Source organism: Trifolium pratense, linkage group LG3, assembly GCF_020283565.1.
Source record: "Trifolium pratense cultivar HEN17-A07 linkage group LG3, ARS_RC_1.1, whole genome shotgun sequence".
In the NCBI taxonomy this organism is placed as follows: domain Eukaryota; kingdom Viridiplantae; phylum Streptophyta; class Magnoliopsida; order Fabales; family Fabaceae; genus Trifolium; species Trifolium pratense.
This window is the reverse complement of record NC_060061.1, coordinates 28049239-28121327: the sequence shown is the minus strand read 5'-3', so window position 1 is coordinate 28121327 and position 72089 is coordinate 28049239. Positions and strand designations below refer to the sequence as shown.

General features: G+C 33.4%; 4 protein-coding genes and 2 long non-coding RNA genes across 9 annotated transcripts in view; 3 read left to right on the top strand and 3 right to left on the bottom strand.

The window, feature by feature from the left end:
* Positions 1-1373, bottom strand: part of LOC123913767 — a 1650-nt gene extending 277 nt beyond the window's left edge. Inside the window, exon 1 of the long non-coding RNA XR_006811705.1 lies at positions 79-1373. This is a non-coding gene — a long non-coding RNA (uncharacterized LOC123913767). The remainder of the gene's footprint in view (positions 1-78) is intronic.
* A 2328-nt stretch (positions 1374-3701) lies between these two features.
* Positions 3702-5021, top strand: LOC123914893. The gene has a single exon (XM_045966054.1). It carries the CDS (start codon positions 3702-3704, stop codon positions 5019-5021), a length of 1320 nt encoding a protein of 439 aa, XP_045822010.1.
* An 18140-nt stretch (positions 5022-23161) lies between these two features.
* On the top strand, positions 23162-28037 carry LOC123916134. Of its 4 annotated transcripts, none has more exons than XR_006812062.1 (8): positions 23162-23503; positions 23610-23663; positions 24295-24344; positions 25091-25114; positions 25348-25417; positions 26082-26179; positions 27093-27205; positions 27387-28037. It is a non-coding gene; the product is annotated as an uncharacterized LOC123916134 (long non-coding RNA). The 4 variants fall into 4 exon arrangements; XR_006812063.1 differs by having other exon boundaries at positions 23178-23503; positions 24094-24344; XR_006812064.1 differs by having other exon boundaries at positions 23182-23503; positions 24269-24344.
* Positions 28038-30244: 2207 nt separating this feature from the next.
* LOC123916787 lies at positions 30245-36979 on the top strand. Its single transcript, XM_045968331.1, has 4 exons — positions 30245-30905; positions 31048-31166; positions 34977-35081; positions 35721-36979. The coding sequence occupies exons 1-4, from the start codon at positions 30503-30505 to the stop codon at positions 36372-36374; spliced, it is 1281 nt and encodes a 426-aa protein (XP_045824287.1). The 5' UTR covers positions 30245-30502; the 3' UTR covers positions 36375-36979.
* A 3763-nt stretch (positions 36980-40742) lies between these two features.
* Positions 40743-41039, bottom strand: LOC123914892 (glutaredoxin-C9-like). Its single transcript, XM_045966052.1, has one exon. The coding sequence runs from the start codon at positions 41037-41039 to the stop codon at positions 40743-40745; it is 297 nt and encodes a 98-aa protein (XP_045822008.1).
* Positions 41040-46933: 5894 nt separating this feature from the next.
* Positions 46934-61440, bottom strand: LOC123917344 (MLO-like protein 6). The gene is made up of 14 exons (XM_045969036.1): positions 60979-61440; positions 60754-60811; positions 60406-60626; positions 60035-60151; positions 56524-56584; positions 55941-56029; positions 55774-55848; positions 49831-49919; positions 49525-49574; positions 49340-49380; positions 48988-49161; positions 48637-48672; positions 48424-48552; positions 46934-48200 (listed from the first exon to the last, which is right to left on the bottom strand). Exons 1-14 carry the CDS (start codon positions 61102-61104, stop codon positions 47706-47708), a joined length of 1761 nt encoding a protein of 586 aa, XP_045824992.1. The 5' UTR covers positions 61105-61440; the 3' UTR covers positions 46934-47705.
* Between the last annotated feature and the right edge of the window lie 10649 nt (positions 61441-72089).

Sequence of the window (72089 nt, the reverse complement as noted above, 5' to 3'; positions counted from 1 at the left end):
CAAAAAGCCTAAAATCTAAAATCACAAAGTAGAATCAAACAAATCAATATACAAAGATGGATTTAGTGAATCATTTACCAGATAATTAGAATCAGCTATACGACTGCGACGGTGAAGAGCGCTGACAGAACAAGAACATCGTCGCTGATTAGAGATCCGTTGTCTTTACGGTGGGTGTCGCATGGAGAACAATCAGTGTGATCAAATGGTATGACGGTAGTGATTTCGGTTGATGTAATTGCTCACAGTTCACGGTGGCTCTGCGGGTTTTAGGGTTTGAGCGTAAGGTTTGGGGGAAACCCTTGTTCAACTGGAGCAAAAAAATAGAAGAGAAGAGAAAGAGTGAATCGATTTGTAAAAAGAACGAGTGAACGTATGAGGGTTGGCCCTTGGGATATGTGAGAGAACGAAAAAATATAACAATTTCTTTTTCAAAAAAGGTTTTAACGACAAAAATCTGTTAAATAAAATAAATAAAATAATTTTTTTTTAAGAAAAAATAAAATAAAATCTTAGATAATTATAAAATATATAAAATCTTAGATTAGATAATTATAAAATTTGTTAACAACAAATTTAGCGACTGATTTTTCGTCACTAATCTCTAATTTGGTCTCCATATTTTGTTAGTGTCCGATTTAGTGACTAAATTTTTTTGCTGATGTTGTTCGATATAGTTAAAACTCTTAAATTAATCCTTGAAACTTTTAATATAATAACTTGACTTGATCAAGATTAAAAATAAAAAAATATCAATTTGACCAGAATTTCATTATGTCAATAAAAGTAGCATCAGACCGTGAAACTAAGGAAGTGGTGTTTGAAGATTTGGTGGACCAAATTAAAACTCTATCTTGGAAGTGGTTCATCAGTAGAGTGGCGAAGTCCCCGTGCCTCATTTATGAGTGGAATTGGAACCCAATTGATTGTTTTCATGGATGAGTATGAGCTGTGTTTTTTGTGTGCCTTATTGGGTTGTGTTGTTCGTTGTCTATGCTGCTTCTGCTGTTTCTTTACCACTGCAGTGTTGTTGGTTGCGTTTTCATTTGGTGTGTTAAGCTTTATGTGCTTGGCCGCCTACTGTGCACTTTTTGTGCCTATTTTTTGTAAGTTTGTTACTTTGTCTCACCAAATACTACTTGTATTTAGGTGTTGTGCTTATTAATAAAATTAAAGCCGTTCAAAAAAAAAAACCCGTGAAACTAAGTAAAAAAAAGGACAATTTTCAATTTTTTAACGACCAAATAGGTTAAGACACCGTTTGGTAAAAATAGCAGTTAGCTGATAAGCTAGTTTATAGGTTATAGTTAATGGCTGATAGTTTATACCAGCTAATAAGCTAATTGAAGTGTTTGGTAAAATTAACGGTTTAACTAGATGATAATGCAAAACTACATTTTGTCAAAAAAAATGTTAAATTATATGAAAGGATATTCTCAATTCACAAAATTCATTACGTCAAAATAAAAAATTCACAAAAATTCATATCAATTAATATTTAAGATATTTGGACTATAATAATTTAAATTTATCAATTCAATACTATATCATTTATATATTATTATTATTAAAAAAAATTATTTGAAAAAAAATATTTTAATTGTAAACGTTACAGTAAAATATATAAATGTATTTAATACGTATAAATTATATTATTGTAAACTTTAACGGCAAGCTATGACAATGAATGAATATACTCCTCCCTGTGCATCCTGTGCATCCTGTTCAAGTGTTCATAAACATAACACAACCGCCTAAGTATTTCTCATGCGACCCCTACCTTTTTGGTAATTTTGGGTTTGTTACAAACCGTGTCTTTTCATCAGTTCTCCTTAAGTCAGAGTTCACCGGGTGACAATTTTTAGCAATTATAAAAGTTTTAAAATAACTACTCTTCTTTCCGGTCTTTTTTATAAGTAGAAGAAAAAAATTGTTTTTTTTTATAAAAAACTTCGATTAATTTTTAAATGTTTTAAATGTCTAATTTTACTAATGCCCTTATTTATTACGAGAGAGAATTTAAAAATAAGTAAATTTAAATTTATAAAAGTATTAAATAAAAATAACTATGTTAAATGTGATTTCCTGGTCTGTGTGATTTTTTCAAAGTGTTCCTTATAAAAAAAACCGGAGAGAGTATTATAAATTAGAAGTAACTTATGCGTTAATAACAAGTTCTGCATTTTTAAGATAATCGCAAAAACTACGGGTTTAATAGAGATGCTTGAAGTATATATTGGGGAGATTAAATATCATATCTCTAATCCTCTTGATTGTGGCGAGTGATAATTCCAATTTATGTAATTATCTTAAAGAAGTTTTCTTTTTAATCCGTTGATATTTGTCCTTTATAACCATATTAATTGCGCAAAAAAAAAGTAAAAAACGGGTCATTAAAGGCTCAACTATAAAAATCCAACATCCTAGAAAATTTGACCAACTTAGTTTATATTATTTGAGATGCACACCTAATTTCGTTGTGCTTATGTCTAACCCGATTGATTAACAACATCCATGATTGACATATATATTGTGATGCTTAACCCATTTGATTAACAACATACATGATTGAAATATATTTGGCATTCCTCCAAACCCATAGGTGGTTGTTTAATTTACCATGGTCAACAACATCCATGATTGATAACATCCATGATTGATATATAAATGGTGTTCCGCCGAACTCGTGCAACGCACGGGCAACCGACTATTAATATAGAAGAAATCAATATATTGGATTAAAAGTTTATATCGTATAGATCATTTCAGACAAATCCAACATCATTTGATATACCATTGCAACACATAAAGATTAACGGCATATAAAAAGACATAAACCGTTAATTTTGATGTATCTTGGACTGGGCAATGGGCTTAAAGAAATATTCATTAAGCCCAATTAGTATAGGAAGGAAAATAGGCCCAAATTGAGTAAACTTTGAATACCCAATAGGCGAGAAAGAGCCAGAGCGTGACCAATAGGAACAACGTGACGCCAAGAAGGATAGATATTATGCCATCAGAAATATCTTCTCCTTCCTTGTGTCAGCTGCCAACTTAGCAAGGAAGAAATCAACCTCCCATAACCGCCATAGCTTGGAGGTCAAGGTTATCACCCCTATCCTCACGCTACCTCACCGGAGAAGATGCTAGTGGCCGTATTTTTAGGAATCTTAGCTTGGAGAAGAAGACTTGGCAGTCTATAAATAGCTCCACACTTTCATTTGTAAAGGGTCGAATTCTAACTCATAAAACTCCCAGGGTTGTTGGGATTGAACAAAGGTGTAAATTACATCATTTCATCAATAATATAACCCCCTCTGTGTTTTCACCATAACATTTTGGCGCCCACCGTGGGGCTGCGGTAAAAATATTTGTCCCAGCCTACCACATCAATCTAGACAAAAAGTTAAGCATCTCCACATGGTTGGAGAACACGGAAATCACGATAACTCTAGTGCCAACACTTTGCAAGCCGCCGTCGTGGAAATTCGGCATTTGCAGACTCAGATTGCGGCCATTGAGGCTGAGAGGGCACAGGAGAAAGAAAAAGCAAAGATGATTTCAGAGGAGGAGAAGGAGAGAGCATCATGGACGTACAGCCATTGGCGCAACACTTATGGGATACTCAAGTTTTGGAAGCAATAAAGGTTCTTCATCTTTCTTCCTTTGACGGAAAAACGGATCCTAGGGAGCATTTAATGGTGATAGGAACACAAACTGCCATAATCAATGCTCCAGAGCACCTAAAATGCAAATTACTAGCTGGTACACTCAAAGAGGTAGCCTTGCGCTGGTATATGAACCTTCCAAGGAATTCAATCGAAAGTTACGCTGATTTTCACAAAAAGTTCATCCACCAATTCGCTGGATCAAAACACGTGAAAGTCACCTCAACTAGCCTTTTCTCCATTCGTCAAAGCCATAGCAAATCGTTACGTAGTTATCTCGCCAGATTCAGCGAGGCCACCATTAAGGTTTCAAATCCCAACCAAGAAATGTTCGTGGCGGCTTTTCACAATGGGTTGAGAGCAGGGCATTTCAACGAATCTTTGGCCCAAAAACCAGCGTCATCAATGCAGGAGGTAAACAAGATAGCAGAATGTTACATAAAAGGCGAAGAAAGTAACGCTGAGAAGAGGCAAAGAGATGCCAAGGAGAAGGAATATGTGAATCGTAATACGAAAGCGCCTGATCATCAGCGACAGAAGGTTGGAGGCCGCCAAGAAGATTCATGGCAAAGGCGCCATGGTAAGCCTTATTATCAACCACCAAGGGGAGAATTCAGAAACCATCCCGCCAGGGGAGAATTTACACCGTTAAATGCTTCCAAAGCATCCGTGTTAGAGGAAATTCTTACCAGCGGGTTAGCAAATCTTCCCGCCAGGAGAAGCACCAGAATCCCCATGGGGCTCGACGACAACGCTTGGTGCTCCTACCACAGGTGCAGAGGTCATTCTACGGAAAAAAAATTTCGCCTGAGAGATCTGATCGAGGAATTAATTAAAAGCGGCCATCTCCGGAAGTTTATTGAGGACGCCGCTCAGGGGCGAGTCGTCGTACCTAAAATCCCCAGGCAAGAACCATGGAATACGCCTGGGTCGGGCAAGGAACCCCCCAAAGAAAGGATCTCTGTTAATACAATAGCGGGGGGATTCTCAGGAGGAGGCGAGTCAAGCTCGGCGAGGAAGCGGTATGTTCGCCGCGCAATTTCAGAGATATACCTCGTCAGGCAACCGCAATCACTCGCCATCCCGGATTTGGCATTCACAACAAAGGATGGTCTTGAGGTGGCACCTCATGATGATGACCCTCTGGTAATACAAGTCCAAATCCTGAACTGCGATGTAAAGAGAGTCCTAATCGACTCAGGAAGCTCAGCAGATATTATGTATTGGGAAGCTTTTAAGGCCATGCAATTAGCCGAAGAGCAGTTACAGCCGTATGCAGAAACTTTGGTTGGATTTTCCGGGGAGCAGGTAGACGTGATGGGCTACGCCTCATTACTCACAACCTTTTGAGAGGGGATAACGCCAAGACTATCAAAGTACGATATCTGGTAGTCAAGACTTCATTCACCTCCTACAACATTATCATAGGAAGACCAGCTTTCAACACTTTGGGCACAGCTATGTCAACCCTATACCTGGCAATTAAATATCCGCTGGATAACGGGGGAGTAGGAACGGTTAGAGGCGATCAAATACTCGCCAAAAAGTGCTACAAGTCCAGTTTAAAGATAACGCATAGAATCTCCAACTCAAATGTAGTATCTGGAGGAAGACAAGCCACAGTTCATGGTGGCATAAACATCATCGAGAATTCAGATTTGGATCCCACAGAAGAATTCCAAGACAGGAGAGTGAGTCCCATAGAGGACTTGGAGCAAGTTCAAATTGGCGAACACCCACATCAGACAACTAGTTTAGGAACAGCGTTATCACTACAGGAAAAAGAGAAAATTATTAAGATCCTTAAAAATAACGCTGACCTATTTGCGTGGAAGCCTTCAGATATGCCGGGAATAGATGAAAGGGTTATCACTCACAAGCTATCAATATCGCCCAGTATTAAACTAATCTCTCAAAGGAAAAGAAAGGTAGGAGAAGAAAGGCGAGCTGCGATAGCCGAAGAAGTGGCGAAGCTAAAGGAAGCCGGATTCATAGAGGAAATAAAATATCCATCATGGTTAGCAAACGTAGTCATGGTGAAAAAAGCCAACGGAAAATGGAGGATGTGTGTAGATTTTACGGACCTAAATAAGGCGTGTCCCAAAGATCCATATCCGTTGTCTAACATTGATAGGCTAATAGATGGCGCCTCTGGATGCAAGATGCTGAGCTTCATGGACGCTTATTCCGGATATAATCAAATAAAGATGAATCCCACAGACGCCCATCACACAGCCTTCATGTCCAACACTTGCAATTACTTTTACAATGTTATGCCCTTTGGGCTGAAAAATGCAGGGGCGACATATCAAAGACTGATGGACAGGGTATTCTCTGAACAAATAGGAAAGAATCTGGAGGTGTATATAGATGACATGGTAGTAAAAACCTCCGAAGAGAACCAGCATGGCGAGGACCTCTTAGACATCCTGAAGTCAGTAAGAAAGTACAACATGAGGTTAAATCCAGCAAAATGTTCCTTCGGAGTACAAGCAGGAAAATTCCTAGGTTTCATGCTTACCAACAGAGGAATAGAAGCCAACCCTGAAAAATGTCAAGCCATAATAGACATGAGAAGTCCTACTTCCATAAAAGAGGTTCATAAATTAATAGGAAGAATAGCGGCGTTGTTCAGGTTCCTGTCATGTACAGGTGAGAAAGCTTTCCATTTCTTCACATCTCTGAAGAAAAATGAGAGATTTTCATGGACACCCCAATGCGAGGAGGCTTTCAAACAACTGAAGGAATTCTTGGCATCTCCTCCCATTTTGACGCGTCCATTACCAGGCAATACTCTTTATCTTTATCTTGCAGTTTCTGATAGGGCCTTAAGTTCAGCTTTAGTCCAGGAGGTAGAGGGCGAGGAAAAACCCATATACTTTGTAAGTAGGACCCTTAGAGGAGCGGAGATAAGATACCAAAGGATAGAGAGGCTATCTCTCGCGGTAGTCGTTACGGCCAGGAAGCTAAGACAGTATTTTCAAAGCCACAAAGTGGTTGTTAGGACAGACTACCCCATTAAGAATGTCCTTAGAAAGCCAGACTTGGCGGGGAGAATGGTAGCATGGTCCGTTGAGTTATCATAATTTGACATTACCTTCTCACCCAGAGGGGCCATCAAGTCTCAGATGTTAGCCGACTTTGTTTTGGAAATGTCTACCCCGCCAGTGACTGAAAAAAACCTCACCTTGGACCCTATCGGTTGACGGAGCATCCAACATAAGGGGAAGTGGGGCTGGAATAGTATTAGAGGGACCAGATGGCGTTATGATAGAACAGTCATTACGCTTCGCCTTTAAAGCTAGCAACAATCAAGCCGAATACGAAGCATTGATAGCAGGAATGAAGTTAGCAAAAGAAATGGAAGTGAAGAATCTGAGAGCCATGAGCGATTCCCAACTGGTTACAAACCAAGTGTCAGGGAAATTTCAAACCAAGGAGCCGCAGTTAATCAAGTATGTGGAAGGGGTACAAAGTTTAGCTAAGCACTTCGAGTCTTTTGAGTTAGTTTATGTTCCACGCGAGCAGAACATGAGAGCGGATTTACTATCCAAATTGGCGAGCACGAAGAAACCAGGGAGCCATAGAACTGTTATCCAAGAAACCATCAAAACTCCCAGCATTAGCGGAGAAGGTCTGATGATGGTAATAGAAGAGGAAAATTGGAGATCGCCTATAATCTGGTACCTCCAAAAGGACGAACTCCCCAAGGAAAAAGAGAAAGCATTTAAGTTAAAGAAGATGGCGGCATGGTATTCCATGGTCGGGGATAAGTTATACAAAAGAGGATTCGCTTCTCCTCTCCTTTTGTGTGTTAGTAAAGAAGAAGCAAAACGCATTATGTCTGAAGTGCATGAAGGATCGTGCGGCAGCCATATTGGTTCAAGAGCCTTGGCAGGAAAGATATTAAGAGCGGGATTTTACTGGCCAGATATACATGATGATACTGTCATGTATGTAAGAAACTGTGATAAATGTCAGCGACACGCCAATCTACATCACGTACCAGGAGAGCCGCTGAAATCAGTATTATCCCCATGGCCTTTTTTCATGTGGGGCGTGGACATCGTAGGCCCATTTCCAGTTGGTTACAAACAAGCACGGTGGATCATCGTCGCCGTAGATTATTTTACTAAGTGGATAGAAGCAGAGCCAGTGTCCAGTATTTCGCCGGAACAGGTTAAAATCTTCTATTGGAAGAAAATCATTTGCAGGTTCAAATTGCCCAAGTATATTGTATCAGATAACGGCACCCAGTTCGCCAGTGAAAAAGTCGTAGAATTCTGTCGAAGCAAAGGAATCCAGAATACCTTCATATCGGTTGAGCATCCTCAAGCTAAGATTCATGTCGAGATAGATCCTCCAAGTTGGCGTAGAGAAACCATAACGCAGGAAGAAAACAATAGAGCCTTGGAGGAGAATCTAGACATGATTGAAGAGAAGAGGGAAAGAGCACATTTCAGGGAATTCGCCATAAAGCAAAGAGCAGCCAGGCGCTACAATTCCAAAGTTAGGCAAAGGAGGTTTCAAGAGGGCGATTTGGTTCTGAAAAGGCCCATGGGAAGAGACAAAGAGGGAAAGTTCGCTGCAAACTGGGAAGGTCCCTTTCGCGTGCAAGAAGCCTTCGAGGGAGGAGCATGTCGTTTAGAAACAATGGAAGGAAAGATTCTGCCCAGAACTTGGAATGTAGCAAACTTGAAGTTCTACTACAGCTAGCCATGGAGCGTCACACCATCGATGGAAGGGCGAAGTAAATTCTATTCTTTTTCCAGCACTATTTAAAATTCTGATGTACTAGAATCATTTCCATCAATAAATGAAAACAATGAGACACTCTTCTTCCGTGAAAGCAGGAGTTTTTATTGAGGCTCATTGAATTTCAAAATATCATGATTAGTTCTTGGTAGCTTATTTGCATATCTAATTTCATAGTCAGAATATCTGAGCCAATAAAGGTTAACCACACGTTCCGATTATTCACCAAAAAAAAAAATGGTTAACTCGAAGTTGAGCTCTGAATCTTAATAAAGATCAACTCAGAGGTGAGCTCTGAACCATAAAGAAAGAAAAATGGTTAACTCGAAGTTGAGCTCTGAATCTTAATAAAGATCAACTCAGAGGTGAGCTCTGAACCATAAAGAAAGAAAAATGGTTAACTCGAAGTTGAGCTCTGAATCTTAATAAAGATCAACTCAGAGGTGAGCTCTGAACCATAAAGAAAGAAAAATGGTTAACTCGAAGTTGAGCTCTGAATCTTAATAAAGATCAACTCAGAGGAGAGCTCTGAACCATAAATTATTAAAGGCGAGGAAGACAAAGCCATATCTTTTGCAACGCCAGCAGGAAAATCCTACATGCAGCAAAATAAGGCGACTCATCATGACGCCATATCATTGGCTAATCGCCAAAACGCAGCAGGTATGAAATCGTTCATAAAGTCGTTCATAAATGACATATAATTATAAAGCATTGCAGGTGTAAGTTTAAAGGATCTCAGGGACGAGATCGACCTCAATATCGAAGGCGAGAACGATAGAAGGCGTCACAGCACGACGTAATTTAAAACTTATCCACAATATTGTGAAGACAAGAAAATAAATAAGCAAGAAGGGAAATAGAAACCCTATGAAGGGCAGAATGTTTAAGCCACAAAAAGGGCGTACAAAATAATTACAAAAAGCCACAAAGGGCATGATAAGTTCATTACAGCAACAAAGAAAACCATTCACGGAGGAGGGATATAAGGGACGAGCTTCCCATCCACGATCCGGTTTATCGCATCAGCCTCGCCTAGACGCTCAGCATCCAAATCCGGAAAGAGCAGTTTGATTTGCTCAAGAGCAAAGGAGAAACCCTCATCATACTGGGTGGCGGCATAGAGTTGGAGCTCAGTAACATCAGTTTCCAACCTGGCTTTCTCCTCACCCAAGGTTCCCGCAGAGAGTACCGCCTCATCCCTCTCTGTGACTAGCTTCGAGATCTTCTCATCCTGAGCAGCAGCATTCTCTTTAAGTTTAGTCTCGGAGGCGGCGTAGCTTTCTTTCACCTTAGCCAGTTTGTCTTCATACTCCTTTTTCAGCCTCTCCGCCTCGCTCTCTTGACTCTCTTTCAACTTCTGGATGTCCTCCTCCAATTCGGTCTTGGTCTCAGAATACCTCTTCTCAATGTCAGCAAGGTGTCGTCAACTGTCTTCACTTTCCGCTTCGCCTCCAGAACTTCCTGCTCATGGCGATTTGACAGCAAATAGTTAAGAAGAGTACCCTTGACCTCATACTCCAAGGCTTTCTTTCTCAGGTCCTCCGTCGGAGTGTTGGTGAAGCGAGTCATATCGCCTACCATGGTCACCCCCCTCTCGATAAATTCAAAAGGATCGAAAGAGCTCCATGAGAGGGGAGCAGTTGCAGTGGCATCATGGGAGGAAGGTTGAGAAGAGCTAGAAGCCACGCCTTTGTCTTTGGCGGCACCCCCGGAAGATTGCGAAGTATTCTTAACCTTCTGTTTTTTAGCAGGGGGCGGGGCGACAGCCTCGGTCTCTGTCCCTCCAGCGACAGGATTCTCCTTCCTTGGGATGGCGATGCTGATTCGCCCATCATGTTTTTTCTTGCTCCGCCCCTCTTTTGAAACAGCTTCCTCCACTTGTAGCTGTTTCAAAGGGTCGTCAACAGCAACAACAGGGTTGGCCCTCTGCTGACGAGCCTTAGCCAAGAATGCTAACCTCTCCTCATCCGAGATAGTCCTCATTCTCTCTGCAAAAACAAGAAAGACAAAAAGCACAAATTAACAGCGAGGCGAAATCAATATTAAACAAAAGGAGAAAATGCAAATTTATTACTTACGTAAATACTCTTCCAAGGCGTTACTATTACCCTCATACTTAAGAACCTCAGCAGTATCCATGAGGGCATAAGAATCAAGAAAGTTGACGGTGTCTTTCTCAAAGTCACTCAAGGTCTCAAAGATGGTCCCCTTGATAAGTCTAGGGTTATCAATCCAGTAAAAGGGAAACAGAGGATCGTCAAGTGTCAACCTCGTCATACATTAAGTCCGGGAGTTTCTCACCACAGCGAACCCGAAGGAAGGAGTCCTTAAAATTTTTAAAGTTGGAAGCGTATAAACTAAGGAGACGACGGTTAGGTTGACTGCTAATGGAAACTAAAGAATATAAGCAGATAGTGACAGTGTAATATAACTTTTACAAAGACAACCAATAATATTTCGCCACATCATATTATTATTATTATCATTATTTATTTATTTAAATATTCAACAATATTACTCTTCTCACCCAACCACTTCCTCCACGTTTTATGCCATATTTCTCACTATAACCATAGCCATTCTTCTCCCAAATTCTCATCCTCTGCGATTATCAAATAACCCCACCCCTCCTGATTTATGTCAATAGCCAACAATGGTAAATTAATCTCACTAAAAACAAAAAATATGTATATCTCATATCTGCATATTTGGGTTCATCTCTTAAGTCAATCTCCGTGTGTGCATCATCTTTCGCACTATTGTCATAAATCCTCTCAAATACTAGTTGGTCTCCCTATTTGGCAAATTGGCATCCCTCATATCACTATTTTCAATTTTCAATCAAATAACCCTCCCACCCAATTCCTTGTCAGCGTGATACCACCTAATTTCATATCCTTCAACCCCCCTGATTTCTGTTGGTACCCCATCAAATACCCCATCCCCATGATTTTTATCCACCCCCAGATTTTTGTTTGTTATGAGTTGTTGATTCTAGAGAAGCAATGATGGAGATAGTGGGAGGAAGAGAACAATAATAATTTTGTATTTAATTAAATTATTAAAATAATAATAATATGACATGGCAAAAAGATAAATTATCGTTGGTGAAAAGAGAGGGAGAAGAAAAGACTGCACACATGGAGTTTTCTGTTTCCTCAGGAAGAGAAAATAGAACAAGAAACTTATTTTAGCATTATAGATAGTAAAAACATAAATCTGATGATTCTTCAATTGAAGTAAAGAAGATATCTAAACAATAGATTAAGAATTGAGGCAAGTGTTGGGGGATGACGGGCAAATCCCAAACACAGATTCATTTTATTTAGGATGTATTATTATATGAATTTGAAATTGACAGGAATGAAGTCCAGGAATCATTTAAAGTTTTAAACACAATGAAACACTAGCTTGTTTTCAATGGAAATAACAACTCCAACACCACTATTGACAATAAGAGTATTAGACATACCTGCTGATCAGCTACATTGCTATTGAAGTTGTTTTTATCAGGTTCTAAAGCAAGGATAAGAAAATCTGTAAGTGGAAAAACAAAGGAAAAAATTATACATACAAATTTGTTAAAATACCTGGAGCAGGTCGACATGCCATCAGTCCTAGTTTATTGTTTGCAGTATGACCAGTAAGCTCTATCAAAATATCAACTTGATCTTTGCTAACCCTATCGGCGACCTTCTTTTCATCAGTCCCATAAATGTCTTTCCAGATACCACCCTTCTTTGAGACTTTCTCTAAACAAATGGTTTTTTCATCTGCCTGCAACATCACAAGAAAATCACTTTTAAAATGGAAAATAAATAAATAAATAAGCGGTATTGATGATAAGACAAATAATGGAAATTTGAGTTATGTCAAGACATATTATGTGGAACAGAGTCTCTCCTACTAAGCCTGACGATCCATATAACACGGTACTATAAAGCTCTTTCTATGGCTTATGACAACCAAAGAAGACCACTAGAAACTTCATCATGGTTTCTGATAAAGGTTAGTCTTCCACTGACCAAAAAAACAAAAAAGGTTAGTTTTCCGACGCTATTAAGATCTCCAAAAGCAAGCAGAATATCATAATTTCAACATTCCCTACAGATCAAATCAGGAAGTGTCAGAATATAATCAAGAGAGAGAGAGAGAGAGGGAGAGAGAGAGAGAGAGAGAGAGAGAGAGAGAGAGAGAGAGAGAGAGAGGTATACGTGGCAATATTTGCACTGTCAGATTAATTGAATGGACCAAAAAAGCTGAAAGGCACCTAACTTTCCCGCAATAAAGTTAGAAAATTTGGATCCCTAAATTTCAGACCACAACAATATACAAAAATACCAACAATTGAGAAATTAGAGGTGTCTTCAGTGACCTTTAATTAGTTAAGAAAGCTTCAAGGCTTTGATCTCTACACAAACACAATCAACTAGCATAGGTTCAAAAAGAAATTATAGAACACAATTGAAATTTCCAGAACATTGTTCAATATTGCTAAGAAGAAGAATAATACCTACATATTACACTTGACTAGGTCAGCCAGCCATCAGAGTAAATCTCGATCTTGTCGAACTCCTTTCGAGAGGGAATCATGAAATCGGTTCGCATAATGAAGGCGTTGCGATGGCAAGTGCTGGGTTGAAACTGAGGGTTTGGTGAAGAGGTAGGGCTTTAGGGGAACTTCCTGTATGACAAAACTGATGATTTCAGTGCCACTTTTAAAACTAAATCATCATATAATGCTCAAAAGAGACAAGAAAATGTGGAGTAACAGGTCATCAATGATTGGTAAAATGTATTCCCACCCGAAGTGTATCGCCTCTTTCAAGCTTAGATTAAAATCAATATGAATGTAATTCACAGATGTCTTAGTCTTTTCGTGTTTGATAATGAATGACGTGTGTTTTGGCTCAAATAGTTGCAACAAGTCATGTTTCTGCCATAAAGAAGGATCATCAGAAAAACCCAGAACTTAAAATACAGATAGATATTGAATTTAATCATGCAAGAACAAAATCAGTAGAGCAGCAGGCATACATATGCGTGACATTGGTAGAAGTAGAACCATATGGTATTTCACCGATTATGCTGTTGAAATTGACATCACTAAAGAAACCAGAATATGGAGGTAAACAAAATCTTGAAAATACAGTGCACACAATGCATGCCGTTAGCAACTTTAAACATAAAATTACTTACAATATATTCAAATTTTGTAGATTATACACCGCAGCTCCAAGAGATCCGGTGAGGCTCATTCCTTGAATTTTGCTGCAAAAGTACGAGAGAGCCTGTATAACCTTTATGGTTGCATAATGATATAAAATAATCGGAGATACTGTAATTAGAGTATGTGTAATTATTAATTACAGATAGGTATAGCTGAGGACCCAGAACAAGCTACTCCTATCCAAGACTCCTCACAAGGATCACCACAGTTGTGACTGTTTATCGAAAAATACAACAAATATATAGTTTAGTGAGAGAACCTGGCAAGGCTATACATAATCAATCCAAGTGTGACCAATAACAAGGTTTTCGAGGACTACCCTAAGCTACAAATAGGCAAGACTTTCACATAATTAATTCAATTTAAGTTGATTTGAGGTCAAGTTCAATCATGGGAATTTTATGTTTTCTCAGATACAAACTCTAACCCTCACAAATACATTGATTTCCAAGTTATAGAAATACTGACAAAACCAGCAACCGAGTGTAGCTCTCATCACCACCGTGGTTTTATATATAAAGGTCCAAAAAAAACTTAGGTCGCGACATGAGGTTTTGGATATTGCTGAAACCACAAAAATCGCAGCTATTGTAAACCATTCCAATAACAGATTATCCGTATATGAGTGAAATTAATTGAAAACGCATAGATTTGCTTGCCTACACAATATCATCAAGAATCCTAATGGCATAATGTTTTTCAATATTATCTTAAAAATGAATTAGATTGAAAGATTAACACAAACCATAGTTCTACAAACCTTGGCAACAGCATCATAACCACACAAATTAGTATATGTCGAACCATTTTCATCCTTTCTTTCTTTTTTTCCAATTCTGGTTTTTCTCTGTTCAAAAACAACACAAATTAGTATATGTTGAAAATTTAAAATTGAAATGAAACAAAAATTTAAACTAAAAATAGTGAACTTACCTTGACAAGTGGATTGGACTGTCATCGAGGAACCAATTAACCAACTCCGAATTTATTTAGTCAATAGTAATGGGACTTAAGGGTCATCAAGCAACATTTAACGGAATTTATATAGCTAAATATAGCAATTGGACTTAAGGGTCATCGAGACAACATTTAACCATCTCCAAAGTTATTTAGTCAATAGCAATGAGACTTAAGGTTCATCGAGCCAAGATTTAACTGAATTTATATAGCCAACTAGAATTGTACTTAACGAAAACAAATATATTTAAGTTGTTACAAGCCACGATGACCAAACGACTATTTATTATAGAAATGATAAAAAGACCTGGGTTATTATATGCTTCTGCATGTGTTGGATTTGCAATGCTAGCTTGCAGCAGCGTCCATTTTACCCTGGAGAAAGTGGAACAGATAATAAAATTAGCAATTGGAGATATTTAATCAACTTCAAAATTCAAAAAGTGTACAATGCTTACCTGGACAGTGTAGCAACACCATGGTTATTTAATGACCGTGAAAAGTTGGGTCTGATTGACAAAGCAAGCTACAATACAAATAAAAAATATAAAAAATAAAAAAAAAATCCTATAAAAAATCTGTGCAAGGGTTGAAATTGAAACAACTGACACAATTGTCATTACCTAGTAGCATTCTGTAGCTTTATCAAGGTTGTCAAGATACCTGGTAGCATTCCATAGCATTCTATGGCTTTAACAACAAAGTTGTATCATATGCAGGTTGACTACACAGTTGTGTGTGTGCAAGACATACCTATCTACCTTAAGCATCTCATCATAAGCAACGCCGAGATTATACATAGCATCGGCATAATGCCAATTATAATAAAAAGCTTTTTCATAAGCCACGCCTGGAGCAGGTCGACATGCCATCATTCCCAGCGTATTGTTTGCATTATGACCGGTAAGTTCTACCAAAATATCAGATTGATCTTCTCTAACCATATCGACAACCTTCTTTTCATCGGTCCCACAAATATCTTTCTAGATCCCATTCTAAGACTTTGTCTCTAAACCGAATGGTTTTTGCATCTGCCTGCAACATCACACGAAACTCAATTTCAAAATGGAAAAAAATAGATATTGCGGATAGAACAAATTATGGAAATTTTGAATTATGTCAAGACATATTATGTTGCTGTCTCCATGCAGGCTAGAATTGATTCTCTCCTACTAAGTCTGACGATCTCTATGGCTTATGACAACTAAGAAGACCACTAGCAACTTCATTCATGGCTTATGACAACTAAAGATTAGTTTTCGAATGCTATCAAGATCTCCAAAAGCAAGTAGAATATCAGTATTTCAACATTCCCAATAGATCAATTCAGCAAGTGTCAGGATATAATCAAGTAGAAACTCTTCATAAAGCTTAATGGTTCCCAAACTCTCCTCCTAAACACACCAAGTAAAGACTACATGAGGTATCATTCAAAGGTTTCAGTGTCATTTCACTGTTCTGACCAACTAAATCATTTCAACAATACAAATATATCCTACCAAATAAAAAAATAATGTTCACAAGTGACATTAGAACCTTGTACATAAAATCATGATTGTTAGGGAGCATTTAACCATGATTCATTCTATTAATCATGATTTTATGTTCATGATTCATTCAGGCGCAAGAAAATGTTGGCATCATAACAATCAATTCATTTCTAGGCTAGCACACATGGTCTGAATGAAATTAATTTCTCCACAAATTCTACCGAAAAAACTAGAATTATACAGAGAACAATTTAGTTTTCATTCTGTTGTGGGCACAATGATTGGAAATTTAAATGAACAAACACCATGTTTATTAAAAAAAATGAACAGACACCATAAGTTAAGTATATCCAATCAATGGCAAATTTAGGCGTAACTGTGATAATGAAGTTTCTACCTTCTGCTATTAACCCGAAATTTCCGAGCTACTAAACAACATTACATGCAAAAAATAAAACGTGAAATTAAGTATTAATACAGAGAGTCTATAGAAGAGATAAAAATCTAAAATCTGAGTCACAAAGAAACAAAGAAATTGGGCGTGATATGAGGAAAAAGATCGTACAGAACTTACTTGCGACTGCAAAGTCAAGATCCAAATCCAACGAAAATTTCTCATCCCACCTACCCACTTTCTCACCCACCCCGTGTTTTTCCATTTTTATCCTTGGTCAAAAAATTCGGAATGCGTTTTCCGAATTTTTTTAGTTCAAATTTGAAAAAAATTCGGAAAATACATTTCGAAGTTGTTTTTAAAGGTAAAAAAAAATTCGGAAAACGCTTTCCGAATTTTTTGACCAAGGGCAAAAATGAAAAAACAGAGAAGTGGGTGAAAAAGTGAGTAGGTGTCGGTGGGATGAGAAATTTTCAAATCCAACTCCCTTATCCGCTACTTTAAGAACCACTCATTGGTAACGGGGACATATGGTTACTGCAATTGTGAAAGAGATTCCATGGGTTGTTGGGTTAAAAAATCTATAAAAGGCCCGTTTGTTTGAGATTTAAAAAAAAAAATTGAAAAAAATAATTTTTAAGAAAATAATTTTTTTTTATAGATTTTGAAAAAAATCTAAAGTTATTTGCCGTTTGTTTACGATCATTAAAATTTATTTTTTCAAGATAGTGAGAGACTGAGAGATGATAAATGATAAAAAAATATATTTTGAAACTAAATTCTCATTTTGATGAAAAAAAATGATTTTTTTACTAAAATGATTTTCGAAAAAATCTGAAACAAACATAAGTAAGATAAAAAAATATATTTTTTTTTGGAAAAATAGATTTTTTTTTTTGTGAAAATTATGAAACAAACAGGTCTAGAATATCAAGGGGATTCAACCTAAGAGAAGGAAATATAATTGATTAAATAATGAAATTGAGAGAAGGAAATAAAAGAAAGTGAGCCCGATCATGGCGAATTTGAAAGAAAGTGTGTTTGGATGTGGGAATTTTTTGAGGTAAAGTAATGTTTTGAGGGAATTCAAATGATTTGAGGTGAATTCCAATGTTTAGATGAAAATTTGAAGAATTTTCAAAATGATGAAAATTTATGAAGTATTTTGTTCAAGTTAAATTTAGAGTGTGTTTGGATGAGGGATTCTAGAAATCCAAGGGATTTTAAATACTAGGCAATTCAATTGATTCAATTGAATTCCCTTGATTTTCAAATTCCAGTGTTTGGATAAAGTGTTGAAATTCCATCAATTGTAAAATTCTTTGTTTGGGTAATGTAATTGAATTTCCTTCATTTAATTTTATTTATTTTAATAAAATTGACCCTAAACCCAAAAATTGGCCGAAAAAACCGAAAAATCGACCGAGAACCCAAAAATTACTAATTATTTTTTCGGTTTTTCGGCCAATTTTTGGGTTTAGGGTCGATTTTATTAAAATAAATAAAATTAAATGAAGGAAATTCAATTACATTATCCAAACAAAGAATTTTACAATTGATGGAATTTCAACACTTTATCCAAACACTGGAATTTGAAAATCAAGGGAATTCAATTGAATCAATTGAATTGCCTAGTATTTAAAATCCCTTGAATTTCTAGAATCCCTCATCCAAACACACTCTAATGAAATTGAGAAGGAAATATAAGTGATTAAATATAAGTGATTAAATTCAAAATCAAGAGTGCATGTGTAGACAGATTTTACCTCGGAGATAGAAGATCTGAAGAGAGAAGTCCAAATCGTGAAATATGAGAGAAGTGAGAGAGAATTGGTATGCAACTGTGTTGGCGAAAACAACTTGAACAACGAATCGCAAGAGGAAATTAATGGCGGTGGCAGCGCGAGGTTTGAGCGATGATTGGTTTGGAGACAATGGTGGCGGCGAACTAAGGTTGGATTTGGACAGGCAGCGGTGAACCACTAGGTCGATCGGAGTGGTGACGGCCGAAAATCTGAGTAGGTTTGAGCCAGGGTTCCAGAGAGCCATGGCTTCATTAGTTAAAGAACATTGAGAAGCAACCAAAAAAGAGGTTTGTATAGAAATATGGGATTAGAAACATGATGAAAACAAATAGGTAAGTGTGTGTATATACCTTTTATCAATTTGAAACATTGAGGACATGTTATTAGAAAACTAAAATTGAACAAATTGCAGCACCCTACCTTGTAGCAAGATACCTGTGGTAATGACTTTTGACAACTGCAATTCATTATTCAATAGAAGAGAGGCAAAAAAATATTATTCCACACAATCAAATTATAAATTAACTATTTGACGAGTTAAAATTGAAAAGAATAAGAAATACTTGAATCTCATTCTTTGACCTAATTGGTGCTAAAACATCATGATCATCATCAAAATTGGTCCTACTATTGCTTGAAGTTGGGAGAAATTAATTCTTTTGCACTAATCCAGCATGTCCAGTTTCAACATCAACAAAGCCTTCAACAAACTTGGAAACACGATAGCAGCATTCATAATAAAATAAGCAAATTACAACTCAAAGCTATGATCAGTGACGGAGCCAGAAATTTTAGGTTGTGGGGGTGATAGAGTTAAACACAAAATAAAAAAATTTCATAATATGATACTTGAATAAAAGTAAAGACATATTTACTCTTCTTCCGGGACAAAGTAAATGTTATATAGTGATTATTATTTTGTTATATATGAAAAAAAGAAGTTCGAATAGAACAACTTAATGGTAATAGTTTCTTTTGATTTAAAGTATACTCCCTCCAATTTTATATACAAGTAACTTTTCATTTTATAGGTTCATTCAATAGGAGTCCAGATCCACTCCATTGTTTTATCCTCCATTACCCTCCAGTTTGCATCCGGATGAATGACACGTGGCAATTAATTTTTTTAATGGGTGAGATTAAAAACATCAATTTATACAAACAACAACAACAACAACCCTTCTTTACTTTATGAAAGATTTTGCTGTGATGTCTTCTGGAACAGTGGTGGCAAGTTAAGTTCCATGGTTTTATTTCTTCCAGCTTCAAGATGATATTTTTCTCTATAAGAGTCAAGTAGATGTTTATTGTGTTGGTATTGGAGACCTGTAACAATGGTGGTGGCATTTCAGAAATGAAATCTTGTAGATCTGGGTTGGCTCTGAAGAGACTGAATCTGTTGTTTTCGGATTTAAAAAACCGTTAAAAAATAATTTTTACAGCCACCAAAGAGATTACTGGGTTGAGTCGCGGACTAGGTCGCTCTCTTTAAGACGTTTCGTGGCACTGCCCAAAATTGTGCAAGCAGACTATCAACCACGCCGTCCCCAGGATAAAACAGCTCAGTTACAACTGTATACCGATATGCTACTGCACTATAGAAATCGGTCAAAGAATACACCTTCTTGAATGGTACTACAATACCACTCGAATTGATGCTACAACATCAATCTATGATTCATCGGTGATTCAGTGGTACTACAATACCACTCAAATTGATGCTACGACATCAAACTATGAATCAACGATACTACGATACCACATGTGGTACTACAATACCACATGTATTGATGATACAATATCAATCAATATAATGACAATGAGGTCATTCCAAAATGATACTAAGATCATTCTCAAATCAAAGGGATAATGGTACTAAGACCATTCTTTATTTAAAGGAACTAGTGATACTTTGATCACTCTTAACCAAATTAATACTAATACAAGTATTAGTATAAAAAGGTCGCATGCTTACGATTAACAAGATAAAGATTTGTTCTTGTCTAAACAATTCATTAGGTATAAAAATTAATGCAAATCATCATGATTTGTATATCCAACTAAAGAAACCAAATAATGAGTCTAAAAAGTTCATTTATTTATCATATTTATCCACAATAGATGTATCGTCTAAACTCTAAGGGCCCGTTTGGTGCACAGGATAAGAAACAGGATAGGATAACTAGATCATATCCTGTCTCAATCCAGTGTTTGGTGACACAACAGGATATGATAAGTTAATCCTGAAGCTTATCCTATCCTGTCTCTCTAGTTAAAATTCTTATCCTGAATTTGAGCTGGGTTACCAACAGGATAGGATAAGAAAAAAAAATTACTGATTTATTCTATAAAATATATTTTAAAATAAAAAATGAAAATTAATAAAATATAAATAATAAAATAATTTGATAGTAAATTAATAATAAAATAATTAATTTTTAAATATAAAAAAATGTGATTTTCTCACAAGGGCAATTATGTAATTTAAATAATCTAAAAAATCGAAATTCTACTAAAATTACAATATTTTAAAGTAAAATAATTATTAAAAAATTCTACTTAATTTAAATTTTATAACAAATTAAATATAATTATTTTGCGATGGTAATTTTATTATTTACGTATGAGATATATATTTATTTAGCTTATCTAACATGTATATATCATTGAGTTTTTTTTTAAATGTAATATATCATTGAGTTATTTATTTGATCACGATTCATATAAAAAATTAAGCTTGATTATTTTCTCATTATTTTGATTTAAAATTATATAAAGGTATTTGATTACTTAATTATATTTTTTATTTATAAAATTCAAAGTATTACAAAATAATTTTTAAAAAATAACAATTCTTTTACAAGGGTAATTTTGTCATTTAAATATGTTATACATGTTATCATATTATTATGAGTTAGTATGTATTAAAAACATTATATAATAATTATCATATTTGTTATCCTGTGTGCACCAAACACAGGATAGGATAACTAAGGATAACTGTTATCCTGCTGATATCATATCCTATCCTTATCCTGTTGTATATCCTATCCTATCACTATCCTATCCTGCGCACCAAATGGGCCTAAAGTTAAATTACTGTAGAAGCTACTAATAGGCAGGTTCATTCTCAGTTAATAAGCAAATCAAATTAATTATCGCTACAATTGAATTGCAATCCCGAAATTGAATAATTAGAGAATGAATCATGAGTGTTAGAAAATATAAAGATGTAACTAACCTCACTACTAGGTGTAACATTCCTACAATTGAATGTATGAGCAGAGTAAAGAGAGTAGTATCAAGTCGGAAGCACCATATCCACAATCACATTGAAAAGACTATTAAAAGGAACAAGTTTCCAATGACATATGTGAAAATCTGCTTGGTCGTTTAGGAAGTTATTTTGTTGTGTCTTGTGAATGAACCAATTATTGTCATGATCCTAGAGGAAGCTTGCTATTAGCTAACCTATTTTTCAGCCATGATGACATGAAATCCATTGGTGAAAAAATAGTGCTTGTTGTTTATACATCTTTATTATGAGAGACGGCTGGCTTAAATTTTGTAGCCATGCTTGTATCTCATTTTTTATATATTTCAAGGAATCTACTCCTTCTTCAATGATATATTGGTATCGACTAAAAAAGAACATAGAAAACTATCGCAAGTAGTCTTAGTATAGCCATAAAATAGAGTTATTCTCCCATCAACTTAACCGTTACAAATTAATGGAAAATAAATCACAATAAATCAAATAAATAATTGTGAGACTTAATATATTTATTTTCTCAAATTACACACTAGTATGCTACAACATACTAGTATGCTCTAGTACCCGATAAGGGACTCAATTTTATTTTCAATTCACATACCAATGTGAACTTTGTTCCAACAGAATCGGAGAAGGTGTTCACCGGAGAAGGCACAGGCGAGACTGAACCGGCTCAAGATTTAAGAAAAAAATTAAAATTGATCACCTAAAAGGTTTTTTTTTTGTTTTGCAATTTTTGTCACGGAAACAAGTTTCTCCTTCAAAAGGTTTTGTTGTCATGGAACTAAGAAATAAGCTTCTCTAAATTGATTAGTACTTAACCCAATTTTGTTGCCATGGAGCTTGAGACGGAAACAAACAACAGCTAACCCCCATCACCCTCTCATCACTGCAAAATCAGATTTAATCAAAGTGGAATTTTTTTATCACTTAGAGATAGAGATGAACATGGGAGAGAGATGAACGGTGGGAGATGAACGACGACGGTGGCGGCTGTGGCAAGAAGTCAAAGACGATGGTGAAGCAACATATATGGGGTTGTTGTTAGTTCACGTTTTATGTTGTTGTCTCTATAACTTTCAACTTTTAATCTCATCCATTAAAATGTTTAATTGCCACAAGTCATTCATCCGGATAAAAATTGGAGGGTAATGGAGGATAAAGCAATGGAGTGGATCTCGACTCATTCAATAGATATCATCTATTAAATCAACATATCTATATAATAGACTAGATATATTATCTATTAAATGAACCTAAAAAGTGAAAAAAAATGCTTATTTATGAGACCGAAAGAAATATATATAAATGATGAAAGAGTTGATGCTTATATTTTGAATTTCGAAAATGCTAACTAATGCCCCCATGACACTAGTTAAGGAAGTAAATATAGTAAAATATCTTAAAATTTGTGCAATCAAATTCTTAAAAGTATAAAAGGTATTGTTTTCAATATAAATTTCACTTTTTAATTTTTTTAACCAGTGCTCCAAGGAAACTAGTTAGCTTAATCTTTAAATTTTAATCATTTAGAATTTTATATGTTAGATATATATATGTGGTTGTAATAAGTTGAACTAGTATGAATGTTGCAAATTTCATACAGTGTGCATATGTTGGGTGGGAGTATTGGCATATCCTATCTATTAACAATAGAAACCGCTTCACATAATACTGTTAGGGGCAAAAGAGGCGCGTACCCAGCACCTTCTCCCTCGTCCCCCGACGCTGTAGCTTCAAGAAAATTGCGCGTTTTTCAAATCCCTCTCCAACTGAGAATCTCACTTTTGTCCTTCATCACTATAAGATTTTGATTCTATTCCTTTTATATTCTTATTTTGATTCTGATGCTTGCTCAGCACCTTCTTCTCCATCGCAGCATCATACAAGTTTTCCATCCACCTTATAAATACCCTAATCAATGGTATGGCTTCATCCTTCGGATTTGAGCCCATTTTGTTGCTTTTAATTGTAAGTTGCTTTGTAATGGATTTTTCATTTGAGTTGGTTTCTGATTTACATCCATGTAGGAAGGCATGGAGAATGAAGGTTAGGGTTGTAAGGATTCCTCATCTCAATTCTTGGTAAAGTTCCATCTTCTCCATGCTTATTTTTTCTACCCATAACTTTTATGCATGATAAACATTTTTCCCTTCTCATTTCACGCACTTGAAATATTTGTTCTTTTTGCAAATTTATATGCCAGATTGTTAAAATTTGTGAGTTGTTATCCCAGTATCAATTTTAGTTAAACTACTTGATTTATCAATTTTAGTTAAACTACTTGATTTTGGGTGTGGGTAGTAGTGGGGATAGAAATAGAATTAGTAATTGAGATAAAATGCATTGCAGGTGTTTGATAAAATGCCCATGTGGAAAATTGTGGTAGCTACAATAGAACTATAAGTCATGAACTTAATTTTGAATGTCTTTATCTGTGGCCTTAATAATATGCATCATTTTAACCATATTAGACAGGTTTTTTCAGATATAATCTTCTAACTATACATACAGTTTTCTTTGTGTGCATAAAAAATCTCTAGCAAATACAATATTCTAAAGGTTTGTACACAATTTCATATCAGTTTTGCCATGGGTAGGTCATTATTTTCCACAATTCTGTTTGCTAAATTAAATTTGAAGTATTGATTCAATTATGAGTTATTTGGAATGGTTGATACATTGATAGATGATTATATAAGTTTGATTCACTAGGCGACGAGATTCAATGGACAACTTTAGAAGACAATTGTGAGTTGTGGAAGGTAAAGTTAAGCCTTTTTCAGTTTAAATTTACAACTAAGAGGAGGAGTTAATTTGCAAAAGCACAATTGATTGGTCTTAAAATGAGTTTTTCCTTCACGTTAAATAAGTTCTTAAACTGCATATCTTCTTTTTGAAAATTCTTACCAATTGAATTTGATCTCAATAAAAAATTGTTATTCAAGTTTTCTTCAACTGTGTATTTAAATATGATCTGATCCAAACCTTCCAATATTCATGAGGCATGCCTAATATTATTATGTTTGGGTTCGATTGTCTGTATTTTTAACTCTTACTGTTATGTTCATTTTCATTACATGTCATGTTGATTTTCATGTAGTATTATTTTTTTACTATATTGATATGGATATATTTTGAAGGGGAAAAATTGTTGCACTCATATAGCACAGTTTTAGGTAGGGATCTAATTCTTTTTTTATAGCTATATTTGTTATAAACTTCAAAATGAGAACTAGGTTGCTCATGCATGATATTATATAACTATGCTTTTCCTGTTAGGCTTAACTTTGGGTATGACTTCGAATTAATTAAATTTGTTAGTGTCTCACTGCCTTATTTCTGGTTATGATATTTACTTAAATGTCATCATGTGTATTTTGTTAGTATTCTTTTGTTATCTCTCTTTATGTTATCAGCTGATGCAAATGTTTGATTTTTTATTGCCTGCCACTTTCTAATTCAGTGGACGACAATTTTTTCCTAACCTTAAGATGGTTTTGGTCTGCAGATCCCATGATTATTCAAGCTATTGGTAAGAATCCATACTCTTAACAAAAGTCTTGCCAAATGTTAACCGGAGATACCCCATTTTTGGTGTTTTTTGCCTTTCCCCGTTTGTTATTCATCTACATTTCTTTTCAACTATTAGTTTGATTGAATGTATTTCTTCTCCATGAACACAATCGGGTGAGAGAGATTCTCTCATGATTTCTGGGTTTTTTTCTCCTCATTTATTGTTTTCTTTTTCTCTATTTTTTTCTTCAGCAACAGGAAATAATGGCAGAAAGTTTGGTATGAGAGATGAAAATTGCTTGACTACATATATGTATGTAAGGTAATTATAGAAAGGGATGGAAAGACGCATCAATCATTTATTTTATCTTTTGTTTTTGTAGGTTATGTTTATATTTCTGGGCTAAGAAACATGGTTCAAATATTTTAGAAATGAATTCATTGAATGAGAGATTGATGAAATTTACTCTTCAGTTATGGGCTTTTTAATTTATGAAATAACACTTCATTTTGAGTTTTATTTGTTATTGGTTCATTACATCTTTTGTTAAGATCTAACTAATTCTAAATAAAAAAGAATGGAATTCTAGACGAAGTTGAGTTTTATGTTTTTGTTTTTAATTAGTTTTTAGTGTCTTCTCTTTCTAAGATGTCTAATCCAGTGGAAATTTAGAGTCTTTGGAATCAATGAAAAATACTTTTATCTTCTGCAAGGAAATTGTTATATATGCAATGAAATGTAATACATGCAATCAAGTGTCATAAGAACCGTTTGTTATTTCTTGCATATTGGTTCCTCTGTGTTTCAAGGAATTTGATCCCTTTTAGGAAAGAAAGTTCTTAGAACTCATAAAGGTCTCAAACTTTTGGTCATTTTGTTTTATTTCATTGCTTTTTGTGTTTCGGTAATTATATATTTTTGTAAATCGTATCTATTTTAATTTTTTGCATCAATTCATTTCTTTCTTGGTGCTTGAAATATGCAGGAGCTAAAAGTAATGGAAAGAAGAAAAATTATAGCTTTCGGGGATTTTGGTCATCGAGCATTTCACAAAGGATTTTGGGGCTTTTGTCATTCTCATAGGTAAACTACTTTTAATGAATTGCTTATGGGAGATTGCTCCAGCACAACTTTTTACACTATACATATTTGGTTTGATAAGTTTATGACTAATTGAAATAGATTACTATACTATACTGCATATCTAATAAGTTTATGTCTAATATGAGTAAGTTTTTATGAAGATTACTTATTTCTTTTAGCGTTGTTAAACTTTGGCATATTACTTTTTGTGCAGTTCATGGAGAAAAAGAAACATTGTTTAAGGTTTTAGAACCAGCAGTCGCTGAATACTTTTCATTTTTGTTTTCCAATAATGCAAATACGAGATCTATTTATTTTTTGGATTTTCAATTCAGCAGTTAACTTTTCATTATTAATATTTTTTTGGGCAAAATTATACTACAAGTCCTTTATCTTATTTTTTTGTAACACTTTGGTCCTTTATCTTTTTTTTGTAACACTTTGGTCCTTTATCTTTTATTTGTAACACTTTAGTCCTTTATTTTTTTTATTTGTAACACTTTAGTCCCCTTTTTTGTAACAGTTTGGTCCTTTATTTTTTTTATTTGTAACACGTTGGTCCTTTATTTTTTATAAATAAATAAGATAAGGACCAAAGTGTTACAAAAAAAGAAGATAAAGGACCAAATTGTTACAAAAAAAAGATAAAGGACCAAATTGTTACAAAAAAATAAGATAAAGGACCTGTAGCGTAATTTTGCCTATTTTTTTGTGGTTAGAACACATTGGATAAAATGGGTTGCTAGCTATTTCCTGAAATAAAATTACATTTACCAATATTGTATAGCTTTATGTTCAATTTCAATTTCATTTGTAATGTGTGGCTGCTGTTCAATTTCAATTTCAATATTGTATAGCTTTATGTTCAATTTACATTTACCAATAAAATTACATTACCAATTTTGAATCCCAGTTAATGCCTTAGACTCAATGAAATGTGTGGCTGCTGTAAAAAGGAAAGGAGAAGTGCAAGAAGAGGATATTTGCATGAAGTTTCTCACTTCCTTTTCATTGATGAAGAAAGAGGTAGTACATTAATTTAATTTATTATTGCTATCTATCTTTTATATTTGTTCATCATCCTAAAAACTACAGACTTATATGAAGTATATAAAGAACAAAATAACAGTACATGGGATGCCATCTTATTATATTAAGCAACCACTTTACTTGAACATGTACTTATGATTGTATTTTATGCTATTAGGTGAGTGAAGATCCATTCATCTTGCTTCTTGCAAAGGTAGTAGAAGTTTTATGTATTTTGATTGTCTTAATTTAATTTTTTTTCCTGGTTGATTTGGAAGAAGCTGAATACATAGTGTTCAAGTACATATGGTGAATAGAGGAGGAATACAGAAATACAACTTATGATATGAGGTTAGGACTTGGGAATTTGTAAGAATGTGACATTAGTGGTAGTAATTTTTACTGTTGCAGAAATTGCACTGATGTATGGCCAATTGGTATTGCTTATGCTACTTCATGTATGCTGCCATAATAACTACCAGCAAATACATCGAATGAGTGCTCAACTTGGTACATGTTATGTAGTCAAAACACATATTAAATGCTTAAAGAATGTATGTGAAGAAGAAAAAAAAGAAGCTATGTTAAGTATGTTAAGAAGTCTTCTCACATTCAATGATGATACACAATTTTATTTTTTTGAACAAATTAACTATATCTTTATGAATTGTTGATGTCAAACATGAATCCAAGATTGATCAAGTAGTTGGTACTTAAAGAAAATTTGTCTCAATGATGAAATTGGTAATGTCCATGTTAAGAAAGATTGTGAAGGCTGTGAAAATTGACAATGATGAATATGAGTTTAAGATTGTGAAGGTTGTGTCAATTGGACTTGTTTTATCATTTTTTTTTTTTTTTGCTTCTTTCATTTATCCTTAACATTTAAGTTCAGTTTATTTATAGTTTTTAATATTTACAAAAAAAATAAATTACTATTACTTTTATCAAAAAGTGATTGAGACTTTTAAGTTTTAAATGCTTTTGCTCTAATTTTTGTTAATTTTGACACTATGTAAGTTTTTATTTGGTTTTAGACAAAATGATAATTACTACCGTGAGATTTCAGATTCAAACATAGATCAAAGTTTTAGCTTAATAATATTGCCATTTATAAATATTTTGATTTAAAAAAAAAATATTGTCAATCTAGACATTCTAAAAATTGTTTCTAATTAATTATGGTGTCAATAAAAACATTTGGAGTTTGATAATGATAAAAAATTAAGTTTTTTTTTTAAAAATTAATATCGAGTTCTAAATACTATGTAAACATGTTGCACCCGTGCATCCGCACGGGATTAACACTAGTAGTATCTACGTTATAATTTCAAAAAACATTGTGCAGGCACATGCCCCCATATTGATGTATGTAGCTGCGTCCCTGGCTATGATACGGTAACTTTTCTAAAATCCTTTTATACACCAAGTCAAGAAGAATGAATAAAAAATATAAGGAACATATAAGAGAACCTGTAAGCTTAAGGTTCCCTTTCAGCCATTGTGTGCTTGGGAGCCATCCAAGTACTACTTCACAAGATGACAAAAATCTCACAACCATGTAAGAGAATCAAATGGGTTCTGGAATTTTGAGTTTGTGCAAAACACATCATAATTAAACACATAAGTTTAGTATATTTTGCATCCAAAATAGAAAGACAGGGAGATACGAGGAATAAATATTTGGTATCTTAAGCAAAAGTTAAAGACCATGGAAGAGAGGGTTCATACTTGTAAAATGATTGAATCCACAAATTCCAGTTGAGAAACAGAAAATACCTGTCATGTGACATGATTAAAAGTATTGTTATTAATCTATATTCATGATTTGGCCTTAGCAAGTATCAAATGAAGTAAGCTTCAGTGTCTATAAATCAAAAGAAAATTCTGAAGTAGTCATAAAATGATTTCATTGGAGAATATGCTTAGTTGATGAAATGGCCTGGCTTGTGAGAGATACATATGCTCTTCAAGCATAGAGACAGAGACAAAGAATGCTTTGGAACACATAATCAAGTATAGACAAAGATAAACATAGATTTGGTGACTTATTTGCTATCTACACACACTATGCCGAAAGATATAACACCTAATAAACAAGATAATTTTTGGATTTTGATAAAAAAAAAGCCTACCAAATTAAAAACATTCACAACTCAACAACTAGAATAGGAAAATAATAATAATAAAACAGAAATAGCAACAAAAAAATTGAAATCTCACAACAAAGAAAATAAAAAGTTTAAGTATATTTGTTAATTTATTATTTATTTTAGTTTTTGATAGAAAATATTTTTTAGGTTTTTATATTGAGGGTCATGGGTTCGATTCTCGAGTGAATACATAGAAATTTAATTCGAAAAAAATAAAGGTTTAAATGGTCTTTTGGTCCTTGTAAGTTGGCGTGTTTTTGTTTTTAGACATGTATCTTTTTTTGTTTTTTAGCAATTCATCCCTGTATGTTAAAATATTTTGGTTTTGATCCTAAAGTTAAAATCCGTAGGAAAATCCACAAGAAAACCTGCAGATTTTCCTTTGAATTTTCTTGCGGATTTAAAACCTGCATGTTTCTTATTGCGGTTACTGAATTGGTTTTAAGGGTCAAGACGAGGACCTAAAAAGAAATTTTCAAATATGGGAGATATGACCCATAAAAAATGAAAGATAAGAATGGAACTTCGTTTAAACACAAATAAAAATTGCTCTTTCGGCCCCCCTATGTTGCTCGAAGGCACCTTTATGCTGACCAAATGACCTTAGTTAGTTTTGGAACTTGCGTTCTGAAATGGTTTTTTTTTTCAATTTTTTTATATTTCAGAAGTTACAATCCAAAATTAACTAATTTTGGAATGTACGTTTCGAAATGATTTTTTTTCAATTTTTTAGATATTTCGAAAGTTACAATCCGAAATTAGTTAATTTTGAAACGTAACTAATTTCGAAATTTATGTTCCCAAATGATGTTTTTATTTTCAATTTTTCTTTTATATTTGGGAAGTTACAATTCAAAAATTAGGCGTATTCGAATCCTATCTTCCAAATCATCGTAGATCCAAAAATCAGGGTTATTTTTGAATTTTTTGGGCCTAAGAGGACTGCTGGGCAACTTTCAACGCAAATAGTACACTGAAACTGAAACTGAAAGAACAGCAAAACGACGTCGTTTGAACTCCATCAGCAACCTCAAAATTCCTTCCTCTCTCTCGGTAACCTAACACATTTCAATTAAATTCCGATAAAGCTTCAACATTTCACAACGAAAAAACCCCAAATAACACTTACGAATATTCTTCAATGGACGTAAAAGCTTTAGCAAAATCAAAACGAGATCACACACGACACCTTAACAAAAAGCATCACGGTAACCACAAGCTTAAAACTCAATCACAGTCTTCGTTTTCATCTTCAATCCCAAACCAAAACGACGCCGTAAAGGAACCCTTTGGAAAGCAACAAGTAATCGAGAACAAAACCAATCGCTCAAAGTTTCATGGTGGTTCTTCTGCACTTCCTGGAAATTGGGACCGATATGAAGAAGAAGAAGAAGAAGCGGAATTTGATTCTGTTCCTCAAAGTGGAAGTAAAACCCTAGATGTTGTTGTTCCCAAAAGTAAAGGCGCTGATTTTCGCCATCTTGTTGCTGAGGCTCAGTCTTATGCTGATAAAACACTTGATGACTTCAATGAACTTGTTCCATGTATGTGTTTAATTAATATTAATACCACTTGCATATTTGTGATTAATGTTCGATTATGATAATTGATCATTTGTAATTAAGTAATTGGTTAGTGATACTTTTTTTGTTTAGTATTAATGTTGTTGAGATTATTTTTTTGCAGGGGAGTTTGGTGTGGGATTAAGCTATATACTTGCAGTAAGGGGAGAGGGCATTTTGTCATGGGATGGATATGATAATTTTGTTGTACAGGATAATAAGACTAGTAGTGCAAATCAGGAGGTAATTTGTTTACTTCATTGATTAGCGTTGATATGATTATAAGATCAATAGATTTATTTATCAAAAATTCTTTCTGAATAATGTGGTTGAGATAGTTGTATAAGGTTTCAAGCATTCTACTAGTAGTAGAAGTAGTGAATGCCTTTTAAAGCTTAAGAATCGTTACTAAATTAGTATATATTGTGAATCTGCGATGATTACTACTGCTACTTCAGTACTTCCTTCCAAATGATTGTCACCTAATAAATTGTTTAGCTAATATATTGAGTAAGCCCAAATAATATTAGGAAGCATTTTTTTTCGTTAGAGGGAAAAGATACTCCTTTCCAATACCCGTAACCGTCAGAGTTTCTAGAAGGTGGCCGAGGAATTTGCTAAATTTAGTCAGAATGTCTCAGTCACCTGCTTTCCGGTTTCCACTAAATTTGTTTGAAAATGTGGTTACTTAGTTGATGGATTAGCATCTTTGAAGTTGACAGTATAAATTTGAGATGCAACACTTTTTAATCTTATTTCTTATTCATTCATTATTACATAAGGTTCGAGTATATATGATAGGACAAGTAGGTTAGTCTGTTGAGATCATACATTGATTAGAGATATGGCCAAATTAGTTCTTATAAGGCTCACTTTTATGGTTGAGTTAGGCCTAAAGTCCAAATTCTAAGATGGTATATATATATCCAAGATCTTGTTTTGGCCATCCATATCCTTCCACGCTTTAGATGTGTAGTCTTGGTTGTGAATGGGTGCATTGAGATCTCTGTTATTGGGCCACCCACATTTGTCTATACTACATGCCCAGTTCTAAGTGTGAGTGGGTGTTTTGATATCACACTATCCCATATTGACTTGTGATACAGTAAATGTAGTCCTTATAACGCTTAACCAATCCTCGCTTTTTGAGCTAGGTTTCGGGGTTGAGTTAGGCCTAAAGACCAAACTCTAAGGCTTTGTTTGCGAGTTTGGAGGGAAGGGCTTTGGGGGAGGAAAGTAAGGCCGAAAAAAGAGAAACCTTCCACATTTTTTGAGAGATTGTTTTTGTAGAGAATGATAAATAAATGCTTATGCTTAATATATTTTTAATCTTGAGAATATTATAACAACAAAGATTAAATTTGAAGAATTCATATAAACCCTCATATAAACTCATCCAATACAATTTTTCCAAATTAGAAGGATTTGGTATTATGAAGAAAAATGAACCCCCCAAAGCTCTCCCTTCCCAAACTCCTCTATCCTTTCCACTTTCTCTTTCCTTTTTCCCAAAATCCTCCCCTCCCTTCCCCTCCAAACTTGCAAACAAAGCCTTAGTTAGGAAGAAAAACTAACCAATCTGCTACAACTTAGGAAAATAGAAATACAAATACACAGGATAAGAGATAACAGGAAATAGATAAGATCTGAATTTTGGTGCATAGATATTCATCATTCCCAACTTTCTCACAAATAATTCAACATTAGGTCGAAATGAATAACCCTTGATTTGGTAGGATGTTTGCTAACAGTTGAGTGGTTAGAACAAATGGTGTTCAAATTTTTCATTCATCTAACTTATCTTTTATAAAATCTATCAATTTCTGCATGCTTGGTTTGTTTATACTGCACTGGATTTTGAGCAATACTTCTAGCAAAAGCATTATATTACTATTACTATTACTATTACTATTACTATTACTATTACTATTACTATTACTATTACTATTACTATTACTATTACTATTACTATTACTATTACTATTACTATTACTATTACTATTACTATTACTATTACTATTACTATTACTATTACTATTACTATTACTATTACTATTACTATTACTATTACTATTACTATTACTATTACTATTACTATTACTATTACTATTACTATTACTATTACTATTACTATTACTATTACTATTACTATTACTATTACTATTACTATTACTATTACTATTACTATTACTATTACTATTACTATTACTATTACTATTACTATTACTATTACTATTACTATTACTATTACTATTACTATTACTATTACTATTACTATTACTATTACTATTACTATTACTATTACTATTACTATTACTATTACTATTACTATTACTATTACTATTACTATTACTATTACTATTACTATTACTATTACTATTACTATTACTATTACTATTACTATTACTATTACTAAAAGTTTTGATTTATACCCCTGTAATTTTAATTTGTTTTTAAAAAAGTCCCTCATGAGTTTTTTTAATTAAAAAATGCTGAATTGACACAATATTACTCACATGGCTCATGCTGACTAGATTAAAATTGCTGACCATGCATTTTTTATTATTTAAAAATTAGATACAATTTATTTAATTATTGTTAAAAATAACAAACATTTATTTTAATTAAAAAAACTAGTATCAACCAATCTTCATCCAGTAATTCATCTTGATCCCTAAATTTCTAAAACCACAGATTTTCAAATTTGTATCCAAACCAACCCATTATAATTCAACTACTTGAAGTTGAACATGAAGAAATGAGTTTATGCTTATTGCAAAAAATAAAAGAAGAACATGTTAAGAGAGATTCAAAGATTGGGATTGTAAAAGGTGATGATGAAGTTGTAAGGGTTTCAAAGAAAAAAAAGCTCTCAGATTCACAAAAATCTCTCTGGTCCCTAAAAGCTCGACCCAATTTAAACACTAGCAGCCCCTCTTTGCCAATTGCTCAAACACTGCACCACTACTGATAAAGCTCTTCACTATCACAAATTTGAAAATGGTGAAGATTTGTAGATTTTTACCCTAATCCCCATTTGATTTTATGTCAGTAAAAAACAAGTTTTCAATAAAAACTGTTGATTTGTTTCATCTTGGACATCAAGGTTCCTTTTCTCAACTTAGTGTCATCAGCGGAGGAATATGGTGGCCGGAAAATGGTTTTAACGGGGTGGTTGTCCACAAAAATTTCTTATTTTTGGAAATCTAAAAGGATATGGCAGTAGATCGCGAAGAGAGGGAAAAAATGGTTGTGGTTTTATGGCCAACGGTGGCCACAAGACGGCACGCCGGTTTAGAATAGATGGTGGCAGTGGTTGATGTTTGGAGAGAAGAAGAATAATTTTTTTAAAAATTTATTTTGTATTTCTGAAAAATGAAAATTACATGTTAATTGCCATGTCATAACAAATCCTAGTCAGCATCTGCCAAATCATCAACAATTTGACATATGAGCTAAAAATTCAATTGAGGGACCTTTTTAAAAGTTTTGAGATTTTGCGAGGGCCAAAATCAAACTTTTTTTTTTCAAGGGCTAAAATCAAAACAAGGCATAATTGCAGGGACCATTTTCATATTTAAGCCTTATTATTATTATTATTATTATTATTATTATTATTATTATTATTATTATTATTATCATCATCATCATCACAGAATAGCTATATTGGTCGATTTTGAGGGAATTGCAATACTTCAAGAATCCTTTTATGCCATAGTATTATACTTTCTGAGCTATAGCTCTATGTTCCGCATCAGAACTGCTTTCTGCAACTATGTACTGTTCTTCAAAGTGTTCTCCATAAGATGAATGGATATTTTAAACTGACTCATTAAGCTCTGCTTTCTGCAAAACCAATGTCTGGCTAGGAAAATGCTAACCAATCTGCCACAGCTTAGGAAATAGAAGTACAGATACAAAGGATAAGTGATACAGAAATATATATGATCTTTATCGAGTGTTCTAGTTTGTAGTTTGGTGGTTTCTAACAAGTTATATTCCAAATTTGTTTAGTGCTTTTCCTTACTTAACATGAATTGGGTTTTCATGCAGGCATCATTTATCTCCTTGAATTTGCATGCTATTGCTGAAAAGCTTGCAAAAGTTGACTTATCAAAGAGATTATTTGTTGAGGCTGACCTGTTACCCTCTGAGTTGGTATGTCTATCCTCTAAATTGATCCTGAAAATTATGTGGCTGCTGTCTCTTTGTCACATCTCTTTACATTTAAGTTAAATCTTATTTCATAATATTTATTTTTACATTCCTCATATTGTCTTAATTTCACTTTCCTATTTTTCCTCCATGTGCAACATAGTTATGTTTTTCCGTAGTTTTACATTTTAGTATTTGGCTTAATTTTCAATATGTAAAGAATTGTGCTGTGTTTTATTTACTTCAGATTCTATTTCTGTTATCTGAGTGAAACCATACATGATTATGTAACACACTGACACATGATACCCAGGTCCAGTATGTTTTATGCTCCAGTGTTGTTTCCTAAGACATGGGAATTGCAGAACTAAATATGCATGGGTTGCAAAAAATAATTGACTGATTTCACTAATAATTACAAACATATTTCACTGTTTTCTCCATTTATTGTACAAATTATTGATTGCCGTATATAGAAAGAAAAACATTGTGGATTTTAGTTATTATTAGTTCAAATCGAAAATGCTTTGGTTTTTGGTCTTGTAGTTGTTGTTTTAGTGAAATAAAAAACTTAAGCAGAATACTTAATGCAGGCCAAATTTAACGCTAATTATAAAACATTTTTTCTGGTCATTTTTCCAGTTTGTGGAAGACTTGGCAGTGGCCAGTGACGAACCTGACAGACACGAAACTACAGAGGACTGTGAACTAGCTAAGAGGATTTCTAAAGAATTAAATTTAGTTGATTCTGCAGCAGATCAGTTTACATCATCTAGTTCTTGTAGCAGCAGCCATGCTGCTTCGGCATCTGCCCGGTCCAATGACTTTTTCACTCCTGGGAGCAACATCAATGCTGAATTTCAGCAGGTTGGCAATTCTGCTAAAAATGAAGCATTTCAACCTAGTGCAGAAACTAATTTACAATTCATCAAAGATACAATTGTGAAACACTCAGCATTTGAGGTAGCTGCTGCTGAAAAAGAACTGGATATGCTTCTAGATTCACTTGACGAGACCAAGTCCTGTGACTCCTTTACTGTTCCGTTGGGAGTCTCTTCAATGGATCTTCCTAAGATTTCCAATAAAGAGCCAGTTCAATCCAGAATTTTATCTATTTCCACTAGTCTAGATGATGCACTTGACAACTTGCTAGAGGAAACATCCACTATGATGAACCCACATGTTTTATCATGGCCACAAGAAGAAAAGCCTGTCCATCACAGCATGCTATCCTCACATTCCCAAAACAAAGAAAAAGTTTCTGATGATTTTGATTCATGGTTTGATACACTTTGATCAGTGAAGTTCCACAATTCTTGCTGATTTGATGTATCCGTTGCTACTTTTGAGAGTGGCCTGGTGAATGAAAAACAGCTTTCTTCATGACCCTTTATTGCGAAGTCTGATCCGATAAATTGCCCCTTAGACCGAGGTTTGAAACAACGAGCACATTTACAACCCTAACCATCGTGCACTGTATTTATTGCATGAAACACTTGAACTCTTTTCTTCAGTACTTCAGTCTCATCAAACACTATTTCCATGCAAAGGAAGGATTCTCTGACAATCAAACTGATTATTACAATACATACAGATGGCTAACCACCATCAGCAGTCAAACCCAGGTTAGACATAATTATGGCTTAACCTTAAATGAGTAAGATATTTAAAGCTCAAACATACTTATGGCTTGGGCCATGTTTGGATAATTTTAATTCATGGTTTGTTTTGACAAACAATTCTTTTACTCAAATCATGGTTTAACCACTTGTGGAGGAAATCCTATTTATACTTTGATTTGTTAGGTACAAATCATAATTTTAACATGGCATAGTTAATGTTTTGTTGCTGTCTCAAAGTTACTGATAGTTTGATCATCAATAAATTTACTATTCACTATACAATATACGGCTTTTTCTATCATGGAAGAGTGAAGAAAGTGGTGCATGGTGCACAAGTTCCGAATAATAATATAACGAATACGAATTTTACAAAATCCACCGTTGGATTGAAAGATTATATCATATAGATTATCCATAATTTTTTTTAGAGAAATTGAAAATCATTTGATATGTTATTGAGACCCATCAAAATTAACGGTATTCAATAAAAACTCATAAACCTATACGCAATAATCATCCTTCTCAAAAACTCATAAACCTATTCAATATAGGTTTTTACTTTTGTTTTGGCTTCAAAAGAAAAGAAGGAGAGATAAGTAACTAGTAACACTATCTCTCCTTCTTTTGTTTTGACACAATATAATATCTCTTCTTCATTGGTAGTATTCATCAAGATCTATTCTTTATCTTTGAAGCCAACAACACTATCTCTAATTCATTAAGATCTCATCGTCAGCACCATCTTCTTGTTCTTCTTCTCAAATTCTAGTAATTTCATGTTTTTGTTACAATTCTTTTTACAAGTTTTTATTTTTATGTCTTTTTGACATAGATCAGAGACTTTTGATACCGTGTTTTTTTTTCATTTGGATGTTTAGTGATATAGATCTGTACATTTCTTCTATTTTCTCCATTTATCTTGGTTCTGGAATTTTTTTTTTTGTTTGAGTACTTACCCGCATGAATCCAACCGGACGAAATCAATATTCAACAAACCTGAGACCCGTAAAACCGAAGTAAAAAAAGGGTCGAAATGGGCCTAGAAATAGCAATCATGATTTGGGCTGGATGGGGGTTTTAGGCCCGAACCGACCCTACCCGGCCCGTTATCCACCCCTCGCATATACACAAAAAGTCAAAAGTGGAACTTTCCTGGTAGTGGTACCAATACTGCTAGAATACAAGGACGTGTCACAGGCATAATAATAAGAGCACCGCTATTTATCACGAAAGAAACTTTCACGAGAATCACGACAAGATGTATCTCACACTCAAGATTACGCCACATGTCTTTTTTAATTTTTATTTCTTTAAAACAAAATCAGAAGATCTAGATCCATTTATTTGTTTCCTTTTGCTCGACCCATTCCCAGGCGAACTACCCACCATCTCCGTTTTACCGCCGGCCAGTGTTCATCTCACCGCTATATTCAGAGCACCGCTGCAATCTCTCGCCATCGTTGTTCTTCACAATATAAATAAGAGGCATCAATTGATAGTTCTCTGCAAGGTATAACATAAGCATGCATATTGATAAAACAAGTGGCAGATTTCATGCAACCAAAATAAAAGGCATCAATTGTTGAATAAACCATATCACAATTTTTTTATAATTCGGAAAAATTGATTCCTCATCGCCGTTGTTTCACCGCCTCACACAACCACACGCCTTTCCCTCCACCAATTGAACAGAGGTTGGCAGTCAAGGGAGATGGTGATGCTGAGTGTCGTTTTCCTATTTCTCTGTCATCGATTTTAAGAAGAAAAATATTGGAAGGAAAGTTGAGAAGAAAAAAAGAAAAAACTGGGACGAAAGATATGTTTCGCGTTTTTCGTTTTCCAGACCTTCGTAGGAAAAAACATTTCTCTAATAATAATAACAAATAAAATAAAGTTAAATATCTTTTGTCTTTATAAAATTGAGTTTTTTAAGTTTAGTCTCAGTTAAATAAAATTGAGTTTTTTTAGTTTAGTCTCAGTTAAATGTAGTATAACATTTGCAACATTAGTCTGTATTGTCGAATTTCTGGTGATTGAATTAATAATTATCGTAGTGAACATTGTCGCATAAACATTTTCATTGACACATTTAGATCTTTTATATTTTTTTAAAGGAAATTAACCTTTTATTTGAAGAGAGAAATGCACATAAATATCAATTGTGAACCTATTTAATTTTTTTTTTTTTTGGAGTTTTGGTAATTTTTAACTTATGTCTATCTCTCACATAAATTGAAATGAAAGAATTTCATGGTGTTCTCAGGACAAGCAAGCCATAAATTTTATTACTTATACATTATTATTAATTAATTATATTTAGACTTATCAACAAAGTGATCAAATAATTATTTGAAATAATGTTAAAAATGTCTCTCTAACAAAATGTCTCTTAACATTTGTCTCGATCGTCTGATTTAAATCAACGGCTAAGATTATTTTAGCGTGCAATTTGGACCATCGAATATCAAATTAATAGTTAATATTCATTACCATGTGGAAGTTCAACTGCAAACAATCATGATCCCAACTTTGTTAGGGTATATGACTTAGTTACTGGAGTGAGAGATTAAAGACTATTATTTTTAATAAAATGAGTTGATTGTGTTTGAAAAAAAAAAAATAACACTGATTTTGTTGAATAAAAAGACAATTAACACCGATTATTTTTTTTACAGCATTTTTTTTTTTAAAAAAAGAGTAATTTTGCCAAGTAAAATGAGATTGACAGAGGGGTCGATCAACTTGACCAAGTCAGTTAATATTGAATGAAGCCAAAAACTATTTTGAAATATTGTGGAAGCAAATGAGTGGATTGAATAAGTGGCAAAAGAGAAGGACTATTAAAGATATATACTCAAAATGAAATTCTCCACTAATATATTTGCATTTTACACATGTCAACAAATTTTATCCATCTCAACTAAGATTGGGGTGCGTTTGATTTGCTAAAAAACAGGGGACTGGACATGACAACTTTTGTTGTACTCTGTTTGATTTGAAATTTGTTATGGGACTGGACAAATTAGATAGCAAGGAACAGGACAAAAACAATATTTTTTGTCCCTCACTAAACCACGGGACAACTTTTTGTCCACAGTACAAACATAAAAAATACGAAAATACCCATTTTATTTTTGAATATAAAAATATTATCATCCTATATCTTTTCGGTACAGGTTTGTCCTGTCCTGTATTATCTTGTTCTGTTTTGTACTGTTATGTCCAGTCCTTGCTGTTTTACGAATCAAACGCACCCCCAATCTTATTCTAAAGGCATGAAAAATAACTTTTGAAAAACATTATGTGTGTTTGGTTTGGCGGTGAAGAGAATTGAGTTTGACAAAATTGAGTCTAAGAGAATTGATTTTGGTTAAAAGTGAGTTGAACAGAATTGATTTATGTTCGGATATATTAACAGAAAAGTGATTCTTGTAAACCCATGATGTTTGGATAGTTTGGATCAAAATTGAGTTTGAATGCATAATTACTAAAATGGGTATTGATATCTACTTAAAATTATATTTCTATTTTTTTGTCCAGACTTTTTCTGTTTTTTTGTATCTAAGTCTCTTTATGCTAGGTGATTAAATAAAGGTTTAATTGCATATTTGGTCTCTTATGTTTATTTTAGATTTTAATTTGGTACCTTATGTTTAAAAAGTTTCAAGTTGATCATTTACGTCAAATTTTCGTTTAAATCGTCGACTTATCTAATGAATTTATGTACGTGGACCACTTAGGAGAGTACTATGTGAAAGTTTTAGAAAAAATTAACTCAAAATTTAACAAAAAGTTAGAAAAAATTAACTCAAAATTTAACGAAAATGACCAACTTATGTTGAGATCAATAACATAAGAGTCTAACTTGAAACTTTTTAAACATAAGAGATCAAATTAAAATCTAAAATAAATATAAGGAACTAAATATGCAATTAAGCCTTAAATAAAATATTGTCAATTTTTATTTTGTTACAATAAAATATTATCAAATAAGTCTATCAAGTAAAACATCTATATATGAGTGGCCATAAAGCTCATATTTTTAAAGCCATAAAGCTCCTGCTTGTTTGAGAATATGAACCAATTCACCAGAAATATGAGTGGCCATAATTCGATCCAATCCTCCAAACAAATTTCCACCTATAAACACTGCAGGAAATTGAACTTTTCTACCATCATTTGCAATAAATTCTAATTCTCTAACCACACCAACTTCATCTTTCTCCTCAACCTCATGTACGGCTGGATTAACACCGAGACCAAGAAGCAGACGCTTCACGACATGGCTCATACAACATCCGCATCTAGCAAAGACTATAATTGCGTTCTTTGATACCATGTTATGAAACATTGCTTTAGTCTTTGCTAGAAAATTTCAGTGGTTTCTTGAGTAAATAAAATTAGAAAATAGATTGTTTGTAATTTTTTTGATTTCCTAGGTTGTCATGCGTTTATTTAGGTTGCATATATTTATAATTATGTGGGTGTAAATTAGCAAATGAGTGCACAACATTTACCCAACTAACTCTCAATTTTATAGTGTAAAATAACTAAATTTCAAAGATTTTTTGTCCAAAATGAAAAGATGCGCATTGCTAGTTTACACCTTAATATTTTTAGGTGGTTGTAAATTACTAAATTAGCAACACACATATATAACCGATATAGATTTTATAAAATCAACCGTTGGATTGAAAGTTTATATCATATAGACCATTGATGTAAAATTTAGACAAATCCAAAATCATTTGATATGTTATTGAGATCCATCCAAATTAACTGTTTGTGTCTTTTTTTAAATGCCGTTAATCGTTTGATATGTTACTGGAGTACATCCAGACTAACGGTTTGTGTCTTTTTTTAAATGCCGTTAAAAATACATAGGAGTCGATCGTAAAGTTGAAGAAACACCAAAGTTCTTGATGCAAACAACATGTAGAGTTGATACAAATACAATAAAAAAGAAACATGATCTGAGAATGTCTAATTTGAAAGAAGAAAAAAAGAAAACGATCAATCACAGGCGAGGAGAGAATACATGGGAATGAAAAGATTAATTACCTGCAACTTAAAATATTAAAGGTCATCGTAAAGATTAATTTAAGGGCTATAATTTAACTCTCTCATCTCTCACATTAAAATATCCTATCATTTGAAACATTCCCTAATTCCCTAAGGGCTATATATATATATAAGTTATGTAGCAAGTATATATTTAGAAGTGGAGATTTAGAATAAGACGAAAGTGCTACAGTGCGTCGCAGCTGTGCTATAAAATATTTGTTCAAAGCAAAACATAATCCATAATATAATATGATCAAAAGTGGGAAGATCATCAAGAAATAAGTCTAGATCAGTTGTTATATAAAATACGATTTGAAAAGTTAATACAAGAAAGAAGAAATTATAATAAAACATTTTTATTCAAATATGAAAATGCTTACAAAATATAGGATCTCTAGAATTCCTCAGATTGTTCCTCTTTGAGAATTTTTCGATGATCCTTAACATAAACTATACTTCATTTTATAGATGAGAATGAAGCCTCTAGACTTAAGGTACTGACAGCTGTCAGTTATACCTAAATGATTACATTTTGAACTACACCTAAATAATTACATAACTTTACATAATAGTCAAAAGTAGACAATAATATTGTTTGCCACGATACTAACTTTAACTAAAGTAAAGATTCCAATATAATCTTGTCGGCCATAATACTGTCTGTTGTAATAATTGCTTAATCTTGAAGATCTATTATTCCAAAACAGTCATCTCCATTATTAGGGGATGAACTTTGAGATGATCCCACAGAATCATCGTCATTGTTAATATCTGATTCTGAAATAGCAGCTTGTAATTTTTTCATTAATTCTTTCTTGTTGGAAGAAGACGATAAATCAGCCAAAAATTTTGATTTTTCTAGTGTAATTTTGTCTTGCTATTAATGAAGTCAAACCTATCATGTTCCTCATTCTTTTGAACAATTCAGTTTGTACTGACTTTGTCATGATATCAGCAATCTGTTCTTCACTTTTGCAATGTTGCAGACACAATCTTCCATTATTCACTTGTTCTCTGAGATAATGAAATCTCATCTCAATATGCTTGCTCTTGCCATGTGCAACAGGATTCTTGGCCAAATTTATTGCTGAGATGTTGTCAATATTCATGGTCACTGATCCATGATCTTCACCTGTCATTTCTTCCATTAGATTCACTAGCCAGATGGCTTGGCATGCACATAATGATGCTGCAATGTATTCAGCCTCACAAGATGATAAGGCTACTACTGATTCCTTCTTAGAACACCATGCTATTGGAGCATTATTCAACAAGGATAAGTACCCTGCAGTTGATTTTCTATCATTTGCATCTCCACACCAGTTTGAATCAGTATAAGCAATCAATTCACATTGATTTCCTTTGTCTGTATTAGGGAATAGTATTCCATAATCCATTGTACCTCTGATATACCTCAATATTCTCTTTGCAGCAGCTAAGTGTGATAGTTTAGGCTTTTGCATAAATCTGCTAACTACACCAACACTATAAGCCAGGTCAGGCCTTGTATTACACAAATATCTCAAGGATCCAATGAGGCTTCTGTACTTTGTTGGATCTATCTCAGCTTCTTCCACACTCTTTGACAATTGTTACCTTGGTTCAGATGGAGTAACTGCATGATTGCAGTTTTGCTATCAAATTTCTTTAGAATTTCACTTGCATACCTTCTTTGATGCATCAATAGCCCTTTACTGCACTTGTAAAATTCAATCCCTAGGAAGTATGAAATATGACCAAGATCAGTCATTTCAAACTCCTTCATGAGTTCGCACTTGAATTTACTTATCTCACTTTCACTGCTACCAGTTATCAGCAAATCATCTACATATAGGCATAAAATCACTAAGTTATCACTACTTGATCTTCTAACATACACACCATGTTCTGTAGTGCATTTTATGAATCCTATATCACTTAGATAACTGTCAATCTTCTTGTTCCAAGCTCTGGGAGCTTGCTTGAGGCCATATAGTGCTTTATGCAGTCTATACACTTTATCTTTCTGACCATCAACTTGAAAACCAACTGGTTGCTTCACATACACTTCTTCATCTAAAGGGCCATTTAAGAAAGCACACTTCACATCCATCTGATATATAGACCAGTTGTTGATATTAGCTAATCCAACAACTAGCCTTATTGTTTCAATTCTAGCCACAGGAGCAAAAACTTCTTCAAAATCAATACCTTCCTTTTGAAGAAATCCTTTTGCTACCAATCTTGCCTTGTCTTGCCTTGTGTCTGGTTACTTCACCTTGTGAATTCACCTTCACTTTAAACACCCATTTCACATCAATAGCCTTCTTGCCATGTGGTAAACTCACTAGGGACCATGTATCATTGTTTTCTATTGAATCCAGTTCTTCAATCATAGCATTGATCCATTTTGGATCACTCAATGCTTCACTCATACTTATTGGTTCAATGTTGGCAAGAAATGCATAATGAACTATCTCACCCTCATCATTCACTTGATCATCTGGTGTTGTTTCACAGTCTTGCAGTCTTGCTGCATATTTCTAGTTCTCTGTGGCCTGTTTGCAGCTGTTTGAACTTGTGCTTCAGTTTCAATTGTTTGATCTTCAAACATGATTCTCACATTATCTTTCTTAGCACTTTGAGTCCAATCCCATTCTTTAATTTCATCAATTATCACATCTCTGCTTACTACAATTTGCTTTGTCACAAGATCAAGCAACTTGTAACCACCTGTTGAATGATAACCAACCAACACCATTTGATTTGACTTGTCATTCAACTTTCTTCTTAACTAGTCTGGCACATGTTTATAGGCAATAGAACCAAACACTTTCAAGTGACTTAAACTTGGTTTAGTGTTTGACTAGCACCCTTCTGGTGTAATTCCTTCTAATTTCTTAGTAGGACACCTGTTCAAAATGTATGTTGCAGTAGACACAGCTTCACCCCACAATTCTTTTGGTAAGTGCTTGCCTTTCAACATACTTCTCACCATATTCATGATTGTTCTATTCTTCCTCTCTGCAACACCATTTTGTTGAGGTGTGTATGGTGGCACCACTTCATGTATAATACCATCTCTTTCACATAATGTATCAAACTCTTTTGACACATATTCACCACCACCATCAGTTCTTAAAACTTTGATCATGTGACCACTTTGTCTTTCAACCATGGATTTGAACTTGATAAACACACCAAGTACATCACTTTTCTGCTTAATCAAGTAAGTCCACTGTTTTCTACTGAAATCATCTATGAATGTGACAAAGTACCTGTTGCCTCCCATAGATTCAACTTGTATAGGGCCACACACATCAGAGTACACCACATCAAGAGTAGCTCTAGTCCTGCTTCCAGCATCTTTACTAAAGCTATTCATATTCTGCTTGGATTGCACACATTCTTCACACACTTCACTTGGAATTTCAAATTCTGGCAGTCCAGACACTAATTGCTTCTTCTGTAAGTTACACATATCCTTGAAATTCAAGTGACCAAGCCTATAGTACCATAACCATTCATCTTTACTAGCTGCAGTAGCCAAACATCTATGCTCCAACACATTGAGTTCAATTTTAAAGGTCCTATTCTGTGACATTGGAGCCTTTAAAATTACTCTACTATTTGAATCAAGCACTTTCATCAATTTATCTTCTATTATTACTTTGTAATTCTTTTCAATTAGCTGACCAATACTAAGTAGATTACTTTTCATACCAGGGATGTAAAGTACATTAGAGATTAGTGATTGTTTACCATCTCTTCTTTTGATCAACACATCACCAACTCCTTCTGCAGCCAATCCACTGTCATTTGCAAATTTCACTTTACTCTTTATTGATTTGTTGAGGCTCACAAACCAATCCCTTCTACCAGTCATGTGTGAAGAACACCCTGAGTCCAAATACCATTGATCTTTGAACTTGGTTTCTTCAGTAGTTGTCACCATCAACAAGGTATCTCCAATCTCTTCTTGAGCCAATCTTGCATTATCTTCTGACTCTTTCTTTTCACTCCAACACTCATCAGCAAAGTGTCCATATTTTTGACAATTGTAACATTGAATGTTACTCTTATCAAACTTCTTCTTGCCACCTCTGCCTCTGTTACTGCTACCACCTCTATAGCCACCATGATTACCTTGTTTATGACTGGAAAAACTAGCTTCTTGCTGTGAACTTCTATTGTTTGAATTGCTATGACCACCTCTCCCTTTATTGTTCCACTTTCCCTTATTTTTCTTTTCTTTGTTAGGTTGAGCTTGTAATGCAACTTCTGCTTTTGTCTTGCCTGCAGCTCTTTCATTCATTCTCTGTTCATGAGATTCCAATTGGCCTTGCAATTCTTCTTTTGACATGCTTGCTAGATCTTTGTTCTGCTCTATTGCAGCCACCAAATAATCAAACTTTGGTGCTAAAGATCTCAGTATCTTTGAGACAACAGACCTAGCAGAAATCACTTCACCACAATTCTTGATTTGATTCACAAGTTTTGTGACTCTTGTGAAGAAATCAGAGATAGCTTCACTATCTTCCATTTAAATTAACTCATATTGTCTTTTGTAAGTTTGAAGTCTAACCTCTTTCACTTTCTCTGCACCACCAAATGATTGAGCAAGAATGTCCCATGCTTCTTTTGAAGATTCACAATCTCCAACCTTCTCAAAATTATCTGCATCTACACACTGGTGTATTATGAACAAGGCCTTATAATCTCTCTTTTTTGTTTCTTTTTGAGTCTCCTTCTCTTCATCTGTGGCACGAGCTCCAATTGTTGGCATACCCACAGTTACAAGATTCCACATGTCTTGAGAGCAGAACACTACCTTCATCTGCTTGCACCAGTTATCATAGTTTTTGCTGGTCAGAATTGGAAGATTCATTGGAAAGTGGCCATTTGGATGATTCATCATGAATGCTTTGCTTATCTTGAATACACTAATCTTGAACACACTTCAAGAACCACTGCAAGAATCACTTCTTGATCAGAACCAGAAGCTCTGGATACCATATGTTGGAACAAAATCTCACTCTAATGAATCACACACACAAAACTGGTAAGGCACAGAAACCAGTAGAACAAAATGAAAAGCTATGAACTCAGAAATTGATCAACAATGGAGGAAGGGTTTTGAGAAAGAAAGGAAGAAGATGAATTACACTTTAGGGAAAGTTTGTTCTCTTTATTCACAACACAAAAACTGAAACTTTACAATAGATGCAAGTGCATTATATAGCTATAATACTTGCACCTTAAGTCACACACTTGTAACTTCTAACAAACTCCCTAATTATTAGCTAACAAACTAATAACTACAAACTAACACTCTTAACTAACTTTTATCTAGTTAGTTAATTACACATATCAAACTCACTCTAACCAACTTTTATCTAGTTAGTTAGTTACACTTCACAATCAATCAAAAACACTTAAAACAAGCTATTGCTTGTAACATAAGAAACTGACAACAATGAATTATAAACTAACAGGGAGGAGTTTTTAATAGGTAAAGCAACTTCAAGTAGGATCGAATGGAGTAATGGACTGTATGTAAATTATCAAACTACTAGGTACCTCCTTGGACCAAGTCATGCTTGACTTGAAATTAAGCTATAATTCTTGTAAGACTGACTTTAATTTTAATCTCTTTATGTGCATTAGTGCATGTGCATATACTAAATTATGCTGGAATATATTAAAGTCAATGAGGCAAAATTTAAAAAATCAAACTGTTTGCTACTCAATGTGTTCTACCTTTCATTGAATAATAATATTGGGCATGTGTCTTGTATAGATGTTGTTTTCTATAATATGTAGTATGTATAGTATTACTTTATAATTATATATGATATGATAGTTTTTTTTATTGATTTTACAAGTTCACAACATAGCATTGAGTTTATAGAAATAGCATAACCAATGAGTTTTATTGAAACAAATATTATAAGTCCAATCTCTATGGATTCAAATGGGGTAATGTGTGATCATGATCAGTGTCATCTTCTTCTTCAGCAATTGAAACAATTTCCCCTATGCCTCTGCTACTGCTACACACATAAATTCCAAACGAGACCTCACCGTCATAGATTCCTCTGGTGATGATCTTTGCATTATCTTCCTCATTACTGTGTGTATTTTCTGAAGTGATCAAGATCTCTTGCTCAATGGTATCTACAATGATCTCTTCTTCCTCCTCGTTTCTAGAGTGGTTCGCATAAGGAGGATTCATCTCTACTACTGATTGAATGTCTTCATTATCCACCTTATTATTGTGCATACTCTCTATAGCGTCCCTTACTGAATTGTCACTTTTTTGGGAATGTAAAGAAGCTGAATGTCTACTACAAGTTGAGTTGTTTTTCGAAACTGATCCTTTTGCCTTTTTACGCCAATTTTTTAGACCTAGCACAACACGTTCGCTGAAAATTTCCTTTTTCATGCTGGATCCCATCTGTGTCACATTTTCATGCATACCAAGTACTAGTAGTGATTAGTTACTAATCATTGATTTAAACCAAGTGGAATGACAAAAATAGTTAATACTCTTCAATTAAGGTTGAATTGTTCGGATAATATCTTATTTTAATTATTGACTAAAATAATTTTTTGTCAGACTTTACTTAACTATATCAGATTGCATAGGAAGGAATTAATATTTAATACTATATGTTTACCTGAGTGACAAGTGCATAAAGGGGAAGAGTGACATAACCACAAAGGAGCTGCACAGCTAAACTCATTGCAATTCTTATGGCAATGTCCTGTTTTTCTCTACTAAAGCAAGACCTTGGACCAAATTCATACTGTTGTTTGTTAGTTAGTATAGAATCAATTAGCATATATAAAATGTTAACAAAAATGTTAATTAATCACTAGTAATTACTTACCCAACTCCAGGTGAAAAATGCAAGTTGAAACGAGTTCTGCCATGAATTATAATATAAGCATAAGCATATATTCATTTTGTTCAGAATTAATCTAATCACATTTTAATCCTCATACAGATATGATTTTAGGTGAATTCTTTAGTATGCGTCTTATTCAGATATGTACTGGTGCACCTGCTGAGGTGGACAATATTGATGGGTTCACAAATAGTGTTTACTAGTTTTTCTATATTAAACACGATTTGTGGACCAATCAGAATTATCTACGTGAGTAGTGTACCGATACATATCCAAATAAGACGTGTACTAGAGTGTTCACCTTAATTTTAATAAATTGTATGGTTAATGTACCTGGATAGAAATGAATTGGAGTAAATGGAGAAGCCATTCAGGTCGATGAAACCAGAAATATTCATTACTTGTTTTTACAAGTATGGTTCCTTTGATAACTGGATTTTGCTTGCAACTATCTAGGTGCATATTTGTTATTATCACTTGCAGTTTAGTCCCAACAAGTAGAGCAACCTTCAATAACAAGACAGAAAGAAAGTCACAAAAAAAATGGAGAAGAAAATTATAAAATCACAGTTCTTGAACGATTTCAATGGATGGATTATATGAAGAGAAATACTATGAAATCCTTTTCATGAAATGCATTGTATTATTATTTTTATAAAAAGAAGAGAAATTGTATGAAATTTACCAGAAGTGGAATAAATGGAAGCCAGTAGTAATTATAAAACTCTGCAGCAAATAAAATGAAATCACTGTTAAATAATGATAATTTTGTTGCAAAGTTAAAATGCTTTTATGCACTAATTAAAGTAAACTAAGAGCAAGGGACAAAATTAATGACATGTTAATTATCATTTAAATAAATTGTCTTACCATGTGCGCTGACGAATATGAAAAATATGGAGAAAAGCCAGATCCAAAATCTGAAAGAGTATCAAAAGCTTGGGTAATAATATGATTGTTTGGTCTTGTATACATAATTTATGAGGTAAATTTAAAACTTATGTTAGTTATGTTACTTTGTCAAAAAATGCTAGTTATGTTACTTATGCAACGCACAATAGCTTTGCGCCACTGGTTTTTCAACCAAGCGCTACCAATTGTGCGAATCAATGATTCTTCTCGTATTAGGTTAAATTACTATTGCGACATTGTTATTAGTATGGTATCAAGGAGTACCTGATTCCTACCACCTTCTCAAAATCTTCGTCATAAGTGCGAGAAAGAAATTTCTTGAAGTTGAAATTGCTGCCTTCAGAAATATTTGCCTACAATTTAATTAAGGAAAAAATAAGTTCTCTTTGGGGACCAAATATGTTTCATAATTTGCATCAGAATGAAACTAGCATGGTCCAATAAAGCCAATACTTCTCAGTACCCCTGTTTTTTTTTCCGTAATACCTCTGTTTTGAATTTTTTTTCCATAATACTCCTGTTCTGGGACAAAAACTGACGCGTTGTAGGTCCCCATTGATGGCGGAACTGGCAACGTCGCCATTACAAAGGGATGGCGGAACTTAGACTATCGCCATTGACCAAAGAATATTTTTTTATTTTTTTCGTTTTCTGAACCGTTTGATCTACATCAACGGCTGTGATGGGAGGGCTCATGGTAGGCGTGTGCACACTGAATCAGGAGGTATAAATAACCTAAACCCTCACAAATCATTTATTCTTCACAAAATTTCCTCTCTCTTCCTCTCATTCTCTTTAAATCGTCCCTCTCTCTTGCTCTTCTTCTTCATCATTGTTCATCAATTTTCTTCACGATGAAGAACACAAAATCCAAACCCAAATCAAACCAAAAAAACTGTTTTCAAATCAAATCCAAACTAAAACAAAAAACAAAGATCCAAAATCTTAGATTTAAGTTCTCAGATCCGCTTTCTCTTTTGTTGTTGTTTTGTTATTTTTTTGTTTTTTGTTGATACTGTTTTTTTTTTTCTTTTATTCTCAGATCTGTTTTTTTTTTGTTACTATTTTTTTTTTGTTGATACCGTTTCTTTTTTTTGCCTTTTTCTTCATCATATTTATTTAAAAAAAAAAAAAAAAACCAAAAAAAGGCCATTTCTGCCCAATGGCGGCAGTGGCAGTTCCGCCATGCCTCCTTGCATGCGTCAGTTTTTGTCCCAAAATATGGGTATTACTGAAAAAAGGAAGAAAAACAGGGGTACTGAGAGAAAAAAATCTCTAAACCACGTCCATAACCGCAATTTGAAGGTCTATGTGTTAAGGATATAGAATCAAAGCATTCATTGTAAGAGTGATTCTAGGAAAAGCAATCACAACCGATCAAACATTATAGGAAAGGCAATTAAACTTGTAACTGACAAGAGAAATCATAGGAGTAATATTATGATAGAATTCAAACTTACATGTCATGAATCCTATATCTATAGACTCCACCGAGTACGATCCACCATGGCTTCCGACTCCAACAATCTTTCACCTCTCAAGAAAGGAGCACAAATTTCACTAAAATTATCTACTTCCACCTTTTTTGCTTGGCGACGCCAAGTTAATTCCTTGCTGGCTGGCATGAAATGCATAGGCTATATCAATGGGAAAACTAAACCAGCACCTGAGTTTATCACTGTTGCTGATGGTAAGTCAATCGATAATCCAGCCTATGAGGATTGGTTTGCAAATGACCAACTCATTGTTAGTTTTCTCCTTGCATCCATGACTGAGCGTGACGCTGTTGCCTTCGCATCTTGCGATACCGCTCGCCAACTATGGCTGGCCATTGAGGCCAAGTATGCTAATCCATCACGAGCTCATGTGATGTCCCTCAAAAATCAACTGCAGAGAAGCCGCAAAGGTTCTCAAACTGTCAGAGAATTCCTGTTTCAGATCAAGCGAGTAGCTGATGAACTAGCCGTCTTGGATGCCACAATCTCTGATGATGATATTACTCTCTATGTCTTGAATGGCCTGGGATCTGAGTATCGCGATATTGCCGCATCCATTCGCACCATAGAAAGATCCTTCACTTTTGAAGAATTACATAGCCATCTCATTGCACATGAAGAATTTCTGCAAAAAGATGATGCACCTGCTGAAGTTGCTGCCCCAACAGCAAATTTCCATCAACGAAATGGACCACGAAATTTCTGTGGCCGCAATACGCATCGTCGCGGTGGTCGTCATGCTTCACAACCATCACAAAATATGAAACACAGCTCAATGGATTCATTTAACCCAATGCAGTCCTTTTCACGCAATCAACATTTTTCAAACAATAATTACCGGCCTTTTCAGCAAGGACCGTCAAGAAGCCAAAATCACTTCAATTCTCGAGCGCATCGTTCACTACCAAGCTGTCAATTCTGTGATTTTCCAGGTCATATAGCCAAGAACTGTCCACAATTTATGCAATCTGCTCCTACTGCTAACTATGCTGCTGCAAACTCAAACTGGATCTTTGACAGAGGAGCCAACCATCACATCACCACGGACTTAAACAACTTAAGTCTTCATGCTAACTATGAAGGTCTCGACTCAGTCACTATTGGAGATGGTTCAGGTTTAGCCATTTCACACATGGGTTCCACTCATCTTCTCACTCCTTCTACTACTTTTAATCTTAACAATGTTTTGTGTGTCCCAAAAGCAAGTCATAATTTAATCTCTGTTGCAAAATTTTGTCAACAAAATAATGTTTATGTTGAATTTCACCCTTTCTCTTTTCATGTGAAGGATCTCAAGACGGGGGCAACGTTGATGTGCGGTCCAACTAGTGGTGATCTCTACACCCTTCAACCTTCACAATCAATCCCTCCAACCACTCTCCAAGCCTCGCGGACCAACACCTCACTTTGGCATGCTCGGCTAGGCCATCCCTCACCTAGGACACTTCAACAAGCTCTCAAAGCATTTCTACCTTCAAAATTTAAATTTTCCAGCACCAATTGTAACTCATGTCTTTTGAATAAGAGTCACAAATTACCTTTTCATGATTCATCAATAAAAACTTTTGCTCCTCTTGATTTAATTTTCTCTGATGTTTGGGGTCCATCCCTAGTGACCTCGGTTAATGGATTTCGCTACTATATAATTTTTGTTGATCATTTCACTCGTTATTCATGGCTATCCATTAAAACAAAAAAGTGAAGTTGTTACAATTTTTCCTCAATTCAAAAAGACCGTTGAAAAATATTTCTCTTTCAAAATTAAATCCATTTACACTGATGAAGGGACAGAATACATGAAATTAAAATCATATTTTGCCAAACATGGAATTTCTCATTTTATCTCCCCACCATACACCCCAGAGCATATAGGAATAGTCGAGCGCAAACATCGACATATTGTTGAAACCACACTAACATTGTTAAGTCATGCTTCCATTCCCTCAAAATATTGGTGTTATGCATTTCAAACATCAGTATATCTCATTAACAGACTACCCACCCCCTCGCTTCGGTTCACAACACCTTTTGAGCGTCTTCACAATAGAACTCCATCCTATAAAAATTTGAAATTTTTTGGGTGTCTTTGTTATCCTTGGTTACGACCCTATGCTCCAAACAAACTATCTCCACGTAGTACACCATGTGTCTTTCTTGGTTACTCTACACAACATCACTCATATATTTGTCTAAATCAAACAAGTCAAAGGATACACCTTTCTCGTCATGTAATCTTCGTTGAAGACCAATTTCCCTTCTCTCAAACTCACTCACATCCTAATCCCCAACCTCAATTATCACCACATAACCATTGGCTTCCTCTCCCTAATATCTCGCCTCCTTTAGCCGAAACTACCTCATCAAATTTAATACCACCAAATCATAACCTGATGGCCCCACATCAATCCCCAATATCCCACCAAAGAAACCCACCGGTAACACCTACAAATCACACCACTTCCACATTAACTCATCAAACCGTAAGCCCATATCCCAATTCCAATATCATCCAAACCTCTGTACCACACCAATCATCCAATAGCACCACCTCTCCCAACCCTTTACCAAACCCACCACCAGTGGACTCTACATCAACGTCTTCCACGGCACCTTCAAGACCGGTTACACGGTCTATGAACAACATAAGCAAACCAAACAAAAAATTCTTGATGGTCACAAAACATCCAATACCACCATCACATGAACCTACATGTGTATCTCAAGCAATGAATTCTCCGGAATGGCGTTCCGCAATGGCTTCAGAGTTCAATGCACTTATCCAGCAAGGGACATGGGATTTGGTACCAAAAAATCACGCCTCTAATCTCATTGGGTGTAAGTGGGTGTTTAGAGTGAAGCGACACCCAGATGGCTCCATTGATAGGTACAAGGCAAGATTAGTCGCAAAGGGATTTCATCAACGTCCTGGACTAGATTATGATCAGACTTTCAGTCCGGTGATCAAACCTTCGACAGTTCGGTTGGTTCTCACACTAGCAATTCAACATCGTTGGCACATTCGTCAACTTGATGTTAACAACGCCTTTTTACATGGCAAACTTTTGGAAACTGTTTACATGCAGCAGCCACCGGGGTTTCAAAATCCAGATTATCCTGATCATGTTTACAGGCTAAAGAAATCTTTGTATGGTTTAAAACAAGCTCCTCGAGCTTGGTTTAACACCTTGTGTTCCTTCTTACTCTCCTATGGATTCTTCAACTCTAAATCTGACCCATCATTATTTATCTATCTCAAAGGTGATGTCAAACTTTACAGAATGATCTATGTTGATGATATTTTAATTACAGGTAACAATGATCAAGAAATACAAAGGTGCATTTCAACACTTTCTACTGTGTTCTCCATTAAGGACTTGGGATCCATTCATTTTTTCCTTGTGGTCGAAGTTATTCCTACCACTCATGGACTATTCCTCAGTCAACACAAATACATTCGTGACTTGCTTGACCGCACACAAATGGCAGATGCAAAGATTGTTCATTCACCAATGTCTACCTCTTCTCATCTTACACAATATGATGGTACGAGTGCGGTCGACGCTACTCAATATAGAAGCAACATAGGAGCTCTTCAGTATTTGTCAATGACAAGGCCAGACATAGCCTATACGGTGAACAAACTCGCATAGTTCATGCAGAGTCCATCCTCCACACACTTCACATCATTGAAAAGACTACTCCGTTATCTAAAAGCCACCATATTTCATGGACTTCATTTGAAGCGTTCATCTTCTCCCACTCTTTATGCATTCAGTGATGCCGATTGGGCTGGAAATAGAGATGATTATACATCGACATCTGCCCACATTACATTCTACGGTGGTAATCCAATTTCTTGGAAGTCCTTCAAACAAAAAGCTGTGGCACGCTCCTCCACAGAGGCTGAATATAAAGCTCTCGCATCTGCATCTGCAGAAGTTCTATGGCTATCATCACTTTTGTCCGAACTACATGTATGTCTGCCAACTACTCCTGACATCTATTGTGACAATTTGGGAGCAACGTACCTCACTGTCAATCCAGTGTTGCATAGCCGCATGAAACACATTGCCATAGACATCCACTTTGTTAGAGATCATGTCCGCAATAAAAGACTACGGGTCCAACATGTCTCTACCAAAGATCAACTTGCAGACTGTTTCACGAAACCCTTGTCAAGGCAGCGACATCAAGATCTTCGTCTCAAGATAGGCGTAGCGGACGGTACCCCTATCTTGCGGGGGGCGTGTTAAGGATATAGAATCAAAGCATTCATTGTAAGAGTGATTCTAGGAAAAGCAATCACAACCGATCAAACATTATAGGAAAGGCAATTAAACTTGTAATTGACAAGAGAAATCATAGGAGTAATATTATGATAGAATTCAAACTTACATGTCATGAATCCTATATAAACAATACGTATATACTATGTAAATATTAAGCAAAATAATATCAATTCATATACTGTGTTGTTTCTTATACTATGCAACAACATCACAACTGCAATTGTGATTGCATTAGTCTCTCATTTAGCCGCATTCAAAAGTAATATCAAAGTGCCTCGACCATAATTTAGAAGTAAAACCACTACTAATTAAGTACTAATTATAGTAAATTTGGTGTAACAATGTTGTTGTTTGAGGAAGAGTACCATGTATGAAATCCCTGTGAGGAAGTTTCAAGTTGGTATAGTTGTAGTTTCACTTACAGCAATGAACCCATTTCGTAGAGCAAAGTAATCATCTTTTGAGACTGAATTATAGAACTGCCGCAGAAAACACGCCTATAGATAGAGAATAAAACATGGTATATATGGATTTAATTAGTGTATGTAAATTAAATCATTTCAAAATTTCACTTTTATAATTCACTTACTATCCACAACAAGGGAGAATAGTTATTCCATAATTTTATGTGACGTTTGCCACCCAATGTTTGACTTAAATGCTGGAATCTTCTTGAATCTGTACTCACAATGTTTGTCAGCAACACATAAAACAAAAATAAGTTTTAAATCGTAAATAGACTAATTAATACTAGATGTTACAACAAAGTATTTTTTATTTTATTTTTAAATAGTCTCGGTGACCAAAAATTTCACGTGGATAAGCTAGTGAGGTATTTTTTTTTTGAATAAGTAAGCTAGTGAGGTATTTGGGGTTTGAACTCTCATAATGTTCCTACCAATTGAGTTACATTTAACGTTTACGGGGACAACAAAATACTTTTTTTTAGATCAAAATTTAGGGTGAGGGGATGATGTCCAAATCCAAGGCATGGAAGACCTTAGGGATCAATGAGCCTTTATAAAGGTATTTTCCGGACCTCTCGAATTCAAGACATGTCTTTTAACCACTGGACAAAATTTTTGCAGTTGACAAAGTATTTCTTTAATAAGAATTATTTTTTTTTACCTAATTCAAATAAGAATTAATAACATGTGAAAGATTAAAGTTACCATTATCTATCTGATATTCGAGTGTTTGAGTCTCCTCTTCCCATTTTTTCCATCTTCTCATCTGTCACACATACAAGTGCAATATATAACATGTAAGTAATGGGCTGCGGCCCACTGTAAAACTTTTTTATTGTAATTAATAATCTTATGATTTATAAATTAGTCAGTATTATCACTGTTTATTTATATTTATACATTTTTCTATATGAATCCGTCTTTGACAATTAACTGAGTCAAAATTTTAGTGGGGAATGGGATTGAGCACATATATTAAAAAAATATAATTAGTGAAATTTGACTTTCTAATTTGCACCTTTTATCAATTTAATTTGTGGCACATTATCAAGGTTGGTCAGACTATATCAACTGAAAAAATAGTAAAATATTGATAGGTTGTTTGGTTAAATCGAATAATAAATGCATTATAGAGTCTATAGACTTGTTTAATTTAATGGTGACAAATTTTGGTCCATAATGGACAAATACATGTTTCGGTGCAGCATAAATGGACCCTGAAGATCCGTATAAGCTGGACCAATATGTTTAACTTTAGGATCCGTATAAGTTGGACCAATACATCTATTGGTCCATTTTGGACTCATCAAATCAAACCATAGATTTAGTAGGATTTACAGATTTTATGGTAGTGTATCCACACACAATTACTCTCTCATCTTTATGCTCTCTCATCTTCATCATCAACAACACAAATCCTATGAATATCAACTATCTATAACATTGCCGATTCAGAAAAAAAGAAAAGAAAAAATTGTTTCACTGAAAATCAAACAAGCTTTTAAATTCAAAGAATTTCTCTCATCAATTAACATTCAATACTAGAATTCTGTCAACAACAAAAAAATCATTACTAGAAGGATTTTATTTTCAAAAAAAATAACTTAACCATTAGTACTTCACATTAAGGACGAATCTCTTAATACAGCAACTTATTAACAAATTGTTCTTGCCCGAGTTCATGGCCCACTTAAAAACCTCAAACCCATTCTTTGTAAGTCCCATTGGAAATGAATTGCTGCAAACTAGAAGAAAAGCATGGTCTTTTCAAGAATTAGATGTTTGATATCCTAATGGTAGGAAAATACACGTTGATGAAATTGAAGAAACCAACTTCATTAGATGTCAATTGAGTCATTTGTAAATAGATTCTCATTGACATTTAATTTTTTTTTTTCTTTTTTTTTTTGGGTTTTGTCATGTAAGATTGAATCGAAGAGACAAAATCAGGTTGAAGATGTTTCTTAGAAAAACAGTGTACTAGTATTTTTTTAGTTTTTGTGTAATGGAATTGGTTTTAAGTGATGGAAGATAATCTATTTCTATTTTTTCAACTAAAAAATTTTTTTTTTTTGTGATTCCTTAATCCTTGTGTTGGTTTAAGTTGAATGATGTTTGAATTTCTATGGTCATACTGCAAGTGAATTATTGATGTTACTGGAAAGAGATGAGATGAGAGAGAAAAATATTTTGATATAGATAATGCATCATAAGATCCATGAGTCTACTTAATCTAACGTTTCTCATCATTTGTCCAACATGCACCAATACATGAATTGGCTCATGCTAAACGGATCCTTAACTTTATTATGTTGTGCTACTGTGCTACATGTTACATATCTATTTCCTCAACTCTTCTAGATGATGCTTTAGGAGTTTTAATGCATTTTATCTCACATCTATATTTATTTTCTTTTTTGTCAAGTAGCCTAGGGGCTAAAAAATCCAACTTAAAGGTAAGTAAGTGGAGTGTCCCGGGTTCGAATCCGGGTTTCTGCACATATAGTACGATATCCCTATCAACTGAGCTAAGCTCACGGGGACACATCTACGTTTATTTTATAGTAGTAGTTTGGTGTCTAAACTCACATACACTTTAAAATATATAAAAGTAAATAATTTGGATTTGGATTTTTTTTTCGGTCTTAGATGAAGTGGTAATCCACTAAAATTAAACTCATATATAATTGTGAGATCCCAGTTCGATCCCAGGTTACGACGTTCGGCCTAACAATTTCGACATTTTTGTCAGTTGAGCTGAGACATATGGGACATTTGGGTTTGGACTTCTATTACTCCCTCCGGTCCTTTTTATAATAAACACTTTGGACTTTTTATTTGGTCATTTTTATAAAAAATACTTTGACACAATTCCATATGTACCCTTATTAAATACAATCAAATAATTCATTCTAATGCTAGTGCATTAATTAGAGAGGCTTATTTCTCATGCTAGTCAAAGGTTAGTTTTGGAATATAACATAAAATGTTGTAATCATTAATGAGAAAATTTACCTTCATTGATCTGTGTGATTTTGTCAAAGTGTTTATTATAAAAAGGACCGGAGGGAGTATACAAAAATAGACTTTTACCATTTTTAGTAAAAAACATTATAATAAAAAAAAAAGTCTTGTTAAGCAATGTTCTCGGGACACTCTCTAAGCATTTCATTTAAAGAAATAATATATTTAAAAAATGAAACATTTCAATTTTCATAAAATTTCAACTATCTCCCTTACAAGTGTAAACTTATCCGGTGCCGTTGGCGCCACATCAACAATGGTCATGAGAAACTAATGACTAAATTGTATTTTTGACTCTCTAACTTTCATAAATTTAGAATGTTGGCCCATTAACTTCCAATATAGCAATTTTGGTCTTGTAACTTTCACAAACTTGGGATTTTTGCCTTTATAACTTTAGTCCATTTTGCGAAAAGTTGGTTTCCCACTAATTTTGATCAAGTCAACGCACAAGAGACAAGTGACTCATATCGCCACGTTGACAATGATTCCCCGATTTGCGTTGCCTCTGCCAGCTACTGTAACTCAGGGATGGGGGTCTCTGTGCTAGACAGTCCCACCATATCGCGCACCCAAGATATAGCGCTGGTAAGATTAAGCTGAGAACTTCCGTGACGTGCTGCCCTTGCCCCGACCCTGCCTGTGAGTGCTCTGTTGCCCCAAGTGTACACATGTCACACGTCATCATGGATTGTCACATGTGCTGATGTGGCATGTGAGTCAATTATTCTTGGGAACTATCCTATTCATTTGCTAAGAAGAGTGGAACTTCTCGAGATTTTTCCTTGCTTTCTTAAATTTCTTGTCCTTCCTAATTCCCATATCAGTTATGTGGTTGTCGCATATGTTAGGTTGAAGGCATAGTTTTCTTTCTTGTTTTTTATTAGACTCGTAAAAAAAAATGGAGTGTAAATTTAATAAGGAGTTTAATCTTTTTTCTTTCTTTACTTTCTTTTTTTTTTTTGGTACATTCTTTCTTTACTTTCTTTATCTGCAAGTGTTTAATTTTGTTTAAGCAATTTGCATTATAATAATTGACAAATTCAAACTTGTACTATTAAAACGTCCGTATATAGATCTCACATTACGTATTTAGATTGAATTTGAACAAATATATTTGCATAAATATAAAATTATATATGGACCATTAATCTCTTCATTTTAGTTTACAAAAGATTGAAGATGATTATACCTTTGCCTTCCCTAGACACATGGTTAATGTACAGTAAAGGATATGAAATACTGCCAAAATGGAGATTAAGATATTTAGCTCCAGGACTCCATCACTTGAAATTAGGCTAACCATGCCCTGCATTGACAACCAATCATAAATTAATTAATATCGGATTTCGATATAATATCAGTGTTGTAAAAAGAATTTAAATAACGATTTTATATTCTTTTTATTAAAAATTTTAACAAAATTGAATATTCCTAGAAAAATATACAAAATTATGGTGTGGCTAAGGTACGTAAAATTTCAACTTAAAAATCATAATTTACATATATGTCTTTGAGAAAAATCAACTAATTAATTAATTAATTAATTAATCTAAAGTATACCTTTGCTTCACAATAGTTGACTCGGTATCCCGATTCATTGGTGGAGGGTATTTGGTCTAATTTCGATGAATTTGAATCACGAGAAGATGATCCTAAGTATTCCATAGAAGAATCTTCACATGGTAGAAAAGAATTTGCCACATTTTTATTGATGCAGATTTTTGATATTGGAACCTCCGATATTGTGAGAAGAAATGATATGAAGCCGAATTTCATCATTTCTATTATAATCCCGAACAACAAATACCAAATTAAACTTAAGGGTTATGCTAAAAAATTAAGAAATTCCTCATCATTTAAACAAAACAAAACAAAACAAAACAAAAAGGTATATACTAATTAACCAACCTGCTTTAGTTTTACTCAAGGCCTTCCCCATGGATTTTCTATTCTTATTCTTAAGATGCTGTAACATAAATATATATATATATTATGAATTGATTTTGTAAAAAAATTAACATAACAATTAACATCCTAATAATTTGTCATTCAAATAAAAAATTATAATTGGTAAGGAATGTCACATTTTATATACGACTAACCAACAAAATATAAAAAAACACTAATAATTACCTCAACCAAATTGTGAACACCTCCTTCAATGATCAAAGATATAACAAGAACGATGAAGCAACAAACTGCGACAGCCCATGTTGGTGTTTCTTCAAGAGATCTTTGTTCTCCATCTCCTATGCCCATACCATATGATATGAGAGGTTCTTAATAACTTATAATTTGAATGAAATTTCTAATTAAGTTTCTCACTACCTATTGTCTTTATATATATAACAAATGGAGAAGGTAGTGAATAGTGATATCTTTATATAATTAAGGGTTAAATATATTTTTAGTCCTTACATTTTACATTATAATCAAGAATAGTTTCAATATTTTTTTTTATGGTGTAAAAAAATCCTAAAATTTTTTCCGTTATTAAGTTTAGTCCTCACTTTTTATTTCTTTTAACAAATTGCTAACGTGGTGCAATTAACCAATCACATGGTGACACATGTTTTTGTCCCCCAAATTTATTGTACACCTTACCACACCAAATTTTTCTTTCCAGCTTTCTTCCTCTATCGAACCACTTTCAACCTCAGCAAATCAAACACCGCCACCTTCAACCTCTATCGAACCACAACAACCACCACCTTCAACCCATCAAAACTCCATAACCATCGAAACCACAAACCTCACTCAAATTCATCCATTACCACCACTTTCATTCAAACAAAACAACAAACACCCATCACAAAAAACAACAAACAGAACAAAGAAGCAGAAACACAACGAAAAAGAAGGGAAAGAAAGGAAGTAGCAGAACAAAATCACCAACCACCACCGTGGCCGTCACAGTCGCAGGTTTCTCTCGCCGTCAGCCTCTCTCTCGCCGGTTCTGTTTCTGCAGATCTACAAAGGAGGTATTTAGTTTTTTACATTATTATTATTATTAATATTATTATTATTATTATTATTATTATTATTATTATTATTAAATCACATGGTGGTTTTAGTTGGATTTGTGATGATGAAGATGGTGGTTGTGTTGGAAGAAGAGAGATAGAGAAAAGGGTTGTTGGTGGAGGAAGAAAGCTAGAAAAAAAATTGGTGTGGTAAGGTGTACAATAAATTTGGTGGACAAAAACATGTGTCACCATGTGATTGGCTAATTGCGCCACGTCAGCAATTTTTAAAAAGAAATAAAAAGTGAGGACTAAACTTAATAATGAAAAAATTGTACGACTTGTCTTAGTCCGAAGGAAGTAACATTCAATAAATGGAGAAACAAAAAATTAATAAAATAATACTACTGCAAGCAACATGTGTGTCTGTAATTGTTAATTTCACAATTTTCTTCAATAATACTGTATTTTTATGAATAAATTAACAATGTCAAACCTCCGTACACCGTACAGAATGCGGAATTTGGATTGTTAATTGCAGTCAGAGCTGTCATTCATCAACTTGATCAATGCCTTCATAATCATACTTGTACAAAGTGTCACTCGAATGCAGCCATATATAAACATCCAAAAAAACACATTTTTATTTAGGATTTGGTACAAGAAAAAACTAGTATAACTTACCCGAAATGTACGGGTTAATGTTCAGTAAAAAATATAGATACTTTTTTGACACATGAAAAATATGAATTATTAAATTTTTAATATTTTGTTGTTTTTTTAATTATTTGTAAATTTAATTTTATATTTAATGTAATAATTTTTTAAAATATGATAAATGATCCAAATTTTGGAGATTTTAAGGAGAAATGGTAGAACGGAGAGTGATACTTCACTCCCCGTTCCCAACCCACATGTTCGTATATTTGTTCTTTTATTTTCATAAAAAATGTCATTAAGCAAAAACTAATCTAACGGTTAATATATATTAGTTCTTAATCGTCATCTTTCTCCTTTAGACATTTGTTTTCTTCTGGAGTATTTTCGCCCATGTCCCCGTGTGAAAAAATTTCACATTTGTGTAATGAACAGTAGAATTATTTGTCATTTGCTTGACAAAAAAAAAATTATATCATTTTTTTTATGCATATCTCATTTGTTAATGGTGCAAATTTTAAAAAATTTATCTATTTGTTTATCTTACAGTGATGTTTGGAAAATAAAAACAAAGTAATACTGATATTATTACTTTTAATTCTTTCTTTTCTTATATATAAAATCATTGTTACTTTCCTTACTTTCAATTGATATTTATCGTATTTTTTATATAATAAAATCTACAAATGTATGTCCCACCCCGTGTAAGTTATTTTTTGCTTAATACCTCCATGTAGATTATTTTTTTATCAATATCCCCTATTGTAATATTATGTTTGGTATAAATCACTATGTAACTTTTTTTTATTAATAAAATTAATAAAATAATAAAATAAAATAGAAAAATAATCTATGAAGTCAATTACTTCATTCATTTTATATTTCAGACAATCACACCATTTTCTCTGTTCGATAAGTATGAAGTTTAAGAATAACTTTTTTTGTGAACAATTAAATTATTATTTTTATTTTTTTTATATTCCTTTTAAGGTGAGTATTTTTGTTCAGAGATTCTTAAGCCTTCAATTTTGTTTTGAAACATATTAAGCCTTCAATTTCTCAGTTCCACATTTGGCCAATTCGTTCTATATAATTTTTTTTTATAAGCAATTCGTTCTATAGTATAGTCCTTCGAGGAGTTTCTATTATTTTATCAGTATATTTGTTAAATATCACATGAAAATTAGACAAACAAAAAAATAATGAGTAAAAAAAAGAGTACAACATTTATTAATAATAGTAAAAATAACATTTATAAGCATGATTTACACCAATAAAAAATAATATGAACAAGAAGTGTTTTTTAATAAGTAAACATGATTAAAAAAAATGACAATAAAATATAAAAAAAATATAAATAAATACTTAAAACTCTAACATCAGTTGATAATACCTAATCATAATTTTGAATTGCAATAGTGTGTGAAATCGGTTGCAAATCACAGCTATTTATATTAATAGAATGAAGATCGAAATTATAAATGTTATTTAATAGCAATTATCTAATTGACAAATTACGGGACAAAATATCTTTGTTTCTAAAATATAATATAATAATAATGTAATAATAATAATAATGAATAAAATATCAAATAATCAAATTAGAAGTAAAAATTGACATTATCATTAAAAAAATTGAAATGTTTTCAATTGTTTCTTCAATAATACTGTATTTTTATGAATAAATTAACAATGTCAAACCTCCGTACACCGTACAGAATGCGGAATTTGGATTGTTAATTGCAGTCAGAGCTGTCATTCATCAACTTGATCAATGCCTTCATAATCATACTTGTACAAAGTGTCACTCGAATGCAGCCATATATAAACATCCAAAAAAACACATTTTTATTTAGGATTTGGTACAAGAAAAAATAATATTGGAATAAATTGTCTTCTTTGTTTTATTGTAAGGTACTCACTCCGTACCACAATATGTGTTACTTTAGGAGAAAATTTTGTACCGCAATATATGTCGCTTTATATTACCAATGAAGCATTTAATGTTATTTTTCCTATTATAATCTTAATCATTTATTACTCTTTTCTTTCAATTCTTCAATTTATTTTTTCTATACCATAAATGAAGGACAATTTTGTAAATTAACTCATAATCTCTCATTTCCATACAACATTAACTAGTTTAACTTACCCGTGCGATTGCACGGATTAATGTTCAATGGAAAATATAAATTATTAAATTTTTATTATTTTGTGATTTTTTAATTATTTATAAAATTATTTTTTTATTTAATGTAATTTATTTAAATATAAAAAATAATACTTTTTTAGTGATTTTAAAAGGGAAGCAGGGTGGAGAGTGATCTTTCACTCCCATGTTATTTTTTTTGCCAGTCGCAACTCTAACTTTTTTTATTATTTAATCATTTAAAATAATTATTGTGTTAAATTTATATATAGTTACATCGATAATTCAACTAATAAAAAATTTCCATAAAAATATTTAAAAAACAATTGGGGAAAAAGACAAATTAATTTCCTTGATTTTACGAAGTTAAATTTATGTTCATGAACTATCATCTCAACTATTATTTACATATGATAAAATTATATAATCATGTAAAATTCTATCAAAAGTTCGTGTAAATTAAATATTCATTCCCCGTATGTTGTAAAATAATCGTGTGAAATATTCATTCTCCGTAAATTGTCAGAAATTAGAATAAAGATCGAAATAGGAAGAACATCGAAATTGTAAATATGATTTAATATTAATTTTATAATAATTATCTGATTAGTTAAGTCTGTGTTTGTCAAAAAAAATAATAATGATTATCTGATTGATAAATTATAGGACAAAATGATCTTGTTTCCAATTTTTTTTTTTGTAGAGTCTTGTTTCAAACTTTAATAGTAATTAATCATATTAATAATTAATTGGGATTGGTTTAATTAAATATATTTCAAAAATTAGTGGATTAATAATTAAAACTTTCCATATTTAATGTTTTAGTTGAATCAAGACATGAATATAGACATTGTTCATATAAAATAATCTGGTCAATAAATTATTTGATTTATTCTATATTTAATTTTTTTTAAGAAATTTACAATAATGTGCATGAATATCTATTTTTTGGTGGAGCACATTAATGTAAATTAACCGACAATAAATAATTAAAAAAATTCTAAATTGGAAATAACGGTTTTTGCCAAATAAAGTAGATGAAGTCCAACTTTAGAATTTGATTTATAATGATAATCGTCATATTGCCAAATAATTGACTTTATAAAAATTAATATAGTACATGAATTCATGCTAATTGAAAAGGTTGTGAGAAAATGGCATCTCAACAAATGCTTATAGAGAACATCCGAATCATTTTGAGGAGGAATAAAAATTATATAAGAAGTGATGATTAGTATTTTTTTCTCGTGAGATCTTGAAATTGAACCCCAAACTATAAATATTGGCTAAATTACAAAATACAATCATTAAACCTAAAACTACAAATCTGATACGATCACGAGTTCCCTAAACATGTGGAAGGAAACTTATAAAAAAATGCATAAAAAAATATTTGGATGAAGATGCTTGAGCCCAACTTGAAGCCCAATTCATATGATAAGAAGCATCTTTGGGCTGAATTGTGGTCTAATAATATTGGACTAAATAAAAATACAATTAAGTCCAATTTTCTTTATTTTTATTGTAATTTTCGTTTTTGGTATTAGGAGAGTTTTTAGATGACCTTTAGTTGCTCCCTAGGCTCTCTAGATGCTTCCTAGTGGTGCACTAAGTCATTATAGTGGCTTGTGGGAATTTATAAGCATGTTAGTGGAAATTTTCTAAGTCCTATGATGAATGTATGGTAGTGGACAATAAATCCTACTATGTAAGGATATGCTATAAATAGGACTATCATGTACTTTTCAAACAACTTGGAATATAATCTAATTTGAGAGTTTCTCTTGTGAGAACTTTTTCTTTGTTCTTGTGATAAGAACATTGTTCTTGAGATAAGAACTTTATAGTGTTGGTTCTACCGGCAGGTCGCGGTTAGGGTCGCACTTTATTTGATAACTTTGGTTCTACCGGCAGGTCGCGGATAGGGTCAAGTTCCTCTATATCTTGATAACTTTGGTTCTACCGGCAGGTCGCGGTTAGGGTCAAGTTCCTCTTTTACCTATTTTCAAAACGATCCTAAGCAGTCGCTTATCAGTTGGCATCAGAGCTTCGGCTCTTGAAATCAGGTTTGATCTATCATTTTTTTTATCTTGTTGAAAAAAAAAAAGAGTTGAAAAAAAAAATATGGAGGAAGAAAAGCATGTCTCCATGAAACATTTGGAGAAGTTATTATTTCAAGAATTTCAAAAGCTTCATGAAAAGTTTGATCGCATGGAGAGGAATTATAGAAAAAATTATAAAAAAAGAGACGGAGAAAAGAAGATAGAAGATAGAAGAATGAAAAGTGAGGGACAAACAAAAAAACATATTGCAAATTTTGATGTATTTTGGGGTAACTTCCAAAATAAAGAGATTGGTAGAGAGAAAAGAAAACAAGAGAGCAAGGAGAAACTTGAAAGTGAAGTGAAGGGAGAAGAGATTATTGAAAAAGAAATTGAGAACATTTTTGTGGCTATCGAAAATGTCACCATTCCTAAGAGTGGGAAAGAAAAAGAAGAGATTATCGAAAAAGAAATTGATAACGTTTTTGCGGTTACCAAAAATGTCATCATTCCTTTTAATAATGCTTCTTTTACTTCTTGTACTCTAGAGTCTTTATCTCAAGGAGAAGTTAGTGAATAAAATAGAAATCTTACTTTTGAGAGAAGTAAAGAAAATGAAGTAGAGAAGATGGAAAATTGTGAGAGAAAATATAATGATGTTATAGAAGTGGAGGAGAAAGAAAATATTGAGAGAAAAGAAGAAAAGAAAAATGAATGTGAAGCAAAGGAAATTTATGAGAGAAAAATAAATGAGGAGGTTGAAAAAGATGTCAACTTTGAGAAGATTGAAGAAAAAAAATTCAACTTGCAAAAAGAAAGGGAATATCCAAAAGAGAGAATTTTTGTTACTAATCCTTTAGTTATTTATGCAGGTTTGGATTTGAGGACAAATCCTCTTGAAGAGAGAGAGAATGATACGATCATGAGTTCCCTAAACATGTGGAAGGAAACTTATAAAAAAATGCACAAAAAAATATTTGGATGAAGATGCTTGAGCCCAACTTGAAGTCCATTTCACATTATAAGAAGCATCTTTGGGCTGATTTATGGTCTAATAATATTGGACTAAATAAAAACACAATTAAGTCCAATTTTCTTTATTTTTATTGTAATTTTCGTTTTTGGTATTAGGAGAGTTTTTAGATGACCTTTAGTTGCTCCCTAGGCTCTCTAGATGCTTCCTAGTGGTGCACTAAGTCATTATAGTGGCTTGTGGGAATTTATAAGCATGTTAGTGGAAATTTTCTAAGTCCTATGATGAATGTATGGTAGTGGACAATAAATCCTACTATGTAAGGATATGCTATAAATAGGACTATCATGTACTTTTCAAACAACTTGGAATATAATCTAATTTGAGAGTTTCTCTTGTGAGAACTTTTTCTTTGTTCTTGTGATAAGAACATTGTTCTTGAGATAAGAACTTTATAGTGTTGGTTCTACCGGCAGGTCGCGGTTAGGGTCGCACTTTATTTGATAACTTTGGTTCTACCGGCAGGTCGCGGATAGGGTCAAGTTCCTCTATATCTTGATAACTTTGGTTCTACCGGCAGGTCGCGGTTAGGGTCAAGTTCCTCTTTTACCTATTTTCAAAACGATCCTAAGCAGTTGCTTATCAAAATCGTTCTATATAATAGACATAATTAATTATTGAAATCTAGCATCGAATTTCTTGTTGCATGAAAAATTATGCTTGTAATTGTTCCATCTAAAATAACGACTATGTCCTTAGGATCATGGATCAATATGGATTTAACGCATAAAAAATCACCTGAATCACATGAAAAAAAAAATTAGATCATGAGAAAAAAATATGAAAGAAAATAAAGAAGAATAAAAGAAAGAACGAATGATGGGAGAAAGTTGGAAAAAATGTATCAGAAGAGTTGTTTATATTTATACTGAGATGTGGAATACAATATTAATTAACATTCCTTAATTTGTCATTTTGGTTCCTACCATGATATAATTAGTAACAGAGTATTAAAACAATTAAATTGAAAATGTGTAATAATTAAGGCAATTGTGAGAATGGTGGTAGTGATTGATTAATAATATAAGATCAAATTAATTAAGAAGATAAGATCGAAATCAAAATCAACCAAAATTGGATATGATATATATATATATATATATATATTAATGAGATATAATTATTTATATTTGAATTTGAGTTATTTCCTTTTAAAATTATTTTTAATAGGTGCATTAAATACGATTTATAAACAATAATTGAGAAATGATTGAATTTCCAAATTAGCCAAAGATTCTAAGTAAAATGATATCATCATGTATTAGAGAAATTGCAAAGGCCTTCATAGTTAGCCACATAGGAATTGGAGAAATATTAGAATGCCACATAAGACATGGATCAATGAAATGGTGCCACATAGGAATAAGACTATGAGAGAGAAACTCCTAAACATATAAATAATAGATTGCTTTATATGATTTTTTGCTTTATGTAGCATGGTTTTGTAAAATGGTTATGTGATGTTTTAGTTAATAACAATGGTTTCAATGTATAACATCTTGACACTAATGCTCATATGAAACCATTTAACTAAAATAATGGTTTCAGTGTATAACGCTATGAAACCATTTAACTAGACTAATGGTTTCAGTGTATAACATCTTGAAACCAAATAACAAGACTAATGATTTCAGTGTATAACGCTATGAAACCATTTAACTAGAATAATGGTTTCAGTGTATAACGCTATGAAACCATTTAACTAGAATAATGGTTTCAGTGTATAACAGTATGAAACCATTTAACTAGACAAATGGTTTCAGTGTATAACATCTTGAAACCAATTAAAAGGACTAATGATTTCAATGTATAACATCTTGGCACTAATGCTCATATAAAACCATTTAACTATAATAATGGTTTTAGTGTATAACAGTATCAAACCATTTAACTAGACAAATAGTTTCAGTGTATAACATCTTGAAACCAATTAACAAGACTAATGATTCCAGTGTATAACATCTTGACACTAATGCTCATATAAAACCATTTAACTATAATAATGGTTTCGATGTATAACGCCATGAAATCATTTAACTAGACTAATGGTTTCAGTGTATAACGGTATGAAACCATTTTTGCTGTGGAATGGTTTCAAAGAGTTGTTCTCCAAATATATATTTAACCCTTAATAAAAATTGTGAAATAAATTTAAATTTTTAAGACTATATAAAACCGAAGAGAGTGAGGTATCCCCAACCGTTCCAAATAATTCAAAATACCCTAAATAAAATTTTGGGAAAAGTTTATTAATATCTTATATTTATAAAAGCATATTTACCTCATTTAATTAACTAAAAATAGTTCCAGGTCTCAAAAAAATACCAAACTGGTCCCAAAATTCTCAGAAAATTATTTACTATTTTTATGTAAAAATAATATAAAAAATTGGAGTCTCCTTGGCACCGCACGCGCCCCCACGCGCCGCCAGTGAGAGTGGGCGTGGACGCGCGTCACTGTTCATCATCTTCCTCACCCATTTTCTGCAGAAACGGGTCACGACGACCCGGTTCGTCGACCCGGTTCGTTCTCCCTCAATAATCAACGAAACTCGACGTTCTTTATACCGTTTTGATCGTCGTTCGATTTCATGAATGTTTCCGGTATTAATTTTCGAAATCGATGATCGAATCGCATGTAAAATGTGGCCGAAATTGAGCAAGCAAAAATATAAAGTTCTTTAGTTATGATTATTACATGTGTAAAATCATCTGATGGCTGTGAATGATTTATGCACCATACATAAGAAAAGGCTTATGCATATTAGAATAATGCTAGCAACACACTATTTAACAAACACACTCCAACACACTCTCTTTTATTGGTTGAAATTCACATGGGTCCCATAAAAAAATGTGGACCCGTATAACTTTTATGGGACTCATATAAATTTTAACCAATAGAAGAGAGTGTGTTAGAGTGTGTTTGTTAAAGAGTGTGTTGCTAGCACTCCTCATGCATATTAACTATTGCCATAGCGACAATAATTATTTCCTAATTTACCATATTTTGTCTAGATTTGATTTTGATTATTACACTATTAATTATATATTTGTAATTATTTAATATATTAATTAATGAGTTGTCATAGTTTGATTGATTGTACCTAATAATTAATGCTTAGGTGAATACTCACTAACAATTTCTCAGAAAACCAACAAAGGACAAAAGGATAAGAAAGGAAATAAAAAGAAAAACAGAAGTTTATTGGATAATTTGTTGTAAACCGCCGCCGACAACCACCACCGCTCTTCTCCCTCCTCGTTACCGCCGCCGCCGACGGCCTCCACCCAACACCACGCACTACTTTCTCAGTTTCTCATTCTTCCAGTTCAACTTCCAAAAGGAGTTACAGAACAAAAATAATATAAGAATTTCCATTTTTCATCTTTACGTTTTTTAATTTGGGATTTTGATTAGGGATTTGATTCCATGGTCATAGGGTATTTACTTTGTTCCTCTCTTTGATTAGGGATTTGGGGGTTTTTACGTTTTTTTTTTCTTTCTGTTTTTCTTTGTTTTTACTTTGTTCCTTCTGCGGCATCTGTAATTTGCATCCTAATGTATCCTTCTTCCCCCTAATCTTCTCCTCAGGAGTTTTTAACCAACCAATATTTGGTACCACCATTACTGATACCATAACCCACGGCAGTGACTCCATGATCCAACTCAGTGCCGCGTGAACCGGTGAAAACACCACTTTGTTAAAACTGGAAGTCAGAACCACTAGCATCAATAGCTACAGAAATTGGTTGATTTGCTATGGCTTTGTCTTTACACAAATGATTCATGTCATATAAACTTTCAATTGTATTTTATAAATTGGTTAAAACGTTATTAAGAGGTGTAATATTTGGGAAAATAACAAATACTTAAAATATCATTAGAATATAATTTGTATGTTCTATAAAAAAAAAAATAATAATAATTTGTATGTCTCCTGTGAGAATTGAAGAGTGGCAATACCGAAAAGTAGATTTTTCTAAGAAAAAGTTCTATAGAGTAAGGTAATGGTTCACCTGACTTTTTTTCAACTTATAATCACTTAAAAGAAGAAGTAGGGTCAAACACTATTTCAAATAAGTACTATAATTAATAAGCAACTTATTTTTACAGTTGAAAATTGAATAAAAAGTAGATATTTAAAAAGTTAAGGGTTCGTTTGGCCCGACTTTTTTTAACTTAAAAGTTAACTTAAAGCTAAAATTGAAAATATTGACTTAAAACTTAAAGTTAATACTTGATTATTATGGCCCTTTTAAAAAATTAAAAGATTGTAGTACTTACAAGATAAGTATTAATCAAGTATTAACTTTATCTTTTAACAGTATATTGTTTATTTTATGTATAGACTATTTTATTCTCTTTTTTTTTTTAATAGATTATTGAGTAGATCGTGT

Coding starts and splice junctions, on each gene's coding strand:
- LOC123914893 (XM_045966054.1), top strand. CDS start 3,702: ATGGTGATAGGAACACAAACTGCCATAATCAATGCTCCAGAGCACCTA.
- LOC123916787 (XM_045968331.1), top strand. CDS start 30,503: ATGGACGTAAAAGCTTTAGCAAAATCAAAACGAGATCACACACGACAC. Junction 31,167..34,976: donor CTAGTAGTGCAAATCAGGAG/GTAATTTGTTTA, acceptor GTTTTCATGCAG/GCATCATTTATCTCCTTGAA. Junction 35,082..35,720: donor ACCTGTTACCCTCTGAGTTG/GTATGTCTATCC, acceptor TCATTTTTCCAG/TTTGTGGAAGACTTGGCAGT.
- LOC123914892 (XM_045966052.1), bottom strand. CDS start 41,039: ATGGTATCAAAGAACGCAATTATAGTCTTTGCTAGATGCGGATGTTGT.
- LOC123917344 (XM_045969036.1), bottom strand. CDS start 61,104: ATGGGCATAGGAGATGGAGAACAAAGATCTCTTGAAGAAACACCAACA. Junction 60,812..60,978: donor GTGTTCACAATTTGGTTGAG/GTAATTATTAGT, acceptor TTTATGTTACAG/CATCTTAAGAATAAGAATAG. Junction 56,585..60,034: donor TGTGTCTAGGGAAGGCAAAG/GTATAATCATCT, acceptor TATGTGTGACAG/ATGAGAAGATGGAAAAAATG.